This window comes from Hemitrygon akajei, chromosome 2 (assembly GCF_048418815.1).
Source record: "Hemitrygon akajei chromosome 2, sHemAka1.3, whole genome shotgun sequence".
Lineage (NCBI taxonomy): Eukaryota > Metazoa > Chordata > Chondrichthyes > Myliobatiformes > Dasyatidae > Hemitrygon > Hemitrygon akajei.
Genome location: NC_133125.1, coordinates 207811492 through 207883580, shown reverse-complemented (window position 1 = coordinate 207883580; position 72089 = coordinate 207811492). Strand labels below are relative to the sequence as shown.

The 72089-nt window shown below is 49.4% G+C and overlaps 1 protein-coding gene across 1 annotated transcript; it reads right to left on the bottom strand.

The window, feature by feature from the left end:
* Positions 1 to 49034: 49034 nt before the first annotated feature.
* Positions 49035 to 61862, bottom strand: LOC140720243 (zinc-binding protein A33-like). The gene is made up of 6 exons (XM_073035123.1): positions 61416 to 61862; positions 61242 to 61337; positions 60139 to 60372; positions 59089 to 59111; positions 58874 to 58992; positions 49035 to 49650 (listed from the first exon to the last, which is right to left on the bottom strand). The coding sequence occupies exons 1-6, from the start codon at positions 61824 to 61826 to the stop codon at positions 49118 to 49120; spliced, it is 1416 nt and encodes a 471-aa protein (XP_072891224.1). The 5' UTR covers positions 61827 to 61862; the 3' UTR covers positions 49035 to 49117.
* Between the last annotated feature and the right edge of the window lie 10227 nt (positions 61863 to 72089).

Sequence of the window (72089 nt, the reverse complement as noted above, 5' to 3'; positions counted from 1 at the left end):
ACAAACGACTCTCTTCACTGTATGTTTCGATGTACCTGCGATAAATAAATGAATCTGATCTAAGTCACGTGCTGTGAATGTTGAACTTGCATAGGTTTTCAATGAATAAAAATAAACTTGAAGTGGCAACATTGTGGGCCAAGGGCCTGTTCCTGCACTATACTGTTCCGTGTTCTTTGCATTCAGAAAGTTATGAGTTTGAGATAGACTGTGGAAAGGAGAGTTCAGTTGTTAACATGGTGCTGGGGGAGCACTGCGGTGTGGGAGAGGCCAGTACTGCAGGATGGGGGGAGTGAGGATGGGTGGTACTGACAGAGGGGTGGTACTGAGGAAAGGTGATACTGAGAAAGGAATGGTACTGAGGCGGGTGGTATTGGGTGGGTAAATAGTACCAAGGGGTGGTATTGAGGGTGTGGATGGTACTGGGGTGGTGGTATTGATGGGGTTGTACTGGGGGGTGGTATTGAGGGTGATTTTGAAGGGTGGTGATACTGAGGGGCAGGTATTACTGAGAGGGTTTTACAGAGGAAGGGTATGGTGGTGAGGGGGTGTTTAGAGGGAGGGGTGGTAATGATGGGGTTAGTTGTGGGAGAGTGTAAATGCTGATGTTGTGCTGTACTGGGGGAGGGTCAGTGTTAATGGTGCATCCCACTGTGGGAGGGTTATCTTGAAGGAGGGTGGGGACTTTCCCACCCTGGTGCTCCACACTAATGTCCACACTGCAGGAAATTTGCAAACCAACCCCATGACTGCAGCTTCCACTTCACAAAAATTTGAATAAAAATCTTTGTGGAATATCCCAAAGTTGCAAAAGAAACTCAGGTCTCTCTCTCAGACACACACAGGATCCCAGGAGTTGTGGTACTGGTGCTCATTCCATCCCTAGAACTGGTCCTGTTCCTCACCACAGAGACGTACATCAGGGGAAGAGGCCCTCAAGCCCAGCAACCACCCCCACCATCGACCAGCCATTTCACTCTCCCCATCCTCCCATCAATTCCCCTCGGGTATACCCGTGAGTCATACAACAGTGGCCAGGGACAGACTCCCCACATCTTTGAGATGAGGGAGGCAGTCCGAGCAGGAAGTGTCAGGATAGAACGTGGGGCAGTGACTCTACCAACAGCACCATCGAGCCAATCACCCTCTCACCTGCTGGCTGAACCTGAGGTGATCGGTCAGACAGACCCCATCCGAGCAACAGAGTTCGATTTCCAGCAGACCTTGTCTTTATGGTCCTAATTTAAATTATAAACAGAAGAGATTCTGCAGAAGCCGGAAACCCGGAGCAAAGTGCTGGAGGAGCTCAGCCGGCAGGCGTAGCTATGGAAGGGAATAAACGGTTGGTGTTTGGGGCTGAGAACCTTCATCAGGACTGGGAAGGGAGGGGCAAAAACCAGAATAAGAAGGTGAAAGGAGTGGAAAGGCTACAAGCTAGCCTGTAGATGCTGAAGATGTTCTATAGGTCAGTTGTGGAGAGCGCCCTCTTCTTTGTGGTGGCGTGTTGGGGAGGAAGCATTAAGAAGAGGGACGCCTCACGTCTTAATAAGCTGGTAAGGAAGGCGGGCTCTGTCATGGGCAAAGTACTGGAGAGTTTAACATCGGTAGCTGAGCGAAGGGCGCTGAGTAGGCTACGGTCAATTATGGATAACTCTGAACATCCTCTACATAGCACCATCCAGAGACAGAGAAGCAGTTTCAGTGACAGGTTACTATCGATGCAATGCTCCTCAGACAGGATGAAGAGATCAATACTCCCCAATGCCATTAGGCTTTACAATTCTACCGCCAGGACTTAAGAACTTTTTAAAAGCTATTATTAATGCTTTTTGAGATGGTGATTTAGATGCATATCATATTTTTTTACTGAGTTAAGTATTGTATGTAATTAGTTTTGCTACAACAAGTGTATGGGACATTGGAAAAAAAGTTGAATTTCCCCATGGGGATGAATAAAGTATTTATCTATCTATCTATCTATCTATCTAAGCTGGCAGGTAATAGGTGAGACCAGGTGAGGTGGAGGGGGGAGGATGAAGTGAGAAGCAGGAGAGGGTGTCGGGGGTTTGCCAGCCTGGTGGACTCGGCCAATGTCCATTCTGCAACTTCTGTTCTTACAGTCACAGGATCATACAGCCCAGAAACAGGCCCTTCGGCCCCACTAGTCCATGCCAGCCGAGATGCCCATTTAAACTGGTCCCGTTTACCAGCATTGGTCCATAGCCGTCTGAAACTTTCCTATCCAATAAGAATAATTGATGGAGTGGACAGCTAGCATATGTTTCCCAGGGCAGAAATGGTTAATACAAGAGGGCATAACTTTGAGGTGTTTGAAGGAAAGGGAAGGGTGGATGTCAGAAGTAGGTTTTTCCGCAGCGATTAGTGGCGACAGGGATGGGGTGGAGGCAGGTACTTTAGGGACATTTAAGACACCCAGATGACAGCAAAATGGAGGGAAGGGTAGATCAATCTTGGAGCAGGTTAAAAGGTGAGCACAACATTGTGGGCTGAAGGGCCTGCTGTACTGTAATATTCTGTGTTCTCTCCGACCACCTTTTAAAAGCTGTTAATACAGTTGCCTCAACCACTTCCTCTATGAGCTCATTCCAAAGATGCACCATGTTTTGTATAAAAATTTGTGTAAAATACCTCAAAAATGGAGATTTTGGAAATCCAGAGTAACACACACAAAATGCTGAAGAAACTCAGCAGGTCAGGCAGCATTCATGGAGAGGAATAAACAGCCGATATTTTGGGCCAAGACCTTCGTCAGACTCGGGAAAGTCTTAACACCTCATGCTGTCTTCTCACTTTGACCATCGGGCGGGAAGTACAGGAGCCTTAGACCCACACCACCAGGTTCAGGAACAGTCATTACCCAACAAACATCAGCTCCTGAACCAGCATGGATAACATCACTCACCTCAACACGGAACTGATTCCACAACCTAGAGCTTCACTTTCAGCAACTCGCCAACTCATGTTCTCAGTATTGTTATTTATTTATTTGTTAATTATTCGCACAATTTGTCTTCTTTTGCACATTGGTTGTTTCTCGGTCTTTGTTTATGTGGAGTTCTTTATAAGTTCTACTGTATTTATTTTCCAGTAAATGCCTGCAAGAAAACAGATCTCCAGGTACAATCTGGCAACATACTGAAAATATGCTTTGATAATGAATGTTACTTTGTCTTTGACTTTTATATAAGACGGGGGGTGATCAGCCTGATTCTGAAAACTAGATCAGTGAGCGGTGGAAATTCTCAACAGCTCAGAGCACGTGGGGAGAGACACAGCAAGAAGCTGAAGAATACTTCAGAAATCTAAAACTGCAAAAATAAAACGGAACGATCAGACTGATAATCACGGCGGTGATGCAGCTCGGGGCATCAGGGTTCAGAGTTCAATTCGGATGCTGTCCTTCAGAGGCTTGTGGGTCCATCCTGTCAGTGCGTGGGTTTCCTCCTGGTGCCCCTGTTTCCTCCCACATTCCAACGACGGACCAGTCCGTAGGTGAATTAGGCATTGTAAATCACTCGGGGATATGTCGGGGGGTTGCTGTGTGGTGCAGCTTGATGGGTCAGAAGCACCTGTCTGTGCTCTATCTGTAAATAGTAATAAAAGAATGAGAATTCTGATTCTGCTCTGAGGGACGGTAAGAATTGTCGGCACATCAGGACTCAGTTGGCATAGGTGAGCTGGGCCCAAGGAACCGTTTCCCCGCTGTATCAACTCCAGGGCCCTGCTTTTTTTAATGGCTGGTGCATCAGGGAGAAGTATTCGGGCCAGCTGTGTTTATGCTGACTGCTATAATTAGCCGACCACTAAATAACATTGTGAGTTGCGTGATTAGAACAGGATATGACCAATCCATCATCTATCACTGTCCAAGAACAGTCGCAGTGACTGAGCACAACTACTTCCTGACTCACAATCTCCCAGGCAATCCTATTGGTCCGACACCGGACCAAACCCTGCCCCAACCCACACTGTCCAATAGCCAGCCCTGCACTCAGAAGCACCAGCGCATGCGCCAAGGCAAGAGTTGTACTGGAAACAGGACCAGGCTTCTGAAAGAGGCACAAAGAAATGGGAGCTGGCTGCTTGCAAGCAAGAGTACCTCGTGCTGTGTAAAGTTGCAACAACCTAGCAGGGTGTTCTGTTTGAGAACTGTTTCGTTATTGCTCAGGAACTTTTTCCTGGCCTCAGTGACAGATGATGGACTGATTGCACCATCAACATTGCCTTGTGTTTAATGACTAACTCCAGAGTTCAATGCTAACACAATGCACACCCTCAACACAAGAGATTCTGCAGTTACTGGAAATCCAGAGCAATGCACACAAAATGCTAGAGGAACTCAGCAAATCAGGCAGAATTTACAGGGAGGAATAAACAGTCGACATTTTAGGCTGAGAGACTTCATTAGGTCTGAAAAGGAAGGGGGTAGAAGCCAGGATAACTTATTATTCCATTTCTCATTCGGGTTACACCTTCAGCTCGTCTCTTCTCCTCACCTGCCCATCATCCCCCTCTGGTGCCCCTTCTCCTCCCTTGTCTTCATGGACCAGTATCCTCTCTGACCAGATTCCTTCTTTTTTAGCCCTTTACCTCTTCCACCTTTCACCTCACAGCTTATTCCATCAACCAACACCCCCCCCCCCCAACCTCCCCAACCCACCCACCTTCCCACTCACCTGGACTCACCTGTCACACCTTCTCCACGCCCTCAGCTCCTGGCTTCACCTTCTTATTCTGGCTTCATCCCACTCCTTTCCAGGGACCTCAAGGGACAGCAGGAATGATGTACATGTCACGTGGAAGGGGCTTCCCGAATGCCGTCGCTCGGTGTGTGAAAGGGAAAATGTACCACTTCTGCATTTTCCATCTTCAAGTTGCAAAGTTTCCTCTGGCTGTCACACGGAATGAATAATGCTACTTTCTGTATGAGCAGAAACACTTACCCCCACTCAGATCCCATCAGATCGGCATCTTTACTGAGTTTCCGAAAGCTCGTGTCAGAACTGAAACCAATCCAGAGGAGTGGTGTTTTAACCATTTATAGTGAGCGCACTTCACAGGCAGGCTGCTATCCTGGGGCTCCCTGCCCCTCTGTCACCCTGAGGGCAGACACCAAGCAGTCGCTCACGACAGCTGAAGCTGTCGAAATGCTGAGAGGGAAATGCTGGACGGACTCAGCCAGTCAAACAGAACCTGTAGAAGAAACCAGTTAACACTTCAAGGCACAGGGCCGTCAGCAGAGATGAGAAGAGAAAGCTTTTCAGTCTCAGCAGCAGGGAAGAAAGGGAATTCAAGATTCAAGATTCAAGTTTATTTGTCACATGCACATCAAAACAGTCTCCTTAAGGTTGTCATCGCCAGGGGTGGGTGCAGTGGGCGGCTCCCACTACCTACCAATGGTCTGTGTCTCAAATAGCCCCTGACAACCAAGTCAAGCTCCCTGCCTTCACTACTGAGCCCCATGGGGCCACTTCTACTGAGAGGAGAAGGGGCAAAGGCGGGGTACTGATGCCTTAAACCAGTCGGTTTGGGCAAATGGGGCTCCTCAGTCATGGTTGGAGGTGCACCTAGGGGAAGGAAAACTCTGATCTGAAACCTCGGCTGCCTTGAGGCTATACCTACTCAGAGAGTAGGCCTTGGGAGTAAACCCGAGGAAAAGTCTGGAGCTGATGTCCCAAAGACAGGCCTGCGCTGTGTTCAGTGCAGACTGACAACTCCTGTGACACTGCTGGTGCGAAACCGTACTGGTCTCTGCTGTAGTTTTGGATCGATCAGCGGCGGAGCCTGATACAGAGGCAGCATCTTGCTCTCCATATTGTGTTGCCCTGCCTTGCTGAGGATTTTTCCTCGGGGTTTACTCCCAAGGCCTTCTCTCTGAGTAGGTATAGCCTCAAGGCAGCCGAGGTTTCAGATCAGAGTTTTCCTTCCCCTAGGTGCACCTCCAACCATGACTGAGGAGCCTTGTAGATAGCCAGGACACAACATCCATGGTAAACCCCCACCAACAGGGGACTCACCTACATCAAAGCACACAGTGAAATGCGTCATTTGCATTAACTACCAGCGCAGCCAAGGGTGTGATGGGGGTAAGTGTCGCCACACATACCAGTGCCAACACAGCATGCCCACAATGCCCAGCAGAGCAAAGCAGAACACAACAAGCAACAAAACAACAGCAAGAAGCCTCATTCCCCCCTCGCACAAACACAGTCTTCAACCGCAGCACAGACCTCCAGATCCAGCCCAGTGGACATGGCACGCCTGTGATGCGGTGAAACGCTGGGCAATTTTCTCATGTTTAGTTCAATATCAGGAACAGTGAGGTACGGGTACAGTGAAAACTCTCTTGCAGCAGCATCACAGACACATAACCACAGACAATATAAATGATGCATAAATTATACACAAATATTTCAGCTTCCTTTTCTATGAAACCCCTGAAGGTGTTATTTTCCTGGCGATCAGCGGGCCGAAGTCTTTATTTATCAGTCTGGTTTGCAGTCCTATCTGACTGTCTCTTTGCATGCTCAACATCATCTTTATCTGTCATTCATCTGCCCAACAGAAATGAATGCGAAAATGAGAGATATTTGCTTCAGTTATGTAGGCCATTGGTTAGACCACATCTTGAAGTGCTGAACACAGGATCTGCTTACTGTCTTTCAAATTTCTAGCATCTGCACACAGGTCCTAAGCCCATCAATTCCACACCGAACATCAAGCACCAACTAATCCCATGTTGTGCTTCCCACACTCCATCAGGCAACAAGATAATGGGGCCGAATTAGACTATTTGGCCCATCGAGTTTGTTCCACTACTCAATTCTGGCTGATTTTGTCTTCCCTCGTTTCCCCATTCTCCATTGCCCTTAAACACCCCTCATCGATCAAAAACCTACCTTGACCTCTTTTCTGTTCTCTCTTTTCACTTTAATTTAATTTTTTTTTCTCTCTCAGCTAAATTAGGTATTGCATTGAACTGCTGCTGCTAAGTTAACAAATTTCACGTCACATGCTGGTGATAGTAAACCTGATTCTGATTTTCAACCAGGTCCGCAATCGAGATTTAAAAGGCAGAACTTTGTGGCAGTTTCTCGGAGTTGGACTGTGACCAATCACCACTCCAAAAAGCAAATAAAAATACCACAATTGCAAGCAGAGCGGCAATTCTTTTGATGGTGCCAGTGTTTATAGTGACATTGGCTCGTCTGGATTCAGCGAGATCAGGCTCGAGTGAAGTAAACTATCTGGTAAGTTTTCCTTTTTGTTCTTTAATTATTCATTCCTCGACTGTTTGGGTATAGTACTGCAGTGAGAATGACTCCAGAGTACTCCAGTTTTGAACTGAGTGTGGGATGTGGGAAATCTGGGAGACCTCCAGTCTCCTGGATAACCACATCGGCACCTGGCGCACCGAGCTGCAGCTGCTCGGGAAACGTACTAAGGAACGGGAGATGCAGCTCGATGACCTTCGACTCATAGAGGAGGATGAGGAGGGGATAGACAGGAGTTACAGGGAGGTAGTCACCCCTTGGTTACAGAAGATAGGTAACTGTCAGGACAAAGAGGGGAAATGCCAGTGCAGAGAACCCCTGTGGCTGTTCCCCTCAATAGTAAGTCTACAACTTTAGATAATATTGAGGCAGACGACTGACTGGGGGAGCAATAGCGACCGGGTCTCCGGCATTGAATCTGGTGCTGTGGCTCTGAAGAGCAGAGAGGAGAAGAGGACAGTCATGTTGATAGGAGGTTCTGTGGGCACAATAGAGACATACGGATGGTATGTTGCCTCCCAGGTGCCAGGTTCAGGGATGTGTCAGACGTGTCGATGGCATTCTCAAGGGCAAGAGTGAGCAGCCAGAAGTCTTGGCACATATTGGCACCAATAACATAGGTCGACAAGGTCAGGAGGATCTGAAGAGAGATTTTAGGGAACTAGGTAGCAAGTTGAAAAACAGGACCTCCAGGGTGCTGCCATGCAACGTCCCAGTGAGGGTAAGAATGGGATGATTTGGCAGGTGAATGTGTGGCTGAGGGACTGGTGCAGGGGGCAGGGATTCAGAATCCTGGATCATAGGGATCGCTTCTGGGGAAGGTATGACCTATACAAAAAAGGACGGGTTACACCTGAACCCGAAGGGGACCAATATTCTTGCAGGTAGGTTTGCTAGAGATTTTTGGGAAGGTTTTAAACTAATTTAACAGGGGGATGGGAGCTGGAGTAATAGTCCTGACAGTGAGGTAATTGGTTCACAAACAGAGGCTGTGTGTAGTGACACTCCAAGCAAAGACAATCTGATGATAGGTCAAAAGCTGCTTCTGAAAGGGAAAATGGATCAGCCCTGAAGAAATGGTGGAGCAGACTCGATGGGCCAAATGGCTTAATTCTGCTACTATATCTTGCAGTCTTACTACAGCACAGCAACAGAAATAGACCCTCAGCCCATATATTCTGTGATGAAAGATTATTCTGAAAGACATAAGGGTATATAAGTCACCCAGACCAGATGAACTGCGCCCTAGGGGTCTGAAAGAGGTTGCAGTAGAAATCGTGGAGTCATCAACAATGATTGTTCAAAAATCATTGGACACTGGCATGGAGCCAAAGGGCTGGAAATGTGCAAATTTCACTCCACTCTTCTTAGAAGGAAGGAAGCAGAAAGGAAATTATAGACCAGTAGCCTGACCTCAATGGCTGGGAAGATGATGGAGTCCATTTTTAAGGATGAAGTTATGGAGTATTTGATGACACAGGACTAGATAGGACAAAGTCAGAATGGTTTCCTGAAGGAAAAATTGTACCTGATGAACCTGATAGAATTCTTTAACCATATAACCATATAACAATTACAGCACAGAAACAGGCCATCTCGGCCCTTCTAGTCCATGCCGAAAGCTTACTCTCACCTAGTCCCACTGGCCTGCACTCAGCCCATAACCCTCCATTCCTTTCCTGTCCATATACCTATCCAATTTTACTTTAAATGACAATACCGAACCTGCCTCTACCACTTCTACTGGAAGCTCATTCCACACAGCTATCACTCTCTGAATAAAGAAATTCCCCCTCATGTTACCCTTAAGCTTTTGCCCCCTAACTTTCAAATCATGTCCTCTTGTTTGAATCTCCCCTACTCTCAATGGAAAAAGCCTATCCATGTCAACTTGATCTATCCCCCTCATTATTTTAAATACCTCTATCAAGTCCCCCCTCAACCTTCTACGCTCTGAAGAATAAAGACCTAACTTGTTCAGCCTTTCCCTGTAACTAAAGTGCTGAAACCCAGGTAATGTTCTAGTAAATCTTCTCTGTACTCTCTCTATGTTGTTGATATCATTCCTATAATTCGGTGACCAGAACTGTACACAATACTCCAAATTCGGCCTTACCAATGCCTTGTACAATTTTAACATTACATCCCAACTCCTATACTCAATGCTCTGATTTATAAAGGCCAGCATACCAAAAGCTTTCATCACCACCCTATCCACTTGAGGTTCCACCTTCAGGGAACTATGCACCATTATTCCTAGATCACTCTGTTCTACTGCATTCTTCAATGCCCTACCATTTATGATGTATGTCCTATTTGGATTATTCCTACCAAAATGTAGGACCTCACACTTATCAGCATTAAACTCCATCTGTCATTGTTCAGCCCACTCTTCTAACTGGCCTAAATCTCTCTGCAAGCTTTGAAAACCTACTTCATTATCCACAACGCACCTACCTTATTATCATCTGCATACTTACTAATCCAATTTACCACCCCATCATCCAGATCATTAATGTATATGACAAACAACATTGGACCCAATACAGATCCCTGAGGCACACCACTAGTCACCGGCCTCCAACCTGACAAACAGTTATCCACCACTACTCTGTGGCATCTCCCATCCAGCCACTGTTGAATCCATTTTACTACTTTAATACTAATATCTAACGATTGAACCTTCCTAAATAACCTTCCGCGCGGAACCTTGTCAAAGGCCTTACTGAAGTCCATATAGACAACATCCACTGCTTTACCCTCGTCAACTTTCCTCGTAACCTCTTCAAAAAATTCAATAAGATTTGTCAAACATGACCTTCCATGCACAAATCCATGCTGACTATTCCTAATTAGACCCGTCTATCCAGATACTTATATATACCATCTCTAAGAATACCTTCCATTAATTTACCCACTACTGACGTCAAACCGACAGGCCTGTAATTGCTAGTTTTACTCTTAGAACCGTTTCCGTTAAAGATGGTGGCGCGCATGGACGCAGCGGCCCCTCATGGAGCCATAAGCATATCTAGTGTTTGTTCTGTTTTGTCCTGGACGCATAACATACAGTCGGAATATGCTCGTTAACATCAGGGCAAACTATGTCGGAAAAACTGATGAGTTCTGGTGTGACATGGACAGTTTACATCGCTACGGACTACTATCCGCTACCCAGCCGGTTGCTTCCCGAGGGAGGAGTGAAGACAGAGGAGGGGTAAGAGGGCCGGCATCCATGCTAGGCTAAAAGCTAACCCCATCAGGCCAGCGGTACCGTCCCTCCTGCTCTCAAATGTCCGCTCCATCGACAACAGGCTGGATGAGCTGCGTCTGCTGAGAGAAACACGCAAGGAATTTAAAGACTGCTGTGTGTATGTCTTAACGGAATCCTGGCTCCATGACAACATACCGGACGCGGCAATACGGCTAGAGGGAATGACATCGTTTCGTGCGAAAAGAGAGGCAGCTAACTCTGGCAAGAGCTGAGGAGGAGGTCTGTGTATTTATATAAACAAAGATTGGTGTGTGAACGCTACAGTAGCTGCTCACCGCTGGCTGAGTTTCTCCTTGTGAAATGCCGGCCGTTCTATCTGCCGAGGGAATTCACCATCGTGCTTGTGGCAGCTGTTTACGTAGCTCCCAGTGCCAATGCTGAGGCTAATGCTAACGAAGCACTGGGAGGCCTACATGAAGCCATCAGTGAGCTACTGACTACACATCCTGACAGCTTTGTGGTGATTGCTGGGGACTTCAACCACACCAGCTTAAAGTCTGTGTTCCCCAAATACCTGCAATATGTGGATTTCAAAACCAGGGGAGACAACACACTGGACTTGGTTCATACCAACACCCCACAGGCATACAAAGCAGCCCCCCGCCCCCGCCCCCATCTTGGCCACTCTGACCATGTTAACACCAGCATATAAACCACTGCTTAAACGTGTGAGAGCAGAGAAAAGACAGATAAGGGTCTGGCCAGAAGGAGCAGCCTCAGCACTACAAGACTGGTTTTTGCACACAGACTGGGACATATTCAGGACAACAGCCTCCTGTGATGACCATACAGACATTGAGGAGTATGCGGAGGCAGTAATCAGCTACAGAGCCAAATGCACGGAGGATGTCACTGTGATGAAAACCTTCACCGCACGTGGTTATAAAAAGCCATGGATGACAACAGAGGTGCGTTCACTACTGAAGGACTGTGACACAGCCTACAGATCGGGGGACAGGAGTACGCTTCGCTCAGCCAGGACTGCGCTTTCACTAGGGATCAGGAAAGCGAAAAGGGCCTACGCGGGCAAAATACACGGACACTTCTGTGACACAGGTGACACCAGACGGATGCGGCAGGGAACTCAAGCTCTGACAGACTACAAGATCAGGCAGAAAACTGATGACAGCGACATCTCTCTTCCAGACATGCTCAACAAATTCTTTGCACGCTTCGAAGCATCAAACACTACAGCAAGGGGGAGAGCCAGTCCCTTCTTACCATCTGACAAGCCGGCTCCAATCATTGATTCAGAGCACACACGGAGGACCCTTACCAGGGTTAACCCACGAAAAGCGGGAGGTCCCGACAACATCCCTGGACGTGTGCTCAAGGAATGTGCTGATGTATTAGCAGATGTCCTGACAGACATTTTCAACATCTCCCTTAGTCCAGCCATTGTCCCCAGATGCTTCAAAACCTCCACAATCATCCCTGTAGCAAAGAAATCAGTTGTAGCCTGTCTGAATGATTACCGTCCCATTGCCCTGACCCCCATAGTGATGAAATGTTTTGAACGGCTTGTCAAGCCTCATATCACAGCCAGCTTCCCCTCATCGCTGGATCCTCTACAATTTGCTTATCATCCAAATCGCTCTACGGAGGATGCAATATCCACCACGCAGCACACAGTTCTCTCTCACTTGGACAACAAAGACACTTATGCCAGAATCCTGTACATTGATTTCAGTTCAGCGTTCAATACCATCATCCCGCAGAGACTAGTGGAGAAACAGTTGCTGCTTGGCCTTAACACTGCCATGTGTCACTGGATTCTGGATTTCTTGACAGAGAGACCACAGTCAGTCTGTGTTGGCAGGAACATCTCTGACTCCATCACACTGAGCACTGGATCCCCACAAGGCTGTGTGCTCAGCCCACTGCTGTTTACACTGCTAACACATGACTGTGCAGCCAGATTCAAGGAGAACCTGAGCATTAAATTTGCTGATGATACCACAGTGGTGGGGCTCATCAGCAAAAATGATGAAACAATGTACAGGGAGGAGGTCAAACACCTAGAGAGCTGGTGCATTGACAACAACTTGATGCTTAATGTCACCAAAACCAAGGAGATGATTGTCGATTTCAGACAGTCTCAGCCTGAGCACACACCCCTCAGCATCAGCGGCTCCACAGTGGAGAGAGTGGAAAACATCAAGTTCCTTGGGGTGCAGATCTCGGACAATCTCACCTGGTCCAGGAACACCACTGGGATTGTGAAACGGGCCCAGCAGAGATTGCACTTTCTGAGGAAGCTTAAACAAGCATCACTCCCCACTAACATCTTAACTACATTCTACAGAGGCGTGGTTGAGAGAGTGCTGACCTTTTGCATCACAACTTGGTACTCCAGCTGCAGTGCTGCTGACAAAAAAGCCTTGCAGAGGGGGGTTAGGGGAGCAGAGAAGGTTATTGGGGTCTCCCTACCTTCTGTCCAAGACCTCTTTCAGAGTCGATGCCTCCAGAAGGCACGGTACATCATTGGAGACCCCTCACACCCTCTCCATGAACTGTTTGTTCTTCTGCCATCAGCTAAACGTTACAGGAGCATCAAAACAAAAACCACAAGGCTACTAAACAGCTTCCTCCCACAGGCAGTCAGACTGCTAAATAGCTGCTCTACCTGACTCTGCTTTGGATACTTTTAACTTGCACTGGACACTTATAACTTGATTTTAACTGACATGTGGCTGTTGTGTTTTACTATTTGTTGTTATGTTTATTATTTAGTGTTGTGTTTGTTATGTTATGATTGCACTGCTCCTGGGAAACGCTGTCTCATTCTGCCCTGCAGAGCTGATGTACGGTTAAAATGACAATAAAGTTATTGAATCTTGAATCTTGAATCTTTTTAAACAATGGAACCACATGAGCAATTGAGCAATCTTTGAGGAGATTACAAGTAGGATAGGTAAAGGGGATGTAGTGGATGTTGTATATTTGGACTATCAGAAGGCCTTTGACAAGGTGCCACACATGAGTTTTCTTTTCAAGTTAAGAGTGCATGTACTACAGGAAAGTTACTAGCATGGTTATAGCATTAGCTGACTGGTAGGGGTTAGTGAGTGGGAATAAAAGGATCCTTTTCTGGTTGGCTGCTAGTGACTGGTGGTGTTTCACACGGGTCGGTGGTGGGACCGCTTCTTTTTACGCTGTAGATCAATGATTTAGATGATGGAGTAGATGGCTTTGTTGCCAAGTCTGCAGATGATCTGAAGACTGGTGGAGGGGCAGGTAGTGTTGAGGAAACAGGCAGGCTGCAGAAGGACTAAGACAGATTAGGAAAGTGGGCAAGAAAATACCAAAATGCAATGAAATACAATGTTTGAAAATGTAAGGTCATGCATTTGATAGTAGGAATAAATGTGCGGGCTATCTTGTAAATGGAAGGAAAATCCAAAAATCTGAGATGCAGGGACTTGTGTCCTTCTACAGAACATGCGAAATGTTAACTTGCAGGTTGAGTCGGTGGTGGAAAGCAAATTCTAGAATTCTAGAAGGGAGGTCTAGAATACAAGAGGAGGGATGTGATGCTGAGGCTTTATAAGGCACTGGTGAGACCTCAACTTGAGTATTGTGAACAGCTTTGGGCTTCTTATCTGAGAAAAGATGTGTTGGCATTGGAGAGGGTCCAGAGGAGGTTCACAAGGATGATTCCAGGAATGGAAGGGTTATCATACAAGGAACGTTTGATGGCTCTGGGTCTGTACTCACAGGAATTTAGAAGGATGAGAGGAGATCTCATTGAAACCTTTTGAATTTTGAAAGGCCTAGACAGAGTCGATGTGGAAAGGATGTTTACCATGGAGCGAGAGTCCAGGACAAGAGAGCACAGCCTCAGGATAGAGGGGTGTCCATTTAAAACATGCAGAGAAACTTGGAGAATTTGTGGAATTTGTTACCACAGGCCGCTGTGGAGGCCAGGTCATTGGGTATATTTAAGACAGAGCTTAGTAGGTTCTTGATTGGACACAAAATCAAAGGTTACAGGGAGTGGGGCTGAGGAGTGGAATCAGCCATGATTGAATGGGAGAGGAGATTTGATGGGCCAAATAGCCTAATTCTGCTCCAATGTCTTATGGACTTATGCTTCATCGCAGCAACTTGCACCTGGACCACAGCCCTCCATACCCCCATCCAGGTACTTACCCAAATTTCTGTTTTGGGCTCTGTGACACCCTCTGAGGGAGATGCCCAAACCAGTACGACATGCGAGGTCGTATTGTGGGTCTCAGGGTGAAGGAGCAGCCAGGACACCCTGAGGTGAAAAGCCTTCATCTCCCTGAAATGCGGATTAGTCAGTCTGACCTACTGCACAGAGGACATGAGAAGTCATGTGGATCAAGCTGTAAAGCCACAACCATATTTTGTAAAACTGCAGGGAGACAAGGGACGGGGTTTTTTCCCTGTTGCCTTGTATTGTTTCGTTGTTGGTCTTTGTGTCGTTCTGCTCAATATTGCCAGAGTACGATAGCTGGACTCCTGATCTCACCTGCCTACCTGGTTAGGTTCACACTCTTCATTGTACTTCCTTTGCCACTGTCACACTTTATTCTGCAATCGGTTACTGCGTTTCCCTTGCACTCTCTCAATGCACTGATGTGATGAAATGATCTGTAGGGACTGCACCTCGGTACCTGTGACAATGACAAACTATTTTACCAACGTGCAGGCAGTGTCTACAAAATGCACTGTCAGGGCTACTCTGAAAGGACTCAGACGGCCATCTCCATAGGGCAACCTATGTCGAGGGGCAGGAAACCAGGAGAAACAAGGTGCCTTTAATACTCCTTACAGTCTTACAGTCTGAAATAACATGGTACCTGTGACAATGATGGACCATTTTCCCAATATGCATACACTGTCCACAAAATGCACTGTCAGGGCTACTTTGCCCCATACTCTGAGTCGAGGGGCAGGAAACCAGGAGCAACAAGGTGCCTTTAATACAACTTCAGTCAACAGTGTGAACACGGGGAAGCATGCATCCCCAAGAGGGATTTCAGAATGAGGCAACAATTCCGACATTAATGACCAGTATTTATCACAGGACCCAGGCTGGTTGAGGGCTAAACCAGACCAGGCTTCTTCCGTGAGAAGCGACGGAAAATGATGAAGGGGAAACAGACGAGGCAGAGTGGGAAATGATGAGAAACAGAAATGTTTGCCCAGTGTGACAGTGGGATTTCTGAATATCAATGAGCAGAGGAGGGTGTGACTGTCAGTTTAAATATAGACTTCCCCTGTAGTCTTACAGCCTCCCCAGAGTAACTAAACCCCGTAGGTTCAGGGGAAATGAGGTGGCATTGATTTTCATCAATGAGGTCATCAATCTCCCTGCCTCCCTGACTGAATTAGCATCCGGGGTTTGATGGTGGGTTGTTCAGCCGTGTCTGAGGCTGTGACAGCTGATGGTGACGGTGGATCAGAAGGCATGAGTCAGTTGGGCACTGGTTGCCCTCTGAATGGGGCAGCCACCCACCTCCAAGGGCCAGGCAAGTTGAGTGTGATGGTGGTAACAGGTATTGAGGGAGGCAGAGGCCTCACAGGACTTTCAGCTGTTCAGATGTAATTGGAATACAAAAATAAGCTGGCTGATAATATTAAAGTGGATACCAAAAGTTCCTTCAGATACATAAAGTGTAAAAGAGAGGCGAGAGTGGGTATCGGACTGCTGGGAAATGATGCTGGAGAGGTAGTAATGGGAGAGCAAGGAAATGGCAGATGAACTGAAGAAGTGTTTTGCATCAGTCTTCACTGTGGAGGACTCTAGCAGTGTGCTGGAGGTTCAGGAGTGTCAGGGGTCAGAAGTGAGTGAAGTTGCCATTACCTGAACGTTCATGAGAAACTGAAAGGCCTGAAGGTAGATAAGTCAACTGAACCAGATTGTGTCGACCCCAGTGTCATGAAAGAGGTGGCAGAAGAGATAGTGGAGACATTAGTAATGATCTTTAAAGGATCACTAGATTCTGGAATGATTTCCGAAAAACAGAAAAATTGCAAATGCCAATCTACTCTTCAAAAAGGGAGAGAGGCAGAAGCAAGAAAACTCTAGGCCAGTCAGTCTGACCCCTGTGGCTAGGAAGATGTTGGAGTCGATTATTAAGGATGAGCTCTCAGGTTACTTGGAGGCACACGATAAAATAGGCCGCAGTCTGAATGGTCTGCTCAAGGAAAAATCTTGACTGACAAATCTGTTGGAATTCTTTGAAGAACGGATGTTTCCTATGGTGGTGGTATCCAGAACTAGAGGGCACAGACTCAAAATTGAAGGGCGACCCTTTACAACAGAGGTAAGGAGGAATTATTTTTTAACCAGTGAGTGGTGAATCTGTGGAATGCTCTGCCACAGACTGCGGTGGAGGCCAAGAACATGGGTATATTTAAAGCGGAGTATGATAGATTCCTGATTGGTCAGAGCATCAAGGGATATGGTAAGAGGGCAGGTGTATGGGGTTGAATGGGATCCTGGATCAGCCATGATAAAATGGCGGAGTGGACTAGATGGGCTGAATGGCCTAATTCTGCTCCTATGTCTTACGGTCTTAAATAATAAAAATAGAAGGCTATGGGGAAGTCTAGTAATTTGTAAGGTAGGGACATGTCCAGCACAACTTTGTGGGCCGAAGGGCCTGCATCATGCCGTAGGTTTTCTATGTTAACAAGCAGGATAGACAAAGGAGAATTGGTTGATGTTGCGTTCTTGGATTTTCAGAAGGTCTGTGACGAGATGCCACACTTGAGGCTGCTGAACAAGCTACAAGCCCATGGTATCACAGAAAAGGTACGAGTATGGATAAAGCAGTGGCTGATTGGAAGGAGGCAAAGAGTGAGAATAAAGGGGGCATTTTCTGGGTGGCTACTGGTGATCATTGCTGTTCCACAAAGGTCTGTGTTGTGACTGATGCTTTTTACGTTACGCGTCAATGATTTGGATGATGGAATTGATGGTTCTGCTACAAAGTTTACAGATGAAATGAAGATAGGTGGAGGGGAGGTAATTGTGAGGAAGAAGAGAAGGGCTTAGACAGATTAGGAGAGCGGGCAAAGGAATGGCAGATGGAATACAGTGTTGGGAAGTGTATGGTCATGCACTTTGGAAGAAGAAATGAAAGGGCTAACTACTTTCTAAATGGAGAGAAAATACAAAATCTGAGGTGCAAAGTGACTTGCAAGTCCCTGTGCAGGATTCCCTAAAGGGTAATTTGCAGATTGAGTCTGTAGTTTTACACTTACTGAGGAAGTTTTTATTAAGAAAGCTTAAACTTTGTCATGTCTACATCAAAACATCGAAACATCCAGTGAAATGTGTCGCCTACATCAATGACCAACAGTCGGAGGACTGTGCTAGAGGCAGCCCTCATGCTGCCTTGTGTCTGTCACCCACACCGTGTACCCACAACTTACTAACATGACTTTTCAATCTGAGAGGAAACTGGAGCACCTGGAGGAAACCCTCATGGTCACGGGAAGAGCGTGCAAACTCCTTACAGACAGTGGTGTGGAATGAACCCCGGTCACTGGCGCAGTAAAGCGTTACTCTATCTGCTGTACTACCGCACTGCCCGGCAGTAGACAATGTACTTGAAATGTCCAGCTTGGCTTGCAATCATAAAAAATACATTAAAAAAGACAAAACAGCTTTGGTTGGCCTCACCTTACTGAATTGCAAAAAAAGGGTAAAAGGTACTGAAAGAGTGTAGTGCAAGTAAAAGATAAAGGGCCAAGATTCCATCCTGTTACACAAGAGGTTTGTTCAAGAGTCTGAGGACAGTGGGCTGGAAGCTGTCTTTGACCCTGGTGGGACATGCTTTCAGGCTTTTGTATCTTCTGCCCGATGCTTCTACAGGTCAAATCATTACAATAGTGCGTTGAGGCAGTACAAGGGAAAACGATAACAGAATGCAGAATAAACATAAGAACATAAGAAATAGGATCGGAAGCAGGCCATCCGGCCCATCGAGCCTGCTCCACCATTCAATAAGATCATGGCTGATCTGACCATGGACACATCTCCACCTACCTGCCTTCTCCCCACAGCCCTCAATTCCCCCACCGTGCAAAAATCTATCCAACCTTATCTTAAATATATTACTGAGGTAGCCTCCACTGTTTCATTGGGCAGAGAACTCCACAGGGAATCCTAGGGAAAAGCAGTTCCTCCTCATCTACTCCCCTGAACCTTGAGGCTATGTCAAGTGTGGAGCAGGCAAACAATAAGGCGGAAGGCTTTGGTCAGGTAAACTGTGAGGTCAAGAGAACCATTCAACAGACTTGTAACACAGGACTGAAGTCAAGTTCAACACTGAAAATGTGCAGGAATTTACCAGGACAGGCAGCATCTATGGAGGGGAATAAACAAACCATGATCATTCATCAGGACTGGAAAGGGGCAGAATCAATAAGATTTGAAACTGTCCTTTAGCCTGATGGTGTGTACCTTCTGCCCAAGGGAAGGGGTGGAGAAAGAGAATGTCCAGAGCGTGCTGGGTCTTCGATTATGTTCGCTCCGTTACCAAGGCAGCGAGACGCCTTTCCGCGATGTGCTGAGCTGTCTCTGCAGTTTCCTGCATTCTTGGGCACAGCCGTGGCCAGGCATCCAGATAGGACATGATCTCACAGACAGAGAGGACAACCTTAAGGGGCTAAATAGGCTCCTCAAAGTACTCTCGTTTTATTTCCTAGTTTGTGTGGGTTAATGTTTGACACTACAATGTCTGACGACGTGGAAAATAATTTGAATTTTTTCTGGTCATCCCTCACTGAAAGAGATTTGAATTCACTTGAACTTTTACTTTCTGAGATCAGCTGGGGATGGGATTTGAATATTGTGCTCCTCTGGGCCCTATTTGGCTGACACTAAATGTCAGCTTAACATCTTCTCCCTTTGTCCTTTCACGTCCACTCAAACCCAGAACAGCATGAAAGTGGAAAGTGTGGTCAGAGGGTATCACTGGGACTCAGAGATCAACACACATCGTCACCTTGCTGGGGTGGGAAATGTGTCTCGGCCCTGAGCAATTATCTCCCACGGGACAGCACCACCTCACACACTCCACCCACACCCACACAAGAGCTCAGCAACATTCTGATTCCCGAAAAACCTCCCTCCAGAGTTTGGTTTAACTGTGATGCCAGGTTCACCCATGCTTGCCCGATCTTCTCCTGCTGTGGAACCAGCTCCTGAGGCTGCGGATGACTTTCTGGTGAAGGTGAGCGCTGGAGACCAGAAGCACAGTTTACACGCCTGTTGTGATGGGTGTGGCAAGGTCTCATACCAGTTAGCGTAACGCTCCACAGCACCAGCAATGAGAGTTCTATCCTGCCACTGTCTGTCAGGAGCTTGTACGAGGATATGTGACCGCGGCTTTCCTTCGGGTGCCCTGGTTTCTGCCCACAGTACAAAGATGTACGGGTTAGGATTAATAAGTTGTGGCCATGTTACATTGTCTCTGGAAACATGGTGACGCTTGCGGCCTGCCCCCAGTACATCCTCGGACTGTGTCGGTCACTGACACTTGCGGCCTGCCCCCAGTACATCCTCGGACTGTGTCGGTCACTGACACTTGCGGCCTGCCCCCAGTACATCCTCGGACTGTGTCGGTCACTGACACTTGCGGCCTGCCCCCAGTACATCCTCGGACTGTGTCGGTCACTGACACTTGCGGCCTGCCCCCAGTACGTCCTCGGACTGTGTCGGTCACTGACACTTGCGGGCTGCCCCCAGTACATCCTCGGACTGTGTCGGTCACTGACACTTGCGGGCTGCCCCCAGTACATCCTCGGACTGTCGGTCACTGACACTTGCGGGCTGCCCCCAGTACATCCTCGGACTGTGTCGGTCACTGACACTTGCGGGCTGCCCCCAACATCCTCGGACTGTGTCGGTCACTGACACTTGCGGGCTGCCCCCAGTACATCCTCGGACTGTGTCGGTCACTGACACTTGCGGGCTGCCCCCAGTACATCCTCGGACTGTGTCGGTCACTGACACTTGCGGCCTGCCCCCAGTACATCCTCGGACTGTGTCGGTCACTGACACTTGCGGGCTGCCCCCAGTACATCCTCGGACTGTGTCGGTCACTGACACTTGCGGGCTGCCCCCAACATCCTCGGACTGTGTCGGTCACTGACACTTGCGGGCTGCCCCCAGTACATCCTCGGACTGTGTCGGTCACTGACACTTGCGGGCTGCCCCCAACATCCTCGGACTGTGTCGGTCACTGACACTTGCGGGCTGCCCCCAGTACATCCTCGGACTGTGTCGGTCACTGACACTTGCGGGCTGCCCCCAGTACATCCTCGGACTGTGTCGGTCACTGACACTTGCGGGCTGCCCCCAGTACATCCTCGGACTGTGTCGGTCACTGACACTTGCGGCCTGCCCCCAGTACATCCTCGGACTGTGTCGGTCACTGACACTCGCGGGCTGCCCCCAACATCCTCGGACTGTGTCGGTCACTGACACTTGCGGGCTGCCCCCAGTACATCCTCGGACTGTGTCGGTCACTGACACTTGCGGCCTGCCCCCAACATCCTCGGACTGTGTCGGTCACTGACACTTGCGGGCTGCCCCCAGTACATCCTCGGACTGTGTCGGTCATTGACACTTGCGGGCTGCCCCCAGTACATCCTCGGACTGTGTCGGTCACTGACACTTGCGGGCTGCCCCCAGTACATCCTCGGACTGTGTCGGTCACTGACACTTGCGGGCTGCCCCCAGTACATCCTCGGACTGTGTCGGTCACTGACACTAGCGGGCTGCCCCCAGTACATCCTCGGACTGTGTCGGTCACTGACACTTGCGGGCTGCCCCCAACATCCTCGGACTGTGTCGGTCACTGACACTTGCGGGCTGCCCCCAACATCCTCGGACTGTGTCGGTCACTGACACTTGCGGGCTGCCCCCAGTACATCCTCGGACTGTGTCGGTCACTGACACTTGCGGCCTGCCCCCAACATCCTCGGACTGTGTCGGTCACTGACACTTGCGGGCTGTCCCCAGTACATCCTCGGACTGTGTCGGTCACTGACATTCGCGGGCTGCCCCCAACACAGCCTCGGACTGTGGCTTCATTGCTGACTCAAACGACACATGTCAATCTATGTTTTGATGTGAGAAATAAAAGCTGCTTGTATCTTCTCTGGAAACAAGGAATAAAGGCAGAGTAGATTTTCTAAACGGGGAGGGAATTCTGAAATCAGTGGTGCAAAGGGACCTAAGGATTAACTTGGAGGTTGAGACGGTAGGAGGTAAGGCAAGTGCAAGGTATTGGAATACAAGAGCAAAGATGTATTCTAATGGTGAGCCTTAATAAATCATTGGTCAGGCTGCATTTGGAGTATTGGGAGCAGTTTCAGGCGCCATATCTTAGAAAGGTTCTACTGGCGTTGGAGTAGGTCCAGAGGAAGTTCATCAGAATGATCTAGGGTATGAAGGGGTTAATATATAAAGAGGCTTTGAACTCTGGGTCTCTACTTGCTGGGCTTTAGAGGAATGGGGAGGGGGGGGGAAGGAAGCTCAGTGAAACCTATCAGATATTGAAAGGCCTAGCTGGAGTGAACGTCGGTAGGATGTTTCCTGTAGCGGCACAGCCTCAGAGGAAAAGGATATCCATTTACAACAGAGATGAGGAGGGAGGTTTTTAGGAGAGGATAGTGGATCTGTGGAATCCATTGGTACTGATGCCCATGGAGGCCGAGCCATTGGGTATATTTTGAGCCGAGGGTAATAGGTTAACAAGATTGTCAAGTTTACTGGGAGAAGGCAGAAGAACGGCTGGGGGTGGGGGGGTGGGGTTGAGAGGGAAAGTGTATCAGCCATGATCAAGCTCAAGTTCAAGTTTATTGTCATCTGAGTGTTCATATACGCAAACGAATCAATGTTCTTCCAGACCATGGAGCACCCACAAAACAGATAACACGCACAGCGCGTAAAACAAAATATTACCACCACAAACAATAAACGGCCATTCAGAAGTGTGCAGCACAGGTAAGTACTGAACAGTGACAAGAACTTAGTCTCACAGCCTGAGGGTAGAAATTGTTACCCCGTCTGGCATTTCTATCCTCATGCTCCTGCACCTCCTTCCTGGTGGTCGTAGGTCAAAGAGATTGTGGTGGTAGTGTTCCTCAACAATGCTTTGGTCCCTTTCTGTTCAACCCTCCCAGTAAATGTAACAACCCGGGGCCAGGGGGAGACCCCAGTGGTCCTCTTGCCAGTCTTGCAGTGCACACTGCCCACCGTCCCACTGTTTCAGTCTCCTGCAACGCTGCAGTCGGTGACATCAGCGAGGAACCGCGTAGTCCACAGGGCCGCGTCCAATGGCGCGCGTCATCCAGGCCACACCTGGAGATACTGAAACGCGGGGCCACACGATGAGAACCCACTGCCCGTGGAGAACCATAGTCTGAACTTCAACTGTAGACCACTGACAGGACCCCAGCCATCTTGAAATGAAAAGAAATTAGCCTATCTGAACATATCTTAAAAGCTCCATATGTACCCACACCACCCCAGGCACCCAGCACTCTCTGTGTAAGAAAAAACTTAACCCCTCACATCTCCTTTGAAAATACCCCCCTCATCTTAACTGCATGCCCTCTGGTATTAGAGATTTCAACCCTAGACAACAGATACTGTCTGTCTACTCTATCTGTTCCTCTCATAATCTTTATCAGATCTCCCTTCAGACTCCGTCGCTCCTGGGAAAACAACCCAGCCTCCTGTTATCGTGTTGTGTAATCCAGGCAGTACCCTGGTAAACCTCTTCCGCATCCTCTCCAAACCCTTCCCGTGATCCCTCATGGTCTTACCTATCAGATCCTCTTCTGCTCCATGTGGAATAACCCAGGGTCTCCAGACTATGCATGGAACGACCATCTCTCATCCCCGGACTAATTCCAGTCAAACATTTCTGCACTCTCTCTACATCCTGCACATTTTCCCTGAAGCGTGGCCCTCCTCCTCAGGACTGAATCTGTGTGTCAATGCGAGGAGCATTCGTAACAAGGTGGATGAATTGAATGTGCAGATAGTTAATAATGAATATGATATAGTTGGGATCACAGAGACATGGCTCCAGGGTGACCGAGGATGGGAGCTCAACATCCAGGGATATTCAATATTCAGGAGGGATAGACAGGAAAGAAAAGGAGGTGGGGTAGCATTGCTGGTTAGAGAGGAGATTAACACAATAGAAAGGAAGGACATTAGCCTGGAGGATGTGGAATCGATATGGGTAGAGCTGCATAACACTAAGGGGCAGGAAATGCTGGTGGGAGTTGTGTACAGGCCACCTAACAGTAGTATGGCATTAAACAGGAAATTAGAAATGCGTGCAATAAAGGAACAGTAGTAATAATGGGTGACTTCAATCTACATATTGGTAAGGGTGCTGAGGAAGAGGATTTCTTGGAATGTATGCGGGATGGTTTTCTGAACCAACATGTCGAGGAACCAACTAGAGAGCAGGCCATTCTAGATTGGGTATTGAGCAATGAGGAAGGATTAGTTAGCAATCTTGTCGTGCGAGGCCCCTTGGGTAAGAGTGACCATAATATGGTGGAATTCTTCATTAAGATGGACAGTGACATAGTTAATTCAGAAACAAAGATTCTGAACTTAAAGAAGGGTAACTTTGAAGGTATGAGACGTGAATTAGCTAAGATAGACTGGCAAAAGATACTTAAAGGGTTAACGGTGGATATGCAATGGCAAGCATTTAAAGATCGCATGGAAGAACTACAACAATTGTTCATCCCAGTTTGGCAAAAGAATAAACCAGGGAAGGTAGTGCACCCGTGGCTGACAAGGGAAATTAGGGATAGTATCAAGTCCAAAGAAGAAACATATAAATTAGCAAAAAAAAAAGCAGCACACCTGAGGACTGGGAGAAATTCAGAGACCAGCAGAGGAGGACAAAGGGCTTAATTAGGAAAGGAAAAAAAGATTATGAGAGAAAGCGGGCAGGGAACATAAAAACTGACTGTAAAAGCTTTTACAGATACGTGAAAAGAAAAAGACTGGTCAAGACAAATGTAGGTCCTTTACAGTCAGAAACAAGTGAATTGATCATAGGGAACAAAGACATGGCAGACCAATTGAATAACTACTTTGGTTCTGTCTTCACTAAGGAGGACATAAATAATCTTCTGGAAATAGTAAGGGACCGAGGGTTTAGTCAGATGGAGGAACTGAGGGAAATACATGTTAGTAGGGAAGTGGTGTTAGGTAAATTGAAGGGATTAAAGGCAGATAAATCCCCAGGGCCAGATGGTCTGCATCCCAGAGTGCTTAAGGAAGTAGCCCAAGAAATAGTGGATGCATTAGTGATAATTTTTCAAAACTCCTTAGATTCTGGATTAGTTCCTGAGGATTGGAGGGTGGCTAATGTAACCCCACTTTTTAAAAAAGGAGGGAGAGAGAAACTGGGGAATTACAGACCGGTTAGTCTGACATCGGTGGTAGGGAAAATGCTAGAGTCGGTTATCAAAGATGTGATAACAGCACATTTGGAAAGAGGTGAAATCATCAGACAAAGTCAGCATGGATTTGTGAAAGAAAAATCATGTCTGACGAATCTTATAGAATTTTTTGTAGATGTAACTAGTAGAGTGGATAGGGGAGAGCCAGTGGATGTGGTATATTTAGATTTTCAAAAGGATTTTGACAAGGTCCCACACAGGAGATTAGTGTGCAAACTTAAAGCACATGGTATTGGGGGTATGGTATTGATGTGGATAGAGAATTGGTTGGCAGACAGGAAGCAAAGAGTGGGAGTAAACGGGACCTTTTCAGAATGACAGGCAATGAGTAGTGGGGTACCGCAAGGCTCAGTGCTGGGACCCCAGTTGTTTACAATATATATTAATGATTTAGACAAGGGAATTAAATGCAGCATCTCCAAGTTTGTGGATGACATGAAGCTGGGCGGCGGTGTTAGCTGTGAGGAGGATGTTAAGAGGATGCAGGGTGACTTGGATAGGTTAAGTGAGTGGGCAAATTCATGGCAGATGCAATTTAATGTGGATAAATGTGAGGTTATCCACTTTGGTTGCAAGAACAGGAAAACAGATTATTATCTGAACGGTGGCCGAATAGGAAAATGGGGGGTGCAACGAGACCTGGGTGTCATTGTATACCAGTCATTGAAGGTGGGCATGCAGGTACAGCAGGCGGTGAAAAAGGCAAATGGTATGTTGGCATTCATAGCAAAAGGATTTGAGTACAGGAGCAGGGAGGTTCTACTGCAGTTGTACAAGGCCTTGGTGAGACCGCACCTAGAGTATTGTGTGCAGTTTTGCTCCCCTAATCTGAGGAAAGACATTCTTGCCATAGAGGGAGTACAGAGAAGGTTCACCAGATTGATTCCTGGGATGGCAGGACTTTCATTTGAAGAAAGACTGGATTGACTAAGCTTATACTCACTGGAATTTAGAAGATTGAGAGGGGATCTTACTAAAACGTATAAAGGATTGGACAGGCTAGATGCAGGAAGATTGTTTCCGATGTTGGGGAAGTCCAGAACGAGGGGTTACAGTTTAAGGATAAAGGGGAAGCCTTTTAGGACCGAGATGAGGAAAAACTTCTTCACACACAGAGTGGTGAATCTGTGGAATTCTCTGCCACAGGAAACAGTTGAGGCTGGTTCATTGGCTATATTTAAGAGGAAGTTAGATATGGCCCTTGTGGCTAAAGGGATCGGGGGTATGGAGAGAAAGCAGGTACAGGGTTCTGAGTTGTATGATCAGCCATGATCATACTGAATGGTGGTGATGGCTCGAAGGGCCGAATGGCCTACTCCTGCACCTATTTTCTCTGTTTCTATGAATCCAATCCTCAGGGTCACAGATTCATCATCACCGCTTACATGTGCTGTTTTGCAGCAGCAAAGTTCAAAGTGAAAATAAACTTTATGATCAGAGTACAGACACGTCTCCACACACAACCCCGAGATTCTTCTTCTGTGGGCAGACTGAGCAAATCTATAGAACAGTATGTAAACAGGATCAACGGACAACAAACCGTGCCAATGCAAATATAAATAACTAGCAATAAGTAATGATCATGAAATAACAACATAAAGAGTTTGTAAAGTGAGACAATTGGCTGTGGGAACACCAGAAGCAGAATGAGTGTATTTATCCCCTTTTGTGAAAGAAACTGATGGTTGAGGGGTAGGAGCTGTTTTGAATGTGGTGGAGTGGCCAGTCGTGACACTTGTACCTTCTGCCTGATTGCAGCAGCGAGAAAAGAGTAAAATGTGATGACATAGAAACACTATAAACTACAAAAGTAAATACAGTGTAATAAAAAGGAATAAAGAAGAAAATATAGAGGTCCGATGGGTTAGATTGTCCGGAGTCAGAGGTCTGTTGTCTGCCAGTCTGAGCCAGAATGTGAGGTTGTAGTCAACGACTGAAGGCCTAGAGGCGGCCTGTCCTGTGGTTGGCCCAGAGGCAGCCTGTCCAACGCCAAGGACCAAAGGCCTAGAGGGAGCCTGTCCAACGCCAAGGACCAAAGGCCTAGAGGGAGCCTGACAGAGCCAAGGACTGAAGGCCTAGAGGCGGCCTGTCCTGTGTTTGGCCCAGAGGCAGCCTGTCCAACGCCAAGGACCGAAGGCCTAGAGGGAGCCTGACAGAGCCAAGGACTGAAGGCCTAGAGGTGCCCTGTCCTGTGGTTGGAAGTGTGTGTGAGAGAGAGGGTGGGAAAGAGGTTTGTTCTGCTGTTGTGGTCTTGCTTTTGTTGTGTTGTTGTTCTGACCGTTCTGGGCACCCTATGGCGGAATGTGTGGTGATACTTTTGAGCTGTCTCAGCAAATCCTCGGTTGTGTTGGTCTTTAAACAAAGGACACATGTCTCTGTACGTTTTGATGTAGGTGTGATAAAAAGAATCGGAATCTGAATCGTTCATGGGCTCACGGACATTGTGTTCATATAGGACCGTTCAAAGATCTGATGGAAGAGGGGAAGAAGCTGTTTCTGAATCATTGAGTGTGGATCCTCGGGGTTCTGTACCTCTTCTCCAAGAGGTCTTGGGCAATCAGTGACACAAGAAATTCTGGAGACGCTGGGAATTCAGAACAACTCACACACAAAATACTACAACAGAAATTTTATTGTTTTCTTTATTTTTCTGTAAATGCCGGCATGAAAATGAATTTCAAGGTGGTATACGGTAACATACAGGTACTTTGACAATGAATGTGACTGAACTTTGAGTGCTGGTACTGAGGGCAACACAGAGCCAACCCCAACACCCTGGCCAGTGTTAATCACACAAACAACACCAAACTAAAGAGCGATTTTGGATGTTTTCAGCTTGTTACGTATGAACACACAAGATACTGGAAATCCAGAGTAACACTCACAAAATGGAGTGTTCTGTGTGATGAGAAAACCAGATGGAGATAGGGTCCAGAGTTGACCCCCTCCCCTGTGAACTATGCTGTTAAAGAGAGAGAGAGATGAAGAACAGAGGGAGAGGCATCTGATACAGATAAGAGAGAGAGAGAGACAGAGACATGATTTAGTATTATGGCTTCTTCACTGATTATTTACCTTTTGCTGCAAGGACACTGCTTTGCTTGTTAACATCCCTGCGGAGACAGCAGGGACTGGCCAGTTGGATGGTCATGGAGTTGATGGATGGCTGGTACCCCGTCAGGGGAGATAAAAGACGGGTCTGCTGAGACACCGGCAGACACGCCACGAGACACTGCCAGAGTGTTGTGCACCCACAGGAAGGTGGGGGCTTGGAGGACCGAATCGGGAGATCAGTCACAAAGCTCACAGTGTGACGGCAGGACCGGTGGGGACGTGTGTGTGTGTCCACTCATGCCAGAGTGACGAGTCCACCACAGAAGAACGGTCTAGCTTGGAACGCAGGGGTCATAACCGAATGACCACAACGATACAACGGAACAAGAAGACAACGGAAGGTTTGCCTGCTGCAGCTGCTCACATCTCGCTCTCTCTATCTCTCTCTCTCTCTATCTCTCTCTCTCTCTCTCTCTCTCTCTCTCTCTCTCTCTCTCTCTCTCTCTCTCTCTCGCTCTCTCTCGCTCTCTCTATCTCTCTATCTCTCTCTCTCGCTCTCTCTCTCTCTTTCTCTCTCGCTCTCTCTCTCTCTCTCTCTCTCGCTCTCTCTATCTCTCTCTCTCTCTCTCTCTCTCTCTCTCTCTCTCTCTCTCTCTCCAACGTCACAACAGCAACTACCTCAACCCAAACTGAACTGAACCGAACTCCGCATTAGCTTAAGACTATTCATTTACCCCTAGACTACGATAGAGCTTGGTTTTGGTTCTTATTCCTACACTTCTGTATTTATTATTGCTAACCTGTTTGATATGTATATTTGCATTTTTGATACTGTATTACTTAGTTTACTAATAAACACCTTTAGTTACAGTACCACCAGACTCCAACATACCATTCCATTTCTGCAGGTTTGTTAGCCCAGTGACGGGGTACGTAACAGGAGGAACTCAGCAGGTCGGGCAGCATCTTTGGAGTCAAATTAAGACTCGGCTTTTCAGGTCGACACCATTCATCAGTGTGCGATGATTTGAGATACTGATAAAGGGTCTCGGCCCAAAATATCGACTATTTATTTCTCTCCATAAATACAGCACAGTACAGGCGCTTCGGCTAATGATGGAGTGCTGACATTTTAGCCTGCTCTACCATAAACATAACCCTTCCTTCCACATAGCTCTCCACTTTTCCTTCATCCTCGTGCTTGTCTGAGTATCTTAAATGCCCCGAATGTATCTGCCTCCACCACCACCCTTGCAGAGCGTTCCACGCACCCACCAATCTCTGTGTAAAAATCTACCGCTGACAACCCCCCAGACCTTCCTCCATTCTTCTTAAAATTATGCCCCCTCGTATTAGCCGTTGCTGACCTGGGAAATACTTCCTATGGTTTATGCTGACTGCCCTCCAGGTGAAAACACTGTCCCTCAGATTCCTGTTAACTCTTACCCATCTCACAAGAGTTCGAACCTTATCACTATTGACTAAGGATGTAATATCAACTAAAACTTGCCTTAAGTAAACACTAGCATCGGTGACAGTGACATTTTTACAGGATTGTTGTAAAAATCCACCCAATTCGGGTGTCACGGTAGCCCAGTAGTTAACGTAACACTATTTCAGAGCCTGTGCCCGGGGTCAATTCCCGCTGCTGTCTGTAAGGAGTTTGTAGATTCTTCCTGTGACCGTGTGTGTTTCCTCCGGATGCTCCGGTTTCCTCCCTCATTCCAACGATGTATAGGTTGGGGTCAGTAAGTTGTGGACGTGCTGTGTTGGGGCCAGAAGAGTGGTGACTCTCGCCGGGAGCACAGCCTCAGAATGTGTTGGTGACCGACACAAACGACCCATTTCACTGTATGTTTCAGTGTGACAGGCAAAGCCAATTTAAATTCACAAATGCTGTTCAGGGAGGACAGCTGCCTTCCTTATCCCCTCTGGACTGGACGAGACTTCAGATTCTTGGCAATATCACCGTCCCAGAGTTTCCCCCGCTACGCTGATCATCAAGCCACCCAACCCAGGAGTGAAGGATGAGGGACAAAATGGGCCAGGGAAGGGAACCGATCGTCCCTGGAGTACAACAGTAAGACACTTTGAAAAGCAGCTGACTGGAAACTGGCTGTCAAAGAGTGAAGAGCAAATTTAGGTCAACAGGTTTTGAAGGAAGTCAAGTTTCAGAATGAGAAGGCAACGGGATAGAATTACAGTCGTGTGTTACCAGACTTAACCCACACAAGGCACTGTAATGATTAACAAATGGAATGCCAGGTTATTGGGTGAGACAGGGGACAAGAGAAAAATATATCAGCACTATGCGTGGGGGTGGGGGAGACTGGTGAGTCATATCTCTTCTGAAAGAGATGACAGGTGAGCAAGGCAGGAAAGCTGAGAGCAAAAGCTGTGAACAGAAACTCTGGCAGGGAAATGACAAACAATGGGAACGTCTCCGCAGCTGAGCGATAGAGACTTGGTTCCAATTCTGCTCACCGCACTTTAGGAAGACAGGATTTCCCAGTGTGGGTCAAGAACTAGAATCAGAATCAGGTTTATTATCACTGACATATGTTGTGAAATTTATTGGTCTGCGGCAGAAGGAGAGCGCAGTAAATAATTTTACTGTACGTTACAATAAGAAATAAATCCGTGGTGCAGAGTAGTGAGACTGCTGATGGTCCATTCAGAAATGTGATGGTGGAAAGAACAAAGTGTCCCGAAAACATCAAATGTGTCTTCAGGCTCCTGTACCTTCCCCTGATGGCATCGGAGAACTTGTCCTGGATGGCGAGGATTTTAATGATGGACTCCACACTCTGGAGGCAGCCTCATTTGAAGATATCCATAATGGTGGGGAGGCTAGTGCCACGATGGAGCCGGCTGAGTTTTCAAACCTCTGTGATGGTTTCCGATCCCGTGCAATGGTACCTCACACTGTCGGTATGTGACTGGAATGAATGCTCCCTACAGGACATGTGTGGAAGTTTACTTGAGTGAGGGATTTTGATTGTGCAAAAAGACTGGGGAGGAGGGAAGAGGGCTGTCCTCCAAGCAAAGAGAGATCAGGTGAAGTCCTGCCGAATTTATTGTGGTGTGTACAAGGCATCGTTACAGTCTGGAGGCACGACAGGCTGCAGATGCTGGAATCCAGAGCAACACACAAAATGCTGGAGTGTCAGTGGGCCAGGCGGTATCTGTGGAGGGAAACAGGCAGTCCAGTTCTGTTCAGAGGAAGGGTTTTGAGGGGAAATGATGACTGTCCATCTCCCTTCATAGATGCTGCCTGACCCCTAACCCTGCTGAGGAATCAGACACCCCACCATCTCCAGCAGCTCATGTGTTGCAATGAAACACTTTCAGCAGCAATACAGGCACAGACAATGGCAGAAAACCTAAATTCTGCATCAGGTTTACAAAGCAGTGAAGGAAGTGAGCTAGAAAGGACGAGGGGAGAGTGAACGGAGGAGTTTCCCATCATGAGCGGTTTAACAGAGGATAGTTAACAGAAGACCAGGCAGTAAACAGTTTAATGGGGGTGGGGGGAATGGTGGAAGTGAAGGAAATGAATTCTGTGCTAAACACGAAACAGCAGAACCTCACTTCGGGAAGTCTGATCACCTGTCTGTACTTCTACTCCCGGAGTACAGGCAGAGACTGAAGACTGCAGCACCAGCAGTGAGGACCAAGAAGGTTTGGACAAGGGAAGCACAGGAGCACCTACAGGACTGCTTTGAATCGGTGGACTGGACTGTATTCAGGGATCCATCTTCGAATCCAGATGAGTCTGCCGCAGTTGTTTAATGCCGGCTTCATTAAAACCTGTGTGGATGAGTGTGTGCCTATTAAAATTTGCCGTACATTTCCAAACCAAAAGCCGTGGATGAACCAGGAGGTATGTCGTCTGCTGAGGGCTAGATCTGTGGTATGAGTCTTGGCAACCCAGGTCTGAACCAGAAAGCCAGTCAGACTTGTGGAGGGCTGTTTCAAGAGTGACGAAACAATTCCGAGCAAAGTTGTAGGCAACATCGGATGCATGGCAACTCTGGCAGGGTTCGCAGGACATTACTTCCTACAAAGCGAAACCCTATAGTATGACTGGCACCGATGCTTCACTACCAGATGAGCTCAACGCCTTCTATGCCCGCTTTGAAAGGTGCACCTGGTGACTCTGTGATCTCTGTCTCGGAGGCCGATGTCAGGCTGGCTTTCCGGAGGGAGGACCCTCGCCAGGCAGCAGGCCCTGTTGGACTACCTGGTCATGCTCTGAAAACTTGTGCCAACCAACTGGCAGGTACATTTTCAACCTCTCGTTGCTATGGTGCGAAGTTTCCACCTGCTTCAAAAGGGCAACAATTATACCAGTGCCCAAGAAGAGTAGTGTGAGCTGCCTTAATGACTATCGTCCAGTAGCACTCACATCGACAGTGACTGAGTGGTTGGTCGTGGCTAGATTCAACTCCTGCCTCAGCAAGGACCTGGACCTGCTGTAATTTGCCACAATAGGTCTACAGCAGACACAATCTCAATGGCTCTCCACATGGCCTTGGATCACCCAGACAATACAAATACCTCCGTCAGGATGCTGTTCATTCACTGTAGCTCAGCGTTTAACACCATCATTCCTACGGTCCTGATCAATAAGCTACGGAACTTGAGTCTCTGTATCTCCCTCTGCATCTGGATCATTGACTTCCAAACTGGAAGACCACAATATGTGCGGATTGGTAATAATATCTCCACCTCGCTGACGATCAACGCTGGCACACAACAGGGACGTGTGCTCACCCACAGCGGAGAGAGTGAGCAATTGGTTCCTGGGTGTCGAGATCTCTGAAGATCTAATCTGGTCTAACCAGAACAGGAGCTATTTTTCATTGGGATTTTGAGGAGATTTGGTTTGTCACCTAAACCAGTTGAAAACTTCTATAGATGTACCATGGAGAGCATTCTGACAGGCCGCATCACTGTCTGGTTTGGGGATGGTGTGGGATGGGGGAGTGGTGTGACTGCACGGGATCAAAAGCAGCTACATAAAGCTGTAGAATTAGTCAGCTCCATCTTGGCTACTAGCCTCCATGGTATTCAAAACATTTTCAAGGAGCGGTGCCTCAGAAAGGCAGCGTCCATCATTATGGACCCCCATCACCCAGGACATGTCCTCTTCTCCTTGTTACCATCAGGAAGGAGGTACGGAAGCATGAAGGCACACACTCAGTGATTCAGGAACAGTTTCTGCCCCTCTCCCATTCGATTCCTAAATGGACACTGACCCTGTGAACACTACCTCAACTTTTTAATATAATTGCTTTTGCACAATTTTTAATCTAGTCAATATTATCTGGATAGACAGGGTCTGATTAGGAATAGTCAGCATGGATTTGTGTGTGGAAGGTCATGTTTGACTAATCTTATTGAATTTTTTGAAGAGGTTACGAAGAAAGTTGACGAGGGTAAAGCAGTGGATGTTGTCTATATGGACTTCAGTAAGGCCTTTGACAAGGTTCCACACATCAGGTTATTTAGGAAGATTCAATCGTTAGGTATTAATATTGAAGTAGTAAAATGGATTCAACAGTGGCTAGATGGGAGATGCCAGAGAGTAGTGGCGGATAACTGTTTGTCAGGTTGGAGGCTGGTGACTAGTGGTGTGCCTCAGGGATCTGTACTGGGTCCAATGTTGTTTGTCATATACATTAATGATCTGGATGATGGGGTGGTAAATTGGATTAGTAAGTATGCAGATGATACTAAAGTAGGTGGTGTTGTGGATAATGAAGTAGGTTTTCAAAGCTTGCAGAGAGATTTAGGCCAGTTAGAAGAGTGGGCTGAACGATGGCAGATGGAGTTTAATGCTGATAAGTGTGAGGTCCTACATTTTGGTAGGAATAATCCAAATAGGACATACATTGTAAATGGTAGGGCATTGAAGAATGCAGTAGAACAGAGTGATCTAGGAATAATGGTGCATAGTTCCTTGAAGGTGGAATCTCATGTGGATAGGGTGGTGACGAAAGCTTTTGGTATGCTGGCCTTTATAAATCAGAGCATTGAGTATAGGAGTTGGGATATAATGTTAAAATTGTACAAGGCAGTGGTAAGGCCAAATTTGGAGTGTTGTGTACAGTTCTGGTCACCGAATTATAGGAAAGATATCAACACAATAGAGAGAGTACAGAGAAGATTTACTAGAATGTTACCTGGGCTTCAGCACCTAAGTTACAGGGAAAGGCTGAACAAGTTAGTTCTTTATTCTTTGGAGTGTAGAAGGTTGAGGGGGGACTTGATAGAGGAATTTAAAATTATGAGGGGGTTAGATAGAGTTGATGTGGTTAGGCATTTTCCACTGAGAGTAGGGGAGATTGAAACAAGAGGACATGATCTGAGAATTAGGGGGCAAAAGTTTAAGGGTAACACGAGGGGGAATTTCTTTACTCAGAGAGTGGTAGCTGTGTGGAACGAGCTTCCAGTAGAAATGGTAGAGGCAGGTTCGGTATTGTCATTTAAAGTAAAATTGGATAGGAATATGGACAGGAAAGGAATGGAGGGTTATGGGATGAGTGCAGGTCGGTGGGATTAGGTGAAATTAGGTGATACAGGATGCATATAGTGCATCCCCGCTGCCTGCACTGGGGAAAGCTGATCACAACCTGGTTTTGTTACAGCCCAGATATAAATCAATTGTGATGAGGCATCCCACTACCACACGCTCTTTTAGAAAGTGGACTCCTGAAGCTGAACAGGCCCTGAGGGACTGCTTTGGTCCTACTAACTGGGATGTACTGCAAGGGGGGCTCTGTGGGGGCGTTGAGGAGGTCACTGAATGCACAACGGACTATATTAATTTTTGTGTGGATGCCGTTGTTCCTGTTAGAACTGTTCGCTGCTATCCCAATAATAAGCCCTGGATCACTAGTCACATCAAAGGCCTCCTAAACCAGAAGAAGAGGGCCTTTAAAGATGGTGATCGGTTGGAGCTTAAAAGAGTTCAGAAGGAACTCAGAGTACAGATAAGGGGGGCAAAGGAGCAGTATAGGAGGAAGCTAGAACAAAAGCTGCAGAAAAAAAGCATGAAGCAGGTGTGGGATGGGATGAAGATCATCACCGGATGCGGTGCAAAGCGGGGGGCAAACATAAGTGGAGATGTGGAGAAAGCGAACCAGCTGAACAACTTCTTCAATAGGTTCGACAGCACAATTTCATCCTCACCGCAGAACTCCACACCAGGCTTACTTCCCTCACAGGAAAATAGCCACTCACAGGAGACCTTGCCCATGCCCAGGATTACGGCTGCACAGGTGGAAGGTCAACTGAGGAAGATCTGTACCAGCAAGGCGGCTGGACCGGATGGAGTTTCCCCACGATTACTGAGGGCCTGTGCGACTGAACTGGGAGAACCACTACAGCGCATCTTCAACATGAGTCTAGATCAGAGAAGAGTACCCAGACAGTGGAAAACATCCTGTATTGTCCCGGTACCGAAGAAACCACAACCAAAGGAGTTGAATGACTTCAGACCTGTTGCCTTGACGTCGCACGTGATGAAGACCATGGAGCGGCTGATAATACAGAATCTGAGGCCACAAACCAGGCACGCCCGGGATCCGCTTCAGTTTGCGTATAAGGAGAAGGTGGGAGTGGAGGATGCTATCACGTATTTGCTGCACAAATCACTCTCTCACCTAGATGGGGTCAGTTGTGCTGTGAGGATTACATTCCTTGACTTCTCTAGTGCCTTTAACACCATCCAGCCCAAGATCTTAAGGCACAAACTAACGGAGATGGGAGTAGACTCTCACATGGTGGATTGGATAGTGGACTACTTGACAGATAGACCTCAGTATGTGCGGTTGGGAGACTGTAGGTCTGACACGGTGGTCAGCAGCACAGGAGCGCCGCAGGGAACCGTACTCTCTCCGGTCCTGTTCACCCTGTACACATCAGACTTCCAATATAACTCGGAGTCCTGCCATGTGCAGAAGTTCGCTGATGACACGGCCATAGTGGGGTGTGTCAGGAATGGACAGGAGGAGGAGTATAGGAAACTGATACAGGACTTTGTGATATGGTGCAACTCAAACTACCTGCGTCTCAATATCACCAAGACCAAGGAGATGGTGGTGGACTTTAGGAGATCTAGGCCTCATATGGAGCCAGTGATCATTAATGGAGAATGTGTGGAGCAGGTTAAGACCTACAAGTATCTGGGAGTACAGTTAGACGAGAAGCTAGACTGGACTGCCAACACAGATGCCTTGTGCAGGAAGGCACAGAGTTGACTGTACTTCCTTAGAAGGTTGGCGTCATTCAATGTCTGCAGTGAGATGCTGAAGATGTTCTATAGGTCAGTTGTTGAGAGCGCCCTCTTCTTTGTGGTGGCGTGTTGGGGAGGAAGCATTAAGAAGAGGGACGCCTCACGTCTTAATAAGCTGGTAAGGAAGGCGGGCTCTGTCGTGGGCAAAGTACTGGAGAGTTTAACATCGGTAGCTGAGCGAAGGGCGCTGAGTAGGCTACGGTCAATTATGGAAAACCCTGAACATCCTCTACATAGCACCATCCAGAGACAGAGAAGCAGTTTCAGCGACAGGTTACTATCGATGCAATGCTCCTCAGACAGGATGAAGAGGTCAATACTCCCCAATGCCATTAGGCTTTACAATTCAACTGCCAGGACTTAAGAACTTTTTTTTAAAGCTATTATTAATGCTTTTTGAGTTAGTGATTTAGATGCATATCATATTATTACTGAGTTAAGTATAGTATGTAATTAGTTTTTGCTACAACAAGTGTATGGGACATTGGAAAAAAGGTTGAATTTCCCCATGGGGATGAATAAAGTATCTATCTATCTATCTATTTAAAATTTCCTAAATAGCAACAAATCAAGACATCTGAGGAGGTAATGTGGAATGTTTGCACCAATCAAAAATGGTTAATCAAAGTGAAAAGAACAATTAAACTCAGTGTGCCCAAAAGGTGTTTCCCTTTCCACAGATGTTGCCTGACCTGCTGAGTGTTTCCACCAATTTTTGTGTTTGTTCCAGATTTCCAGCATTTTCTGTTTTTTGATTGTCAAAGTAGAAGGTACAGCTGTGGAAAGTATGAGATTATGCAGCTTGATTGTTCTGTTTTATTTTAGGACAAATGAAAGACAATTTATAATGCACAATCTTGCATCTAATGCAAAATGCCATTAGGCTTTACAATTCAACTGCCAGGACTTAAGAACTTTTTTTAAAGCTATTATTAATGCTTTTTTTTTAAACTTTTTTTATTGTTTTCAAATAGTTACAGAATAAATGTGTATGAGAAAAAAAAATGTTACCCAGCCCCCCCTCCCCTTAACCCCTCCCCCCTAACATCCCTATTAAAAAAAAAGAAAGAGAAAAAAAAAGGAATGCCTGGATATTGGAGGGTCCCCACACGCTCCACGGAGTTCGTAATAACTTTAGTGTATGCATTTATTTCTTTCCCCAAGTAACCAATTATTTCATCTTCGGAGCACCTATATATTTAATCCTGTCTTTTGTAAATAAGGGCGCCAAATTTTCAAAAATGTTTCATATTTATCTCTTAAATTGTAAGTGATTTTTTCAAGTGGAATAGCCAAAAAAGCTATTGCAGTGACTTGGAAATCGGATACATATCTAAGTATAGATCGTTGGAAGAACGAAATTTATTAATGCTTTTTGAGTTAGTGATTTAGATGCATATCATATTATTACTGAGTTAAGTATAGTATGTAATTAGTTTTTGCTACAACAAGTGTATGGGACATTGGAAAAAAGGTTGAATTTCCCCATGGGGATGAATAAAGTATCTATCTATCTATCTATCTATCTAAGTAAGCGTTCAGCGTGGACTAGAAGGGCCGAGATGACCTGTTCCCGTGCTATAATTGTTATACGGTTTTTTGGTTATATGTATACTGTAATTGATTTACTTATTTATTTACTTATTAGTTTTTGTTCTTCTATGTTATCTATTGCACTGAACTGCTGCTGCTAAGTTAACAATTTCACAACACATGCCGGTGATAATAAACCTGATTTGATTCTGATTCCTTCCTCGGTTTAGCGATCTGTCTGTGTATGAGTGGGCCACAAGTACCTCATTTCGACTTTCTTCTGGGCAGTCGGTGGGCAGTTAATGTTGGCCCAGCTACCAATGCCCACATTCCAGCCGAGTTACAGCATTGTGGTCTGCTCTTCCTGCAGTACCGGTTCCCAGCAGCAGGTGGGGATCCTGCACCGTGAAACGAGAAACAAGGGAAAATCCGCAGTGCTGGAAATTGTTAACCTCTCCCTGTCCCAGTGTGGAGCACCTTCCTGCTTCAAATTATCCTCCATCGTCCCTGTACCAAACAAGACCAAGGTAACAAGCCCGAACGACTAACGTCCTGTTGCACTCACCTCAATGATAGCAAATGCTTTGAGAGTTTGCTCAAGTACTACATCTACAGCTTGCTACCACCCACCGGACCCCCTACAATTCACAACCGATCAACAGATGATGCAATAGCCACTGCTCGATATACCGTCCTTACATATCTGGAGAAGAATGATGCTTATGTGAGAATGCTGTTCTTGGACTACAGCATTCAACACAATTCCCTCCAGGCTCGACAGGCAGCTCAGAAACCTCTGCCTTGTGCATCTGGATCCTGGACTTCCTGTCAGATCGCCAGCAGCTCCCTCACCTCCACCCCTCCGACTCTCAACACACGAGCTCCTCAGGGCTGTGTCGACACCCACAGCTCCAATCTGCTAATTAAATTTGCTGACGACACGACATTGATTGGCCTAATCTCAAACAATAGCGAGGTGGCCTACAGGGTAGGAGTCATCTCTCTGATACAGTGGTGTCAAGAAAACAACCTCTCCCTCAATGTCACAAAAACAAAGGAGCTGGTCGTGGATTACAGGAGGGATGGAGACGGGCTAACCCCTATTGAATCACTGGATCTGGGGTTGAGAGGGTAAACAGCTTCAAGTTCCTCAGCATCCACGTCACCAAGGAACTCACGTGGTCTGTACACAACAGCGCCTCTTTCACCTCAGACGGTTGAGGGAGTTCGGTAGGGGTCCGCAAATCCTAAGAACTTTCTATAGGGGCACAATTGAGAGCATCCTGACTGGTATATGGGAACTGTACCTCTCTTAATCGCAGGATTCGGCAGAGAGTGGTGCCGACAGCCCAGCACATCCGTACTTGTGAACTTCCCATGATTCAGGACATTTACAAGGACAGGTGTGTAAAAAGGGCCCGTAGGATCACTGAGGACACAAGTCACCCTGACCACAATCTAATCCAGCTGCCACCATCCGGGAAGCGGTACCACAGCATAAACCCCAGGACCAACAGGCTCCAGTGCAGCTTCTCCCATCGGGCCATCAAACATCACACTGACTGTTCTGTTCATTATAAATTACTATGATTGCACATTGAGACGGAGATTTTTACTCCACATGTATGTGAAGGATGTAAGAAATAAAGTCAATTCAATTCAATCCGAGCAACACACACAAAATGCTGGAGAAACTCAGCAGGGCAGGCAGCATCTACGAAAAAAAGTACAGTCGACATTTCGGGCCGAGACTCTTCAGCAGGACTGGAGAAAAAAACATGAGGAATCAGTCAAAAGGTGGTGGGGGGTCGGGGGGAGAAACACGAGGTGATGGGTGAAACCGGAAGCTGGGAAGTTGATTGGGTGAAAGAGATACAGGACTGGAGAAGGGTGAGTTCTATAGGAGAGAACGGGAGGCCATGGAAGAAAAGTGGGAGGAGCATCAGAGGGAGGCGATGGGCAGGTGAGGAGATGAAGTGAGGGAGGGAAAATGGGCACGGGGAATGGTGAAGGAGGGGTGGCCATTACTGGAAGTTCGATAAATCGATGTTCATGCCATCAGATTGGAGGCTACCCAGACGGAATATACGATATTGCTCCTCCAACTGAGTGTGGCCTCATCGCGACAGTAGAGGAGGCCCTCGATGGACATGTGGGAATAGGCAGTGGAATTAAAATGGGCAGCTACTGGGAGATCCTGCTTTTTCTGGTGAAGCAGACTCCCAATCTATGTCGGGTCTCACCGATGTACAGGCCACACCAGAGGCACCAAACACAGTGTATGACCCCACCTGACACACAGGTGAAGTGTCTCCTCACCTGGAAGTGCCAGGAGGGAGTTCAGTGGGAAGGGACGAATGGACGTGAGTCGTGTAGGGAGTGATCCCTGCTGAAAGCAGAAAGTGGGGGAGAGGGAAAGATGTGCTTGGTGGTGGGATCCTGTTGGAGACGGTGGAAATTACAGAAATTATTAAGAGTGAGGACAAGTTCCGTTAGACGGAGGAGAGTGGTGGTGGAAGGGAACTGGTTGGGACGGGTGTCCAGAAAGAAAGAGAGAGCTCTGAGACCTTCCTGCTGGTGGATGAAGGTGTACAGGGACTGGACATCCACAGTGAAAATAAGATGCTCGGGGCCAGGGAACGTGAAATCATTGAAAGATCCAGAGTGTGCGAAGTCACTGAGGGTTCACTCCATCCTGTGACAGTGACCCCTGACCCTCAACTCCTCCGACAGGGGAAACATCCTCACTGCATCCTGTCTGTTGAGCCCTGAACGATTTTACACTTCACCGAGATCTCCTCTCATTCTTCTAAACAGGAGAATGTTATGTTTTTCTGAGAACATACAACAGTACGGAACAGGCACAGAAACTGAAATTTTTGATGTGGACTGTGAAGTTTGTCTAAAGTTACAACAGGACCTCAATCAACTGGGAATATGGGCAAAGGAATGGCAGAAAGAATTCAAAATAGAAATGGGCTAAGTGACAACAGTACATTACAGCACAGGAACAGGCACAGAAACTGAAATTTTCGGAATATACACAGTGAATGTCAGGGCCCTGGGGAGTGTTGTAGAATAGAAACACCCAGGGGAACAAGTACATAGTTCCTGAGAGTAGGGACACAGGTAGACAGTGTAGTGAAGAAGGGGTCTGGTACGCTGGCCTTCATCGATCGGGGATTAAGTACATGAGATGGTTTGTCGTGTTACGGCTGTGCAAGACATTGGGGAGACCACACTCAGAGTACTGGGTGCAGTTCTGGTCACCGAGCTGTAGAAAGGATGACATTCAGCTGGAATGTGTGCAGACAAGATTCACAGGAATGTTACCGGGGCTCAAGGGCTTCAGGAGAATCTGGATCGACTTGGACTGTTTCCCTGAAGCAAAGGAGACTGAGGGTTGACATTATTGTGATTGATGAAATCCTGCCGGGCAGTGATGAGGTCGATGGTCACAGTCTTTCCCCAGGGGAGGGGAGTCTAAAACTAGAGGATATAGAGTTAAGCTCAGAGGGTAAAGATTAGCAGGGGACCTGAGTGGCAAATTTTCCACACAGTCGGTGGTTGGTAAATGGGATGAGCTGCCAGAGGAAATGGTAGAGGCCGATAGAATTGAAACATTTTTAGGACATTTGGATTGAAAACGTTCAGAGGAATGCTGGCCAAATGCTGTCAAGTGGGACGTGCTGAGGAAGCCACCTTGGTTGTCAGGGACATGTTACGTCGAAGGGCCGGTGTGTGTGCTGTCACCTCCATTAGTCTCATTAGGAAGAGTGGGACCTCACATCAGAGCAGGGCTGTACAGGGGGGAAGTCAGGAAGTTTTCCTGCATCCGTGTTTGAGTAATCCCAGTGTATCCAAACCTCACAATCTTCTGCTGCATCAAGATCCCACATTTCAGTGTCAAAGATATTTTCCTGACAATTTAAATAATTGATATTTAATCACCTTTCCACCCTCCTGCTTTACACCTCTATTTATTCCCCGGACCCTTCTATCCTCCCTCTGGTCAGTCTGTACACTGCTCTGAAGAACATCAGAAACAGAAGCAAGGAGGCCATTCAGCCCCTCACACCTGCTTTCCCATTAGACATGATCAATACCACTTCCCTGTGCTCATGCTGTTTCTACTGATTCACTTTGTATCCAAAGCTCTCTCCACGTCTCTCCTCAACATAGTTAATGTGTAAATGTGCAGAGCCCTGTTAGATTGTGAGCTGTGTAAATACATTTATTCACCTCTGAATGGTCGTCCCCTCACTGCGCCTCCTCATCCTGACATCCCCGTCACCAGAAACATCATCCCTGCATCTACCTGGGGAGCCTGGAGTAAATCTCAGACTCTCTCTCTGTCTCCGCCATACACAAATACACACAGGGGGCTTCACAATTTACATTTCTCCATTGCGTCAATGACCAACACAGTCTGCCCGAGGATTGTGCTGGGATCAGCCTGCATGTGTTGCCACACTTCCGGCTCCAAAATATCATGTCCCCGTCTCTCTCACCTTCACCGTACCTCTCCGGGTAGTTCCAACCTGAGCATTGGTTTCTCTAATGGTCCACTCCCCTCTCCTATCACATTCCTCCTTCTTTATCCCCCTTCCGGAGGAAATTACACTGCACTCCCATTTTTTCTTCAATCAGATGCTGGAAGAACTAAAACAAAACAGAAATTACTTGAAACCCACAACAGAGCAGGCAGTGTTTGAATCAATTCCGGGAGAGGTCACCAACATGGAACGTGAAGCCTGTTCCTCTCTCCACTGATCCTGACCAACCTGCTTTTCTCCCTGCATTTCCTGCATATAAACTGGGTCCAAAACTGAATATCTGATTCAAAGTAGAAATCGCGACTCTATTTGTCTCGTAAATTAGAGGAACAGCTCCCCATTTTCCGTCAGGGTGATTGGCAACCTGGCAGCATCAACATCGAACTTTCAAACTTCTGGAATTCGTTCTCTGTCACTTTTCCCGTTTAATTGTCTCTCTCCTCCTGCTCCACCAGCCCCATCACCCTCTCTCTTTCCCCTCCTTCCCCACCCTCTCCATCTGTCCATCACCCACACACTCCTTCCCACTCCTGTCCATCACCCACACACTCCTTCACCCACACTCCTCCCCACCACTCCATCTTCCCATCACCCACACACTCCTCCCCACACTCTCCATCTGCCCATCACCCACACACTCCTCCCCACCTCTCCATCTGCCCATCACCCACACACTCCTCCCCACCCTCTCCATCAGCCCATCACCCACACACTCCTCCCCACCCTCTCCATCTGCCCATCACCCACACACTCCTCCCCACCCTCTCCATCTGCCCATCACCCACACTCCTCCCCACTCTCTCAATCTGCCCATCACCCACACACTCCTCCTGACCCTCTCCATCTGCCCATCACCCACACACTCCTCCCCACCTCTCCATCTGCCCATCACCCACACTCCTCCCCACCCTCTCCATCTGTCCATCACCCACACACTCCTCCTGACCCTCTCCATCTGCCCATCACCCACACACTCCTCCACACCCTCTCCATCTGTCCATCACCCACACACTCCTCCCCACCCTCTCTATCTGCCCATCCCCCACACACTCCTCCCCATCCTCTCCATCTTCCCATCACCCACACACTCCTCCCCACCCTCTCCATCAGCCCATCACCCACACACTCCTCCCCACCCTCTCCATCTGCCCATCACCCACACACTCCTCCACACCCTCTCCATCTGTCCATCACCCACACACTCCTCCCCACCCTCTCTATCTGCCCATCCCCCACACACTCCTCCCCATCCTCTCCATCTTCCCATCACCCACACACTCCTCCCCACCCTCTCCATCAGCCCATCACCCACACACTCCTCCCTACACTCCCAATCTGCCCATCACCCACACACTCCTCCCCACCCTCTCCATCTGCCCATCACCCACACTCCTCCCCACCCTCCCATTCTGCCCATCACCCACAAACTCCTCCCCACTGTCTCCATCTGCCCAACACCCACACACTCCTCCCCACCCTCTCCATCTGCCCATCACCCACACACTCCTCCCCACCCTCTCCATCTACCCATCACCCACACACTCCTCCCCACCCTCCCATTCTGCCCATCACCCACAAACTCCTCCCCACCCTCTCCATCTGCCCATCACCCACACACTCCTCCCCACCCTCCCCATCAGCCCATCACCTACACACTCCTCCCCACCTTCTCCATCTGCCCATCACCTACACACTCCTCCCCACCCTCACCATCTGCCCATCACCTACACACTCCTCCCCAACCCTCTCCAACTGCCCATCACCCACACACTCCACCCCACCCTCTCCATCTGCCCATCACCCACACACTCCTCCCCCACCCTCTCCATCTGCCCATCACTCACACACTCCTCCCACTCTTTCCATCTGCCCATCACCCACACACCCCTCCCCACCGTCTCCATCTGCCCATCACCCACACACTCCTCCCCACCCTCTCCATCTGCCCGTCACCCTCACACTCCTCCCCCACCCTCTCCATCTGCCCACCACCCACACACTCCTCCCCACCCTCTCCATCTGCCCATCACCCACACACTCCTCCCCGACCCTCTCCATCTGCCCACCACCCACACACTCCTCCCCCACCCTCTCCATCTGCCCATCACCCACACTACTCCACACCCTCTCCATCTGCCCACCACCCACACACTCCTCCCCACCCACTCCATCTGCCCGTCACCCACACACTCCTCCCCACCCTCTCCATCTGCCCATCACCCACACACTCCTCCCCATCCTCTCCATCTTCCCATCACCCACACACTCCTCCCCACACTCTCCATCTGCCCATCACCCACACACCCCTCCCCACCGTCTCCATCTGCCCATCACCCACACACTCCTCCCCACCCTCTCCATCTGCCCGTCACCCTCACACTCCTCCCCACACTCTCCATCTGCCCACCACCCACACACTCCTCCCCACCTCTCCATCTGCCCATCACACACACACTCCTCCCCACTCTCTCCATCTGCCCATCACCACACACTCCTCTCCACCCTCTCCATCTGCCCATCACCCACACACTCCTCCCACCCTCTCCATCTGCCCATCACCCACACACTCCTCCTGACCCTCTCCATCTGCCCATCACACACACTCCTCCCCACCCTCTCCATCTGTCCATCACCCACACACTCCTCCTGACCCTCTCCATCTGCCCATCACCCACACACTCCTCCCCACCCTCTCCATCTGCCCATCACCCACACACTCCTCCCCACCCTCTCCATCTGTCCATCACTCACACTCCTCCCCACCCTCTGCATCTGCCCATCACCCACACTCCTCCCCACCCTCTCTATCTGCCCATCCCCCACACACTCCTCCCCATCCTCTCCATCTGCCCATCACCCACACTCCTCCCCACCCTCTCCATCTGCCCATCACCCACACACTCCTCCCCACCCTGTCCATCTGCCCATCACCCACACACTCCTCCCCACCCTCTCCATCTGCCCATCACCCACACACTCCTCCCCACCCTCTCTATCTGCCCATCCCCCACACACTCCTCCCCATCCTCTCCATCTGCCCATCACCCACACTCCTCCCCACCCTCTCCATCTGCCCATCACCCACACACTCCTCCCCACCCTCTCCATCTGCCCATCACCCACACACTCCTCCCCACCCTCTCCATCTGCCCATCACCCACACACTCCTCCCCACCCTCTCCTTCTTCCCATCACCTACACACTCCTCCCCACACTCTCCATCTGCCCATCACCCACACACTCCTCCCCACCCTCTCCATCTGCCCATCACCCACACACTCCTCCCCACCCTCTCCATCTGCCCATCACCCACACACTCCTCCCCACCCTCTCCTTCTTCCCATCACCTACACACTCCTCCCCACCTCCCTCTCCATCTGCCCATCACCCACACACTCCTCCCCACCCTCTCCATCTGCCCATCACCCACACACTCCTCCCCACCCTCTCCATCTGCCCATCACCCACACTCCTCCCCACCCTCCCATTCTGCCCATCACCCACAAACTCCTCCCCACTGTCTCCATCTGCCCAACACCCACACACTCCTCCCCACCCTCTCCATCTGCCCATCACCCACACACTCCTCCCCACCCTCTCCATCTGCCCATCACCCACACTCCTCCCCACCCTCCCATTCTGCCCATCACCCACAAACTCCTCCCCACCCTCTCCATCTGCCCATCACCCACACACTCCTCCCCACCCTCCCCATCAGCCCATCACCTACACACTCCTCCCCACCTTCTCCATCTGCCCATCACCTACACACTCCTCCCCACCTTCTCCATCTGCCCATCACCTACACACTCCTCCCCACCCTCACCATCAGCCCATCACCTACACACTCCTCCCCAACCCTCTCCAACTGCCCATCACCCACACACTCCACCCCACCCTCTCCATCTGCCCATCACCCACACACTCCTCCCCCACCCTCTCCATCTGCCCATCACTCACACACTCCTCCCACTCTTTCCATCTGCCCATCACCCACACACCCCTCCCCACCGTCTCCATCTGCCCATCACCCACACACTCCTCCCCACCCTCTCCATCTGCCCGTCACCCTCACACTCCTCCCCCACCCTCTCCATCTGCCCACCACCCACACACTCCTCCCCGACCCTCTCCATCTGCCCACCACCCACACACTCCTCCCCCACCCTCTCCATCTGCCCATCACCCACACTACTCCACACCCTCTCCATCTGCCCACCACCCACACACTCCTCCCCACCCACTCCATCTGCCCGTCACCCACACACTCCTCCCCACCCTCTCCATCTGCCCATCACCCACACACTCCTCCCCATCCTCTCCATCTGCCCATCACCCACACTCCTCCCCACCCTCTCCATCTGCCCATCACCCACACTCCTCCCCACCCTCTCCATCTGCCCATCACCCACACACTCCTCCCCACCCTCTCCATCTGCCCATCACCCACACACTCCTCCCCATCCTCTCCATCTGCCCATCACTCACACACTCCTCCCCACACTCTCCATCTGCCCATCACCCACACACTCCTCCCCATCCTCTCCATCTGCCCATCACCCACACTCCTCCCCACCCTCTCCATCTGCCCACCACCCACACACTCCTCCACACCCTCTCCATCTGCCCATCACCCACACACTCCTCCCCACCCCCTCCATCTGCCCATCACCCACACTCCTCACCACCCTCTCCATCTGCCCATCACCCACACTCCTCCACACCCTCTCCATCTGCCCATCACCCACACACTCCTCCCCACCCCCTCCATCTGCCCATCACCCACACTCCTCACCACCCTCTCCATCTGCCCATCACCCACACACTCCACCCCACCCCCTCCATCTGCCCATCACCCACACTCCTCACCACCCTCTCCATCTGCCCATCACCCACACACTCCTCCCCACCCCCTCCATCTGCCCATCACCCACACTCCTCCACACCCTCTCCATCTGCCCATCACCCACACACTCCTCCCCACCCCCTCCATCTGCCCATCACCCACACTCCTCACCACCCTCTCCATCTGCCCATCACCCACACACTCCTCCCCACCCCCTCCATCTGCCCATCACCCACACTCCTCACCACCCTCTCCATCTGCCCATCACCCACACTACGCCACACCCTCTCCATCTGCCCATCACCGACACACTCCTCCCCACCCTCTCCATCTGCCCATCACCCACACACTCCTCCCCACCCTCTCCTTCTTCCCATCACCTACACACTCCTCCCCACACTCTCTATCTGCCCATCACCCACACACTCCTCCCCACCCTCTCCATCTGCCCATCACCCACACTCCTCCCCACCCTCTCCATCTGCCCATCACCCACACACTCCTCCCCACCCTCTCCATCTGCCCATCACCCACACTCCTCCCCACCCTCTCCATCTGCCCATCACCCACACACTCCTCCCCACCCTCTCCTTCTTCCCATCACCTACACACTCCTCCCCACACTCTCCATCTGCCCATCACCCACACACTCCTCCCCACCCTCTCCATCTGCCCATCACCGACACACTCCTCCCCACCCTCTCCATCTGCCCATCACCCACACACTCCTCCCCACCCTCACCTTCTTCCCATCACCTACACACTCCTCCCCACCTCTCCATCTGTCCATCACCCACACACTCCTTCCCCACCCTCTCCATCTGCCCATCACCCACACACTCCTTCCCCACCCTCTCCATCTGCCCATCACCCACACTCCTCCCCACCCTCTCCATCTGCCCATCACCCACACACTCCTCCCCACCCTCACCTTCTTCCCATCACCTACACACTCCTCCCCACACTCTCCATCTGTCCATCACCCACACTCCTCCCCACCCTCTCCATCTGCCCATCACCCACACACTCCTCCCCACCCTCACCTTCTTCCCATCACCCACACACTCCTCCCCACCCTCACCTTCTTCCCATCACCCACACACTCCTCCCCACCTCTCCATCTGTCCATCACCCACACACTCCTTCCCCACCCTCTCCATCTGCCCATCACCCACACACTCCTCCCCACCCTCTCCATCTGTCCATCACCCACGCACTCCTCCCCACTTCCATCCCTTTACTCCGGGGTCCACTTTCCCCTCCTGTCAGATTCCAAAATCTTCAGCCCTTTGTCCCTGACACCTCTCACCTCCCAGTTTCTGACAGATTTCCACACTCCACCCCTCCCTTATCTATCAACCCTCCCTCAGCTATTACCCCTCACCTGGATCCACCCCTCACCTGCCCATTTCCCTCCACAGATGTTTCCCGACACGTTGGGAGACCCAGACGCTTTGTGTGTTACCACCACTACATGTCCCGTGTTACCAAGATTCACCCTGATCTCCCTCTCCCAGTCAGCACCACCACCACTTGTCCCAGTTACCCTGTCAGTCATGGTGGACTTTAGCACCCGGGGGAGCCGGGGAGCTCAGGACCCGCCGCCCGCGGCTGCTGCTGAATCCGCAGTGTTTCCGTTCCATTGACGGATGCAGTGAACGTGTTAAAATTAATGGACTGATAATTCTCACATCGTGTTTATTTCACTCTCCGCACATTTATATTTCAACAGACTTACTCCTGATGCCGGTCCTGGACCCGACCCGTTTACAGACCCGGAGCGGAACCGGAGCAGATTCTCAGCCACTGGTTTTTATCCCAAGGCCCGAAGGAAGGATAAAGTTTCTCCGTGAATTTATTCCCAGTGAAGGTGAGGAGATGGGACTTGGTCTCTGCGTTGTAAAATGAAACTGACCCGGACTCGTAACTGAGATAAACTCCCACCCTCCTGGGGATGGGACCGGCAGGGAGTCGGGATTCAGGGGAGGTGAGAACCCACATCTCGTCATCAAGCCGCCCGATGGTCCAGAATCCGGTCTCCGGACTCACTGTGACCCCTCCCTTCCTCTCCACAGACCCTGCGGCGACTCCCAGACCCCAGCGCCGATTCCCCGTCACCTCCACCTCCCAGTAATGTCTCCCCGATGTGAATCCCTTCGATCCCAGCACACAAAGCCAGTCTGTGAACCTCTTCCTGGTGTCAGGGAGATTCCTCCGGGTCTCGGTCCGTCTCACACTCTTCCGATCCTCAGACACCTCGAGCAGCGAATTTGCCGTTTCCACATCCAAGGTGACAGAGACTGGGGGGAGAAGCAGAGAATTAGAGAGTCCCCAGGACCGGGGGAGACAATGACCCCCACCACCCAGCAACTCCTGATTTAATCCGAGCCTGACCATGGGACAAGTTACAATGACCCCCACCGCCCAGCAACCCCTGATTTAATCCAAGCCTGACCATGGGACAAGTTACAATGACCCCCACCACCCAGCAACCCCTGATTTAATCCGAGCCTAACCATGGGACAAGTTACAATGACCCCCACCACCCAGCAACCCCTGATTTAATCCGAGCCTAACCATGGGACAAGTTACAATGACCCCCACCACCCAGCAACCCCTGATTTAATCCGAGCCTAACCATGGGACAAGTTACAATGACCCCCACCACCCAGCAATCCCTGATTTAATCCGAGCCCGACCATGGGACAAGTTACAATGACCCCCACCACCCAGCAATCCCTGATTTAATCAGAGCCCGACCATGGGACAAGTTACAATGACCCCCACCACCCAGCAATCCCTGATTTAATCAGAGCCCGACCATGGGACAAGTTACAATGACCCCCACCACCCAGCAACCCCTGATTTAATCCGAGCCCGACCATGGAACAAGTTACAATGACCCCCACCACCCAACAACCCCTGATTTAATCCGAGCCCGACCATGGGACAAGTTACAATGACCCCCACCACCCAGCAACCCCTGATTTAATCCGAGCCCGACCATGGGACAAGTTACAATGACCCCCACCACCCAGCAATCCCTGATTTAATCAGAGCCTGACCATGGGACAAGTTACAATGACCCCCACCACCCAGCAATCCCTGATTTAATCAGAGCCTGACCATGGGACAAGTTACAATGACCCCCACCACCCAGTAACCCCTGATTTAATCCGAGCCTGACCATGGGACAAGTTACAATGACCCCCACCACCCAGCAACCCCGATTTAATCCAAGCCGGACAATGGGACAAGTTACAATGACACACACCACCCGGCAACCCCTGATTTAACCGAGCCTGACCATGGGACAAGTTACAATGACCCCCACCACCCAGCAACCCCTGATTTAATCCGAGCCTGACCATGGGACAAGTTACAATGACCCCCACCACCCAGCAATCCCTGATTTAATCCGAGCCTGACCATGGGACAAGTTACAATGACCCCCACCACCCAGCAACCCCTGATTTAATCCGAGCCTGACCATGGGACAAGTTACAATGACCCCCACCACCCAGCAACCCCTGATTTAATCCGAGCCTAACCATGGGACAAGTTACAATGACCCCCACCACCCAGCAACCCCTGATTTAATCCGAGCCTAACCATGGGACAAGTTACAATGACCCCCACCACCCAGCAACCCCTGATTTATTCCGAGCCCGACCATGGGACAAGTTACAATGACCCCCACCACCCAGCAATCCCTGATTTAATCAGAGCCTGACCATGGGACGTTACAATGACCCCCACCACCCAGCAATCCCTGATTTAATCAGAGCCTGACCATGGGACAAGTTACAATGACCCCCACCACCCAGCAACCCCTGATTTAATCCGAGCCTGACCATGGAACAAGTTACAATGACCCCCACCACCCAACAACCCCTGATTTAATCCGAGCCCGACCATGGGACAAGTTACAATGACCCCCACCACCCAGCAATCCCTGATTTAATCAGAGCCCGACCATTGAACAAGTTACAATGACCCCCACCACCCAGCAACCCCTGATTTAATCCGAGCCTGACCATGGGACAAGTTACAATGACCCCCACTACCGAGCAACCCCTGATTTAATCCGAGCCTGACCATGGGACAAGTTACAATGACTCCCACCACCCAGCAATCTCTGATTTAATCCCAGCCTGACCATGGGACAAGTTACAAGGACCCCCACCACCCAGTAACCCCTGATTTAATCCGAGCCTGACCATGGGACAAGTTACAATGACCCCCACCACCCAGCAACCCCGATTTAATCCAAGCCGGACCATGGGACAAGTTACAATGACACACACCACCCGGCAACCCCTGATTTAACCGAGCCTGACCATGGGACAAGTTACAATGACCCCCACCACCCAGAAACCCCTGATTTAATCCGAGCCTGACCATGGGACAAGTTACAATGACCCCCACCACCCAGCAATCCCTGATTTAATCCGAGCCTGACCATGGGACAAGTTACAATGACCCCCACCACCCAGCAACCCCTGATTTAATCCGAGCCTGACCATGGGACAAGTTACAATGACCCCCACCACCCAGCAACCCCTGATTTAATCCGAGCCTGACCATGGGACAAGTTACAATGACCCCCACCACCCAGCAATCCCTGATTTAATCCGAGCCTGACCATGGGACAAGTTACAATGACCCCCACCACCCAGCAACCCCTGATTTAATCCGAGCCTGACCATGGGACAAGTTACAATGACCCCCACCACCCAGCACCCCCGATTTAATCCGAGCCTGACCATGGGACAAGTTACAATGACCCCCACCACCCAGCAACCCCTGATTCAATCCGAGCCTGACCATGGGACCAGTTACAATGACCCCCACCACCCAGCAACCCGATTTAATCCGAGCCTGACCATGGGACAAGTTACAATGACCCCCACCACTCAGCAACCCCTGATTTAATCCGAGCCTGACCATGGGACAAGTTACAATGACCCCCACCACCCAGCAACCCCTGATTTAATCCGAGCCTGACCATGGGACAAGTTACAATGACCCCTACCACCCAGCAACCCCTGATTTAATCCGAGCCTGACCATGGGACAAGTTACAATGACCAATTAACCTGCCAACCAGTACAGGTTTGGACTGTGCAACTAGAACACCTGGAAGAAACCCACGTGGTCATGGGAGAACGTACAAACTCCTGACAGGCAGTAACGGGACATGAACCCGGGTCGCTGACAACATAATGACGTACCTGAATGAGAGAGAGGCTGAGATTCTGTCAGAGTCTGCTAAGTTAGCAGACGAGTATGCTTTAACCCACAAGGTAAAGTTTTTCCCGAGCAAGAGCTACCAAAGGAGTAGCAGGGATAACAAAGATAACCCACCGGCTAAACCAGAGAGTAAACCGGGGACTAGTGATAAAAGTCAGGAGGAAGGGAAGCAGTCAAAAGAAAAATTTCCCAGTTTCAAGTGTTACTTTTGTGGGAAGCCTGGTCATGCGGCATCCAATTGTTTTGCTATGAAAAGGGAAAAAGGGACAGAGAGAGAGAAAACCCCAAATGCCTGCGTTCAGACGGTTAAAACACCGCTGAAGAAGGAGGGGTCTGACCGAGTTCAAGAGGGATTTGAGAGATTTATTTCAAATGGGTTTGTGTCTGTGAAGGAGGGATCAACTCCGGTTCCAGTGAGAATCTGGAGCGATACTGGAGCTTTTCAGTCACTGATATTAAAGAGTGTTTTGGAGTTCGGTGCTGAGATCGAGATTTGAGAGTTAGGGGGCAAAAGTTTAAGGGTAACACAATGGGGAATTTCTTTACTCAGAGAGTGGTAGCTGTGTGGAATGAGCTTCCAGTAGAAGTGGTAAAGGCAGGTTCGGTATTGTCATTTAAAGTAAAATTGGATAGGTATATGGACAGGAAAGGAACGGAGGGTTATTGGCTGAGTGCGGGTCAGTGGGACTAGGTGAGAGTAAGTGTTCAGCACGGACTAGAAGGGCCGAGATGGCCTGTTTCCATGCTGTAATTGTTATATGGTTATATGGTGGTGAATATTATCAAAGGTATTGGAAAGGGGACTGAAACCGTGCCTTTGCATAAGATAATTCTGAAATGCGACTTGGTATCTGGACCAGTCACAATAGGGGTGCGGTCTGAACTACTGATAGACAATGTTGATCTCTTACTCGGAAATGACCTTGCAGGTGGGCATGTTTACCCAGCAGTTCAGCTAGCCAGTGAGCCTGCTGCTGCTGAGGGCCCGCCCATAGATGCTGATGTGTATCCCCCCTGCGTAGTAACTAGAAGCATGTCGGAAAAGGCTGCTGATGCGAATATTGATTTATCTAGACTTTCCTACTGTCCCTAAACCAACAGGACTTAGAGGGTAGTAAGGCTGAGGAGAGTAAGTAGGATGAGAAAGACGTCTTTATTGAGGAGGGAATTTATAGAAGAACTAAATAAAGATCCTGAAATTATGGCTTTAAAAGAGAGAGCTCTCTCTGAGGATGAAATTCAGAAAGTCAGTGGGATATTACCTTAAAGATGGGGTGTTGATGAGGAAGTGGAGATCAGCCACTGTGCCTGCAAGTGAGGATTGGGCTATTGTGCATCAGGTAGTGGTTCCAAAAGTTTACAGGGCTTAAGTTTTAAACCCGGCCCATAAGATGCCTTTAGGTGGACATTTCGGAGTAAAGAAAACAGTGCACAGGATGATGAGGGGATTTTATTGGCCTAACGTGAGGAAAGATATTGTAAATTACTGTAGAAGGTGTCATACGTGCCAGGTGGTGGGAAAACCTAATCAGGCCATCCCTAAGGCACCACTTCGGCCGATACCTGCGTTTGGTGAACCATTTTCCAGGGTCGTAGTGGATTGTGTAGGTCCATTGCCAAAAACTGCCGCTGGTCATCAGTACTTGTGAACAATTACGTGTGCTGCTTCTAGGCTCCCTGAAGCCCTGCCTCCCAATGTCTAACCATGTCAGCAACTTCCCTATAATACCACGGGCTCTTAACTTGGGAAGCAGCCTCATGTGTGGCACCTTATCAAAGGCCTTCTGAATGTCCAAATATACAACATCCACTACATCCCCTTTATCCATCCTACTTGTAATCTGCTCAAAGAATTCCAACAGGTTTGTCAGGCAGGATTTTCCCTGAAGGAAACCATGCTGATTTTATACCATCTTGTCCTGTATCACGACGTCCTGTGTCACCATGTGCTCCATCACCTCATCCTTAACAATTGACTCAAACTTCTTCTCAACCACTGAGGTCAGGCTAACTGGTCTATAATTTCCTTTCTGCTGCCTTCCTCCTTTCTTAAAGAATTTTCCACTCCCCTGACACCATGCCAGACTCCAATCATTTTTGAAAGGTCATTTCTAATGCCACCATAATCTCTAATACTACATCTTTCAGAACCCTCGGGTGCAGTTCCTGTGGTCCAGGTGACTTATGTACCTTTAGGTCTTTCAGCTTTTTGAGCACCTTCTCTCTTGTAATAGTAACTGCAGCCACTTCTCTTCCTTCACACACTACATCAGGCATACTGTTAGTGTCTTCCACAGTGAAGACTGATGCAAAATAGTCATTTAGTTCATCCGCCATCTCCTTGTCCCCTGTTATTATTTTTCCTGCCTCATTTTCTGGCGGTCCCATATCCACTCTCATTTCTCTTTTATTTTTAACATACGTGAAAAAACTTTTACCATCCACTTTGATATTATTTGCTCGCTTGCTTTCACATTTCATCTTTTCCTTTCTAATGATTGTTTTAGTTGCTCTGTTTAGGTTTTTAAAAACTTCCCAATCCACTATCATCCCACTAATTTTTGCTTTGTTGTATGTCTTTTCTTTTGCTTTTACAATAGTTTTGACATCCCTTGTCAGTCATGGTTATACTATTTTACAATTTGAGTATTTCTTCGTTTTTGGAAGAGATGAAAACATACTCACGTCCTGCAGCTTCCTCATTTCCCCAGAAACACACACCATTGCTGCTCTGCTGACATCCCTGCCAGCAGCTCTTTCCAATCTACTTTGGCCAACTCCTGTCTCATACCACTGTCATTTCCCTTACTCCACTGAAATACTGCTACATCAGCCTTTCCTTTAGTGATCACCAAACTTTTTAAGCCCAAGATCCCCTACCTCGGTCATAGTCAAAGCTGACATCGACCCCCAGATTGATTAGTTACACACATGCGCACTGGGGCAGAAAAGACCGGAAGTAAAACCCCGCAACCTGGAAGTAGAAATATTGTTTAAGCACCAGGGGTACACACCCTTTTTTGCATCGCGGACTGGTTTAATATTGACAATATTCTTGCCGACCGGCCGACGGGGGGGTGGTGGGGTTGGGGATTAAACACGACTGGAATACAGCGATACTCGATACAGGTTCCTTATGTCCAGTCTACTCCACAAATTAGTTTTCGCGGCTCTTGGCACTTAGATTCTGTCCCACTTGCTCACGTTTTCTCCACTCAAAAAACTCAGCGGGTTTGTCTTTAAGTGCAGGGTGCTTGGACTCAAGGTACCGAAGCAGTTTTGAGGATTTCACTGCCTCATTAGACAGCCTCCAGGCCCAAACTGCAGCCTCCGCCCGCCCGCCCTCCGCCAGACACCCTGGCCGGGTGCGGCTGGTCGTGGGTGGGGTGAGAGGACAAGGTCAGGGCCGGAGGTCCCCGTGCCGGTTCCAGTCCGGAGAAAGCGACAGAGCGGGGAGTGTGACAGGGCGCCTGCCCGCCCCCCTTGTAGGATCTATCGGCCGACAAAAGTTTGTTTCAGTAGATCGCAGCGCGGTAGCTGCTCTGCTACTTACGGAACCCTGAGCCCGAATTAGATCGTCTGTGAATATTTTAGCACCGGGTTCCCCACGAGCATTCGGTGTGGTGAACAGGTTTAGAGGCGGCGCCCACCTCTCCGCGCTCCAGGCCAGTACCAACGGCACTTCTCGCCGGCCGCGTGAGGCGAACCAGTGATTCCTGGCACAAGGGTATCACTGCGTTTAGGCGACTGATGACCTCGCGTGGGTTCAAGTTTAACAGTGGGCAAGACAGGGAATGAGGAAAGGTGCAGCTGACTCGTATCGTTTCCTCGCGGCCCGGTGGTTGGGGACCACTGAATTACACTGTGTAAACACAAAGTACACTGCAGATGCTGTGGTCACATCAACACGTACAAACAAGCTGGATGAACTCAGCAATCAGCAGGTTGACTGTTCATTTCAACGGACGCTGCCCGACCTGCTGAGTCCATCCAGTGTGTTTGTACGTGTTGAATTACACTGTGCAATGCGGGGGAGCTACACACACGCGTACTGGGCAGAAAGAACGGAACAAAACCCTGCAACCCGGAATCAATCTTTCAACAGTATGTGTGTATTTATTTTTGAATTTTTTTCGGGATCTACTGGGAAAGTCTCAAAGATCGACCAGTCGATTGTGATTAACGGGTTGGCGACTGCTACTTTACTTTCTCTCTATCAAATTTCAAGTTAAACTCAATCACACTGTGATCACTGGTTCCTCAGGGTTTTTTACCTTCAGCTCCCTAATCGCCTCTGGTTCATTACGTAACAGCCAATCCAGTATAGCTGATCCCCTAGTAGGCTCAATGACAAACTGCTTTAAATGCCATCTCTTAGGGATTCAACAGAATCACTCTTGAGATCCATTATCAACCTGATTTTCCCAATCAACCTGCATGTTAAAATCTCCCATGACTACCAGAACATTGCCCTTTTGACACAGCTTTTCTATTTCCTGTTGTAATCTGTGGTCCACCGCCCAGCTCTGTTGGAGGCCTGTGTATAACTGCCATCAACGTCCTTTTACCCTTGCTGTTTCTGAACTCAACCCACAAGGATTCAATATCTTCCAATCCTATGTCACATCCTTCTACTGATTTGATGCAATCTTTACCAGTAGAGCCACACCACCCCCTCTGCCTACCTTCCTATCACTCCGATAAAATATGTAACCCTGGACATTCAGCTTCCAACTACAACCATCCTTCAGCCACAATTCAGTGACGGCCACAACATCATACCTGGCAATCTGTAATCGTGCAACAAGATCATCCACTTTATTTCTTACACTACGTGCATTTAGATACAACACATTGAGTACCGTATTTGCTGTCCTTTCTGATTCTGCATCCCTAAAGGTTTGATACTCAGCCTGTTGGCTGCAACTGAGTTCCATCACCTGCCTGTCCTTCCTGACAGTCTGACTGCAGGCTATCATTACCATTTTTACCATCCGTCCTATCCTGAGTCCCTTCACTCCAGTTCCCACCCCCCTACAAAATTAGTTTAAACCCTCCCCAATAGCTCCAACAAACCTGCCCGCAAGAATATTGGTCCCCCTTGGGTTCAGGTGCAACCCATCACTTCTGATCAGGTCACACCTCCCCCAGGGGGATCCCAATGATCCAAGAACCTGAAGCCTGCCCCCCCTGCACCAGCTTCTCAGCCACACATTTACCTGCCAGATCATCGTGTTTCTACCCTCACTGGCACGTGGCACAGGCAGCAATCCAGAAATTAGTACCCAGGAGGTCCTAATCTCTGGATTAGAGAGAGGCAAGAGTGGATATCGGACTGCTGGAAAACAATGCTGGAGAGGTAGTAATGGGGGACAACGAAAGGGTGGATGAACTGAAGACGTATTTTGCATCAGTCTTCACTGTGGAAGACACTAGCAGTATGGTGGAAGTTCCAAGTGTCAGGCGACGTGCCAGGCGTGAAGTTAGCATTTGTAACGTTCTCGCTCGGGTGTGAAGTAACGCCGAGGTAAACGTCGAGATAAACCAGAATCAATGCAAACGAGACCGCAGTAAGATTAACCATTTACTGTTCACTCTTCACATTAACGCATGGTGAAAAAGCGTTGCTTTCACTGTGTCTTTGGTGCATAGAGAGACCCTAGTCAGCGTTATGGTGGCACATGTGAGTGACCCCCACCCTTGCGTGAATCTCAAACCGGTAATTCCCCACAAGACGCGGCGAACCCGGATGTGACGTCACCGCAGCCGCGATGTATTACAGACAAATCGATTGATTTAAACAATCCTAACTTTAACTAAAAAAAAAGCTAACAAATTACTACGCAAAAATATTATAAACTAAATAACTGCCATAAAGGCAGCACAGCATTACTAGAGAACAGGTTCTTGGGAAACGGAAAGATCTTTAGGTAGCTGTCACCTGGACGAGACAGTGTACATGCCAGAGTTCAGAAAGAGGTGGCTGAAGAGATCATGGAGGCATTTGTAACGATCCTTCAAGAATCACTGGATTCTTCAATGGTTCTGGAAGACTGGAAATTTGCAAATGTCACTCCACTGTTCAAGAAGAGAGAGACAATAAAGGAAACTCTAGGCCAGTTAGTCTGAAATAACAAGCCAGATAAACAAAGGAGAACCAGTTGATGTCGTGTACTTGGATTTTCAGAAGGTCATTGACAAGCCATATTTGGCATCTAATTATGACTTAGTAGTGTCTCATAAACAAGCACAAATGAATCTTATGTCTTACCGTGTTTAATGCCGCCAATCACTTCTTCCGATGCTATGTCGAGCAAATAGGGGTGATGGAATTTTTCAACCAATAGGGCACCATCTGTCACTGACAATGTGTGGGTATCCACACTAATCCTGTAAATATTATACAGATGGTTATAAACTGAGCATCAGTAATATTTGAACTATTTTACAAATCCATACAGAGTTTCGGTCAAGACCATGTCCTACCTCCTCTTCCGACGAGCTTCCTCCTGAAATAAATCAAACACAGGTCTCAATTGACTGAGACTGACCATCGGCATCCGAACAGCAGGAATCTGAGACAAGTTATTAAAAACTGCTGAAAATTCCCACTGAACTCATTCCCACTAACACGAACAGAGAAAGAGGGACATTGAACCATGGGAGAAAGTACAAGGAATATTTATGAGAATTATACGATAACAGAGAGAAGGAACTTACAGGAGAGACTGGACAGGTTTTAAGATTCTGAATGTATTTGATTGAAAATATTTCTGCTTGTGTGGAGACAATAAGTCAAAGATAAAACATCAGTTGGTCGTTAATAAATCCCACAAGAAATGTAGTGAAGAGAATGTGGAACTCACTGCTACAGGAGTGGCTGAAGTGGAACAGCAGAGATTGAATGTAATGGGGAAGCTGGATAATCACATGAGGGACCATGGAGTTGGGGACACTGTTACTGGGTGTGGTGAGTAGGTGGGAGGAGGCTTGTGCACCAGGGAAACTGATAGGAGAGAATGGACTGAAAGTCCTGTCTCTGATGAAAATGGGATATAATCTGATGAAGAATATTTCTGAAAAACAAAAGACAGTGCAAAATTCTCCAGAACAATGAACCTGATACAAACCAGATATAGATGGTAAATCCGATGTGTAGGTCACATTCTGGAATTCAACCTCAGTTCCCACCGATCAACAGAGAGGGACTCACACCCACTGCACCAGACACACTCACAGTCTGTGACTGTAATGGGATGTTACTCTGAGTCTCAGTGGATATTATACGTGGGAATCACAGAAGTGATCACTGGCTCAGTGCTACGATCAGAGTAAACATTCCCGAGAAGGATGCAGACTGTCCAGCGATGTACAGATGTTGTGAGAGGCCGGTTTGGAGACAACAACCCTGAACAGTCAAAACATCCGTCTGGTTTCAATCAGTTTACAACTCCAGTATCTGTAAATCCCACACTGAGTTAAAATACATCATTTTGTGACTATGTACTTTTACAGAACCAAACTGAAATCTCTCACCATGAGGAATATCACATTGTCTTTCTGATCCATCCGTGTCTGTAACTCAGAGATTTCCTCCTGAATAGAATTTAACTTCTCTTGAATCTCACAAAGATTTTTCTCCATTGGATTTAGAATCCTCTCCTCTTCTTCCCTGAGATCTCGGAGTGCGCGCTGCTCTTTCTTGGTGATAATCCGGCGCAGTTCATCAAACTGGGATGTGATGTGGGACTGAACATTTTGTGACTGTTCCTGTCGAATGAAAGGAGAGGCTGGTTTATTATTTGGCCCTGATGTATTTCCTTATGATATGGAAGGGTCTGTCCAGCCCATTATCATCCAAGAGGACCACAACCTTGCCGTTGGGTTTGGAGGCTTGTGTGCCTCAATGACCCAAAGAACTCTGTTGGCTGGAATGTGGGCTTTATGCTTTGACTCTTGGTGGGGTCACCCATGTCAAACAGGTCAAAGGGTAGAGGCCAGAGTAAGAGTGGTCCACTGGTCCTCCAGGTTCATGGGTTCAGCTCAGGGCTAACAATACTGACTGGTAAAACAAAATTGTTACGGAAACAATGAAGAGTCTTTCTACATCTGAGTGCCATGTTATTCCTGACTCTCCACTCAGGATCTGCATGACTGACAGTAGTGAAAACCGAGAAGCAGCTACTGACATGTTGAATGAAGACATGAACACTGCCGGAGATGGAGGACCTTCATTGCTGTCCCAAACTCCAGTGGCATAACAGGCAGCAAGTGAGTGGTTCCCAGATATTCAATCACATTTCCCTGAAACCCAGTCTTCCTCACTGACCTATTAACTCCCACCTGATTCACATACAATACCCCTTCACGGGGTTAATTACAGTAGCCAATTTACTGAACAATCAAAACATCCGTCTGGTTTAAATCAGTTTACAACTACAGTATCTGTAAATCCCACATTGAGTTGATTGTCGGCTAAAAGAAGGTACTGGTTACAGAGAGAACGTGCAAACTCCACGGAGACAGCACCAGAGGTTAGGATCGAGCCCAGGTTACTGAGCTGCGATACTCTGCTATTCTGCATTAAAGGGAACAAAACTACACAACAAGATTGTAAATTCTGCTCAGAAATGCCTCACCCGAACTCCAGAAATCTTCTCTTTCTGTTGCTGCTCCATTTCCTGAAAGTCTGATTTCTTTTTTGCGAGAGAGTCCAAGGAAGATTTAACCCGATCCTGGGAATTAAAGAGTTAATGGATTAGTCAAAACAAAAAGACAACATAAACAGACAATCGAAAGCGAGTTATTTTTACCTTGTAAATTTTAACGGCTTCGTTAACCGGCATGAAGTTGTGAGGCTTGTGTTCCCGCGCAGTCGCACAGATCAGGCAGATCAGTGTCTTGTCCGTCTCACAAAACGGCTTCAGTTCTTCCCCATGTTCCTCGCAGTAACGTTTACTTTCCTTCCCTTTCGGATTCAGGTTTAGTTTTCGAGCTTTCTCAGACAGATTTGCTAAAACCCGATTGACCTTGAGGCTGCGGTCTGCAAACTCCTCTCTACATTCCGGGCAGGAGTTTCTCTTCTCCCTTTCCCAACACCGTGTGATACAGGAGCGGCAGAAGTAGTGACCACACTCCAGTGACACCGGATCGGTGAAGAAATCCAGGCAGATGGGACAAATTACCTCCTCGGTCCAACTCTCGACCCGTCCTTTCGAAGCCATGTTAACTCCCGGTACTTCCTGGTTCAGGATCCTTCACTTTCGGGGAGCTGCTGAACCCGGCAGTACCGGGAATGTCCAGTAGGCGCGCTGCAGTCTCGGGAATGAACAACGTTGCTCCAAGTGTTCTCTGGGCAGGAATCGCGGCAATTTCCACGTCAGGGTGGGATCAGAAACACATTAAAGAGGTCTGAATATAAATGAACCCGGAGCGCGGAGCCTGGATCAGTATAAAGTACAAGTGAAAGGGACAATTCCTGAAAAGCGAGACAGACAGTTGGCCTATGTCCCTGCCTGCTCCAGCCCCACTGAACTTGTCCTCATACATTGACTCCATTCTAAACCCTTCAGGTCAATCCCTCCCAACCCACATCCGCGACACTTCTCATGCCCTCAATCTCCTCAGCAATTTTCAATTCCCAGGCACTGACCGCCTCATCTTCACCATGGATGTCCAGTTATAACTTCTATCCCCCATCAAGAAGGCCTTACAGCTCTCTGTTTCTTTCTCAATAAAAGAACAAACCAGTTCCTCTCCATCTGGAAGGACTGGTGCTCACCCTCACCAATTTTCCTTCAGCTCCTCCCACCTTCTCCAGACTCGAGGGCTATCCACGGTTATCCGCATGAGCCCCAGTAATGCCTGTCGAAGAACAGCCTATGTTCCAGTCCTTCCCCAGTAACGCTCCCCAAATCTTCCTCAGAAACATTAATGACTGCATTGGTGCTGCTTCATGCACCCATGCTGAGTTTATCAATTTCATCAACTTTGCCACTAACTTCCACCCTGCACTTGAACTCACTTGGTCCATTTCAAACACCTCCCTCCCCTTTGCCCTTCTCTCTGCCTCCATCTCTGGAAACAAACTGTCAACTGACATATTTTATAAAGCTACTGATTCCCACAGGTAGCTTGACTATACCTCTTCCCACCCAGTCTCCTGTAACTTTTCTAAATTCCTTCATTTCCACTGTATCTGTTCCCAGAATGCAGTTTCCCCTTCCAGAACATCAGGTATGTCCTCCTCTGTAAAGAACAGGGTTTCCTTTCCTCCGCTACTGATGTTGCCCTTACCTGCATCTCCTTCATTTCCCGAACATCTGTGCTCACCTCATCTTCCCTCTGCCTCAACAGTGATAGAGTTCCTCTTGTCCTAACCTACCAGCACGTAAGTGTCTGCATCCATCACCTCATCCTCCATAAACCTCCACCATCTCAGAATCAGAATCAGGTTTATTCTCACCGGCATGTGTCATGTGTCATGTACTGTATTTTGTTAACTTAGCAGCAACAGTTCAATGCAATACATAATATAGAAGTACAATATCTATCTATATATATATGTAAATCAATTACAGTATATGTATGTTGAATAGATTAAAAACTGTGCAAAAACAGAAATATATATTAACAACGTGTGGTAGTGTTAATGGGTTCAATATGTGCATTTAGGAATCGGATGCAGAGGGGAAGAAGCTGTTCCTGAATTCCAGAGTGTGTGCCTTCAGGCTTCTGTACCTCCTCCCTGATGGTAACAGTGAGAAAAGGGCATGTCCTAGGTGCTGGGGGTCCTCAATAAAGGACGCTGACTCAGAGACACCGCTCCTTGAAGACGTCTTGGATACTTTGAAGGCTGGTACGCAAGATGGAGCCGACTAAATTTATGACCCTCTGCAGCTTTTTTCGGTCCTGTGCAGTAGCACCCTCCCCCCCCCCACCCCCACCCCCCCCCCCCATACCAGACAGTGATGCAGCCTGTCAGAATGCTCTCCACGGTACATCTATAGATGTTTCTGAGTGTTAGGTCCTCAGAGATCTTCACACTCAGGAACTTCAAACTGCTCACTCTACGTGTTCCTTCATCTTACCCTTCCTGAAGTCCACAATCAGCTCTTTCGTCTTACTGACGTTGAGTGCCAGGTTGTTGCTGCGACACCACTCCACTAGTTGGTATATCTCACTCCTGTACGCCCTCTCGTCACCACCTGAGATTCTGCCAACAATAGTTGTATCATCAGCAGGTATATGGATGGTATTTGAGCTGTGCCTAGCCACATAGTCATGGTATCCGATCACCAAATTCATCTTTACCTCCTCCCTTCTCTACTTTCCGCAAGGATCACTCCCTCCATGACTCCCTTGTCCATTCACTCTCCCCACTAGTCTCACTCCTGATACTTAACCCTGCAAGTGGCCAAAGTACCTATTCACCTCCTCCCTCACCTCCATTCGAGGACCCAAAATGTCCTTCCAGGTGAGGCAACACGTCATCTGCTGGGTCATTTATTTGGTCTGCCGCTCCCAATGCAGCCTCCTCTACACTGGTGAGACCTGTTGTAAACTGGGGTTCTGCTTCATCAAACTCCTCTGCTCCATCTGCCAAAGATGGAACATTTTACTTCCAATTCTCATTCCCATTCCGACCTGACAGTCCACGGCCTTCTCTTGTGCCACGACGGAGCTACCCTCAGGCCGAAGGGAAAACACCGTGTAGTATGTTTGGGTCGCCTCCAAACAGATGGCATGAATATTGATTTCTCCTTCCCAAAAAAAAATTCCCTCCCTCTCCCTTCTCCTTCTATCCCCCACTCTGGCCCCTTACCTTCACCTTCCTGACTATCATCTCCCCGTGCGTCCCCTCCTCCTTCCATTTCCCCTATGGGCCATTCTGCTCTCGTATCAGATTCCTTCTTCTCCAACCCTTTACCTTTCCAACCTACCTGGCTTCACCTATCCCTTTCCAGCTATCCTCCCTCCCGTCCCCCACCTTTCTATTCTGGGGACTTCCCACTTCCTTTCCAGTTGTGAAGAAGGATCTCGGCCCGAAATCCCATTTCCATAGATGCTGTCTGACCGGTTCCTCCAGCATAGAACATAGAAAATCCACAGCACATTATAGGCCCTTCCGCCCACAGTGATGAGCCAGCCATGAATCCTGCTCCAGAAGCTGCCGAGAATTTCCCAACCACACAGCCCTCTATTTCCCTAAGCTCCATGTACATATCCAAGAGTCTCTAAAAAGCTTTTATTGTATCCGGCTCTACCACCTTCACTTCACATTCAATGCACCCACCACTCTTTGTGTGAAAAATTCACCTCTGACATCCCCTTGTACCTCCTTCCAAGCACCTTAAAACTATGCCCCCTCATGTTAGCCATTTCAGCCCTGGGAAAAAGCCTCTGGCCATCCACACGATCAATGCCTCACATCATCTTATACATCTCTATCACGTCTCCTCTCATCCTCCGTCACTTCAAGGCCAAGTTTATTCAACTTGTCTCATAAGGTACGCCCTCCAATCCAGGCAACATCTTTGTAAATCTCCTCTGCACTCTCTCTATAGTATCCACAATCTTCCTGTAGTGAGGTGACCAGAACTGAACACAGTACTCCAAGTGGGGTCTGACCAAGGTCTTATATACCTGTAACATTACCTCACGGCTCTTGAACTCAATCCCACAGTTGATGAAGGCCAACACAACATACGCCTTCTTAACCATACTGTCAACCTGCGCAGCAGATATGAGTGTCCCCTGGACAAGGTCTCGCTGATCCTCCACATTGCCAATATTCTTACCATTAATATTACATTCTGTCTTCAAATTTGACCCACAAAAATGAACCACCTCACACTTACCTCAGTTGAAGTCCATCTGCCACTTCTCAGCCCAGTTCTGCATCCTATCGATGTCTGCTGTAACCTCTGACAGCCCTTCAGACTATCCCCAACACCCCAACCTTTGTGTCCTCAGCTAATTTACCAACTCATCCTTCTGCTTCCTCATCCAGGTCAATAATTAAAACCACAAAGAGGAGGGATCCCAGAACAGATCCCTGCGGAAAGCCACTGGTCACCATCTTCCATACAGATAGGAACCATCTACAACCACTCTTTGCCCTCTGTGGTCAAGCCAAAAAGCAAGGTCTCCTTGGATCCCTCGAACTTCTGGTAATGCCCCCAATCCCTCTCCTTCACCATTCCCCATCCCCCTTTTCCCTCTCCCACCTTATCTCCTTGCCGCCCATCGCCTCCCTAAGGTGCTCCTCCCCTCTTTTTTCCTTCCATGGCTTTCTGTCCTCTTCTGTCAGACTCCCCCTTCTCCAGCCTTATACCTCTTTCACCAACTTCCCAGCTCTTTACTTCACCTCTCCCCCTTCAGGTTTCACCTCTCACTGAGTGTTTCTCTCTCCCTCCCCACCTTTTAAATCTCCTCAGCCTTTTTCCCACCAGACCTGCCAAAGCGTTTCGATCCGAAGTGTCAATTGTACTTTTTTCCATAGAGGCTGCCTGGCCCGCTGAGTTCCTCCAGCATTTTGTGTGTGTTCACCGTGTACATCGAGTCCTTCCTGGTGACTTGTGGTCAGTGGTGTTAGTCTGGAGGAATTGTGCCCAAGTTCATTAACGCAAAGTTCACATGCACAGGCGATAAACAAAGTTACTGGCAGGAGCATCCTGTGAATCTGAGAACAAACTCGGCGCTTCCATCAGGCTGAAATCTTCCATGGCTTTCTGTCCTGAGGGTGCCCGGCCTTTCCGCGCCGGGGATCGGGGCCTGTTGTCTGCAGCTGTCTGAGGGTGACCGGCCTTTCCCCGCCGGGGATCGGGGCCTGTTGTCCGCAGCTGTCTGAGGGTGACCGGCCTTTCCCCGCCGGGGATCGGGGCCTGTTGTCCGCAGCTGTCTGAGGGTGACCGGCCTTTCCCCGCCGGCGATCGGGGCCTGTTGTCCGCAGCCGCCTGAGGGTGACCGGCCTTTCCCCGCCGGGGATCGGGGCCTGTTGTCTGCAGCTGCCTGAGGGTGCCCGGCCTTTCCCCGCCGGGGATCGGCGTCTGTTGTCAGCAGCTGCCTGAGGGTGACCGGCCTTTCCCTGCCGGGGATTGGGGCCTGTTGTCCGCAGCCGCCTGAGGGTGACCGGCCTTTCCCCGCCGGGGATCGGGGCCTGTTGTCCGCAGCTGTCTGAGGGTGACCGGCCTTTCCCCGCCGGCGATCGGGGCCTGTTGTCCGCAGCCGCCTGAGGGTGACCGGCCTTTCCCCGCCGGGGATCGGGGCCTGTTGTCCGCAGCCGCCTGAGGGTGACCGGCCTTTCCCCGCCGGGGATCGGGGCCTGTTGTCCGCAGCCGTCTGAGGGTGACCGGCCTTTCCCCGCCGGCGATCGGGGCCTGTTGTCCGCAGCCGCCTGAGGGTGACCGGCCTTTCCCCGCCGGGGATCGGGGCCTGTTGTCCGCAGCCGCCTGAGGGTGACCGGCCTTTCCCCGCCGGGGATCGGGGCCTGTTGTCCGCAGCCGCCTGAGGGTGACCGGCCTTTCCCCGCCGGCGATCGGGGCCTGTTGTCCGCAGCCGCCTGAGGGTGACCGGCCTTTCCCCGCCGGGGATCGGGGCCTGTTGTCCGCAGCCGCCTGAGGGTGACCGGCCTTTCCTCACCCGGGATCGGGGCCTGTTGTCCGCAGCTGCCTGAGGGTGACCGGCCTTTCCTCACCCGGGATCGGGGCCTGTTGTCCGCAGCTGCCTGAGGGTGCCCGGCCTTTCCTCGCCGGGGATCGGGGCCTGTTGTCCGCAGCTGCCTCCGAAACCCGCCTCCTGCTGCTGGGAGACCGGAGCAGCTGATGGATCTCTGGTGCTCTCACCTCTCTCCCGTGCAATCCGACAGACTGAAGGGCGAGGGAGGACAAGGACCGATGACCCTTTCTGCCGTCCTCAACCCTCCTCCACTCCCTGGTCACCCCGCTCTGGATCTTTTCATTGCAAACTGCCAACAAGACATCGACCGTCTCCACTTCCCCACTCCTCCCTCCAATTCCAACCTCACTACTTCCAAACGCCCTGCTCTCCACTCCCTCAGCACTATTCCTCACCTCACCTCAAACCCGCGGATCAGTGGGGTGCTGTAGTAGTCTGGCGTACTGACCTCCACCGCTGAGGCCCAGCGACAATTCTCAGACACCTCCTACTTACTTACCCCTCGAACAGGACCTCACAGAGGAGAACCAGGCCACTGTCTCCCTCACCATCACCGACTTTATAAGCTCTGGGGATCTCCCATCCACTGCCTCCAACCTCATAGTTCCCGTACCTCCCCTTTCTACCCAAGATCCACAAACCTGCCTCTCCAGGCAGACCCATTGTTTCAGCTTGTTCCTGCCCCTGAACTCATATCGACATATCTCGACTCTGTTTTATCCCTCCTGGTCCAGTCCCTTCCTCCCTACAACAGTGGCACTTCACACTCTCTGGATCTTTTCAATGATTTCACGATCCCTGGCCCCGATCATCTGATTTTCACTCTGGATGTCCTGTGCCTATATACCTCCAACCCCAACCAGGAAGGCCTCAAAGCTCTCCATTTCCTACTGAACAGCAGACCCAACCAGTTCCCCTCCACCACCACTCTCCTCTGTCTGGCAGAACTGGTCCTCACTCTCACTCATTTCTCCTTTGGCTCCTCCCACTTCTTTCAAACCAAAGGTGTAGCTATGGGCACTCACAAGGGTCCCAGCTTTGTCACGGGTACCTTTTTGTCAGCTTTGTGAAACAGTTTATGTTACAAGCCAACCCTAGTGTCCGTCCCCCACTTTGCCTAACCTACATCGACGACTGAATTGGTGTTGATTCCTGCACTGATTCTGAGCTCTTCGATTTCATCAACTTTGCCTCCAACATTCACCCCGCCCTCAAATTTACCTGGTCCATTTCCGACACCTCCCTCCCCATTCTCGATCTCACTGTCTCTTTCTCTGGAGACAGCTTATTTACTGATGCCTATTATAAACCCACAGACTCTCACAGCTACCTGGACTATTCCTCTTCCCACCCTGTTACTTGTAAAAACAACATCCCTTTCTCTCAATTCCTCCGTCTCTGCCACATCTACTCTCAGGAAGAGACTTTTCATTCCAGAAAGATGGAGATGTCCTCTTTCTTCAAAGAAAGGAGCTTCCCTCCCTCCACCATCAATGCTACCCTCAACCACATCTCTTCCAGTTCACGATGTCTGCTCGCAGCCCATTCTCCCGCCAGCCCACCAGGGATAGGGTTCCCCTTGTCCTCACCCGCCACCCCACCAGGGATAGGGTTCCCCTTGTCCTCACCTGCCACCCCACCAGGGATAGGATTCCCCTTGTCCTCACCTGCCACCCCACCAGGGATAGGGTTCCCCTTGTCCTCACCTGCCACCCCACCAGGGATAGGGTTCCTCTGGTCCTCACCTGCCACCCCACCAGGGATAGGGTTCCCCTTGTCCTCACCTACCACCCCACCAGGGATAGGGTTCCCCTGGTCCTCACCTGCCACCCCACCAGGGATAGGGTTCCCCTGGTCCTCACCTGCCACCCCACCAGGGATAGGGTTCCTCTTCTCCTCACCTGCCACCCCACCAGGGATAGGGTTCCTCTGGTCCTCACCTGCCACCCCACCAGGGATAGGGTTCCTCTTCTCCTCACCTGCCACCCCACCAGGGATAGGGTTCCTCTTCTCCTCACCTGCCACCCCACCAGGGATAGGGTTCCTCTTGTCCTCACCTGCCACCCCACCAGGGATAGGGTTCCTCTTCTCCTCACCTGCCACCCCACCAGGGATAGGGTTCCTCTTGTCCTCACCTGCCACCCCACCAGGGATAGGGTTCCTCTTCTCCTCACCTGCCACCCCACCAGGGATAGGGTTCCTCTTCTCCTCACCTGCCACCCCACCAGGGATAGGGTTCCTCTTGTCCTCACCTGCCACCCCACCAGGGATAGGGTTCCTCTTCTCCTCACCTGCCACCCCACCAGGGATAGGGTTCCTCTTGTCATCACCTGCCACCCCACCAGGGATAGGGTTCCCCTGGTCCTCACCTGCCACCCCACCAGGGATAGGGTTCCTCTGGTCCTCACCTGCCACCCCACCAGGGATAGGGTTCCCCTTGTCCTCACCTACCACCCCACCAGGGATAGGGTTCCCCTGGTCCTCACCTGCCACCCCACCAGGGATAGGGTTCCCCTGGTCCTCACCTGCCACCCCACCAGGGATAGGGTTCCCCTGGTCCTCACCTGCCACCCCACCAGGGATAGGGTTCCCCTGGTCCTCACCTGCCACCCCACCAGGGATAGGGTTCCTCTGGTCCTCACCTGCCACCCCACCAGGGATAGGGTTCCTCTGGTCCTCACCTGCCACCCCACCAGGGATAGGGTTCCCCTGGTCCTCACCTGCCACCCCACCAGGGATAGGGTTCCTCTTCTCCTCACCTGCCACCCCACCAGGGATAGGGTTCCTCTGGTCCTCACCTGCCACCCCACCAGGGATAGGGTTCCTCTTCTCCTCACCTGCCACCCCACCAGGGATAGGGTTCCTCTTGTCCTCACCTGCCACCCCACCAGGGATAGGGTTCCCCTTGTCCTCACCTGCCACCCCACCAGGGATAGGGTTCCCCTTGTCCTCACCTACCACCCCACCAGGGATATGGTTCCTCTGGTCCTCACCTGCCACCCCACCAGGGATAGGGTTCCCCTTGTCCTCACCTACCACCCCACCAGGGATAGGGTTCCTCTGGTCCTCACCTGCCACCCCACCAGGGATAGGGTTCCTCTTGTCCTCACCTGCCACCCCACCAGGGATAGGGTTCCCCTTGTCCTCACCTGCCACCCCACCAGGGATAGGGTTCCCCTTGTCCTCACCTGCCACCCCACCAGGGATAGGGTTCCCCTTGTCCTCACCTACCACCCCACCAGGGATAGGGTTCCCCTTGTCCTCACCTGCCACCCCACCAGGGATAGGGTTCCTCTGGTCCTCACCTGCCACCCCACCAGGGATAGGGTTCCTCTTCTCCTCACCTGCCACCCCACCAGGGATAGGGTTCCTCTGGTCCTCACCTGCCACCCCACCAGCCTCTGTGTCCAGCATATAATTCTCCGTAACTTCCACTATCTCCAACACAATCCCACCACCAAGCACATCTTTCCCTCCCCCTCACTTTCTGCTCTCTGCAGGTTTCTCCCCCTACACGACTCCCTTGTCTATTCACCCCTCCTCACTGATCACCCTCCTGGCAAACAGAACATCTGGTACACCTCCTCCCTCACTACCACTCAGGACCCCAAACAGGTGAGGCGACACTTGACCTGTGAGTCTGTCGGGGTCGTATACTGTGCCCGGTGCTCCCGGTGTGGCCTCCTGTACATCAGTGAGACCTGACATAGATCGGCAGACTGCTTCGCCAAGCACCTCTGCTCCATTTGCCAGAGAAAGCAGGATCGCCTAGTGGCCACCCATTTTAATTCCACTTCCCATTCCCATTCCGACACGTCAATCCATGGCCTCCTCTACTGTCGCGATGAGGCCACGCTCAGTTTGGAGGAGCAACACCTTATATTCTACTTGGGAATCGTCTGACCTGATGGCATGAACATCAATTTCTCACCCCCTCCTTCACCATTCCCTGTCCCCTTCTCCCTCTCTCAATTTATCTCCTTGCCTGCCCATCGCCTCCCTCTGGTGCTCCTCCCCCTTTCCTTTTTCCCATGGCCCTCTGTCCTCTCCTATTGGATTTCCCCTTCTCCAGCCCTGTACGTCTTTCACTAATCAACTTCCCAGCTCTTCACTTCACCCCTCCCCCTTCCCGATTTGACCTCTCACCCTGTGTTTCTCCCTCCCTCCCCCCACCGTTTAACCTTCCCACCCGGGTGGGTGACACAATCCTTGCTTGGGTGACAAATGATCATGTGAGCGAGGCTGAGTGATGGATGGGCCGAAAGGGGCAATGGAACAGTGAGTGAAGGAGGGGCAGAAAGAAACCCACACTCAGACATCGTGTTAATGCTCTGAACTCAGGATTCCGCCAATCCAGCTGATAAACGTTTGGACGTTCAGTTCATGGCGGTACCGCTTTCAACCAGGAGATGGAGATAGTGAGCTTTCCAAGGATCAGTTTGACGGTGAACATCCCCACCTGCTGCTGGGAACCGGTACTGCAAGGGGTGCCGGGAAAAAGAAAGTCAGATTCTCTTCAGCCCTTCACCTCTTCCCACCCCAGACTCACCTGGTATATCTATCACATGTCATTTGTACTCCTTACCCTCCTCCGCCTTATTCCGACTTTAACCCCCTCATTCCCAGTCCCGATGAAGGGAAACATCGTCTGTTTATTCCTTCCATAAATGCAGCCGTTCCCGCTGAGTTCCTCCAGCATTTTGTGTTGCTCGGGATTTCAAGCGTCTGCAGACTCTCGTCTGTCAGATCCATTTGTTGTTGCTTGCTTGTTTGTTTATTTGAATCAGATGCTCAAATAACTCAAAATA

Bases quoted from the DNA above. Each gene is read 5' to 3' on its own strand.
- LOC140720243 (XM_073035123.1), bottom strand. From the start codon at position 61,826: ATGGCTTCGAAAGGACGGGTCGAGAGTTGGACCGAGGAGGTAATTTGT. The intron at 61,338-61,415 runs GTAAAAATAACT...TTTAATTCCCAG, and splicing joins AAGCCGTTAAAATTTACAAG to GATCGGGTTAAATCTTCCTT. The intron at 49,651-58,873 runs GTAAGACATAAG...TTCTCCCCCCAG, and splicing joins GATTGGCGGCATTAAACACG to TCTCTGTCACCTTGGATGTG.